Source organism: Eleutherodactylus coqui, chromosome 10, assembly GCF_035609145.1.
Source record: "Eleutherodactylus coqui strain aEleCoq1 chromosome 10, aEleCoq1.hap1, whole genome shotgun sequence".
Classification (NCBI taxonomy): domain Eukaryota; kingdom Metazoa; phylum Chordata; class Amphibia; order Anura; family Eleutherodactylidae; genus Eleutherodactylus; species Eleutherodactylus coqui.
The window spans coordinates 24,520,437-24,581,384 of record NC_089846.1 but is presented as its reverse complement, the minus strand read 5'-3'; the positions used below and the strand labels follow the sequence as shown (position 1 = coordinate 24,581,384).

General features: G+C 44.9%; 1 protein-coding gene across 1 annotated transcript; it reads right to left on the bottom strand.

The window, feature by feature from the left end:
- Positions 1 to 5,235: 5,235 nt before the first annotated feature.
- Positions 5,236 to 52,292, bottom strand: PLP2 (proteolipid protein 2). Its single transcript, XM_066580601.1, is given in 6 exon segments — positions 5,236 to 5,581; positions 7,154 to 7,216; positions 7,218 to 7,244; positions 10,117 to 10,212; positions 16,305 to 16,460; positions 52,121 to 52,292. Coding segments are annotated over 6 exon segments (555 nt in total). The 5' UTR covers positions 52,217 to 52,292; the 3' UTR covers positions 5,236 to 5,464.
- Between the last annotated feature and the right edge of the window lie 8,656 nt (positions 52,293 to 60,948).

Below are 60,948 nucleotides of genomic sequence, written 5' to 3'. Positions count from 1 at the left end.
GGCGCTCCTGATCCATCATTTTCCTGACATCATCTTTTGGGGGAATGATAAGAAGTGTTGAATTTTCCTGAGCACTCTTGGTGAAACGAAAAACCATCACGGACGGCTGTTAACTACAATGTCTTGCGGGTTTTTTGGGTTTTTTGGGGGGGGGGGTGGAGGGAGGGAGAAGTGACATTTTCTTTACACACAGCAGTGATAGGGATGGCGGTTTTTCAGCTCGTTCCTGATACTTTTCTCCTATAGACATCAATTGTGTTTGTGTTGAGAGAAAAAAAAAATAGAAACGTGTTTTGCGGGTGTTTCTTCTCTTTTTATTTTTTTGGGGTTTTTGTTTTTCAAGTTTTTTTGAAGTTTATCCAGCAGGTGCGATGGTTTAAGAAAAAAACAAAATAAACCCCCCTGGTCTCTGCTCATTTCTGGGTTGAGCAGTTGCGGGCCCGTCTAGGTATGTGATCACCCAAGCCCATTACTGGTCTCAGCTGTCCTTTAATCCCTCAGTGACCGCAATGCGCCTTTTGACGGGCTAATAGGCTTTAGTAATGGGCTTTAGGCCAATTTCACACCGCGCGATTTTCTCGCGATGTCACAGTTCTACAAATCGCATATAGGTGAAGCCCATACCTTCTTATGGGTTCATTCACGTTAGCAATGTTTTGTAGGTTGCTACATTGCTAGGAAAAAAGTCGCGGCATGGTGAATATTGCTGCAATTTGCTGTGTTTTGTAGCCCATGTTTCCCTATGGAGCCTTTCTTTCTGTTGCATCGCACGAAAACGAGATTTATTTTTTTTTGTGCGATGCAACTTTAACAATAGGAAGTCCTTCTCTTTGTCCCTAACTAGCTACATTAAAAACAACACATCACATCATCGAAGAGGCGCTGTCCGCTCCGCCACACTTCTTCTCTTGCAGCTGCGGTCTACTTGTTTGTAGTTTTCAGCCAGCGCTTCCTGGTTTGAAAGTTCAAAAACCCTGCCTCCAGAAAGTGCAGGCTCTGATTGGCTGAGCTGCAGCGCTCAAGAACCGATCAGAGCTGGCGCTTCCTAGAGGCGGGGTTTTTGAAGCTGTAGAGGAGACGTACGGTGGAGCGAACAGCGACTTTTCGGTGATGTGTTGTGTTTTCTTTTTTTTTAAATGCAGCTAGGGTTTATTTTTAGGGTAGGGCTTATATTTCAAGCAGCAAAAGAGCGCTACAAAACTGCGCTATTGCTAAGAGAAAATTTAGCAATATCGCGGGGCCCACGGGAAAGAAGCCTTAGCCGTACACATCTCTCTAAGGGCTCATGTTCACCGGTGTTTTTCACCACCTATTCCGTGTGCGATGCATGGCCGTGTCATACACAGTGAATTGATTCAATGGCGTTTTCATTATTGCGCGTGCGCAGATATGTGCAAGAGATAGATCACAGCTTGCTCTATTTCTTAGTGTACTGCGCACGGTGAGCCCTATCCTTTTATATAGGCAGCGCCTGCAAACCGCTGTCTGTACGCAATACAGTCAATACACTCACCCTGCTAGAGCGGGGGGGGGGGTTAAAAAAAAAAAAGAAAAAAGGTCAAGGTCACTCTGGGCATGACTGCGGGCATAGTACGCTCGCTGCCCATATGATAGTTACTGGTAAAACGCTGCGGGGACACCTACAGTGGCTTACACTCGTGGACATGAGGCCTAAGGCAGGGGCTTGACTCACTAATGACAGCCAGGCTCCTGCTCTAACAGCCTGGTATGGAGGAATCTCAGATCTTAGCAGTTTAACACCTTCCATGCCACAATCAATGGCGACTGCAGCATGTAATCAGATGATGGGGGAGGGGGCCCAGCGGCACCCCGCAGTACGAGCGCAAAAGATTTTGCCTGACAAAAGCCTACATGCCGTGGAAAATAAAATGCAGCATCTTCTATATTTTTTTTTTCCAGAAACAGCACCACCCTTGTCAGCAGGCAGAGTGCAGTATTACATCTCCATAACACCCAGACAGCCTATAGACAAGAATGGGATATTACAAGCTGAGGTACCCGTCCTGTGACACGGGCAGTACATGTACAAGATGTCACACTGCAGGTTTACAGCCGCCTACAACCCTTTGCACAGATGGCGGAGGCTTCATTGCAGGAGTGGCATTTACAACCAGGAGAAATGAGACGCTCTGACATCTTTGTCTGCTGTGTCATTCACCTCCAGGCGAGCACCGAGGATGATGGGAGTTAACAGGGTTGCCATGGAAGCAGAATAGCTCTGTAGTTCTGCAGCCCTGCAGGCTATGGAGACAAATAGATGCAGCTTTGACTACAGTCCTGCCGTGGTCCTATTACTGGGGTCCCGCTCAAGGCCGTTTTTTGGGGTGAGCACCTCAATCCTGCCTTTGCAGTGGAGCGGCACACTGCCCCCTGCTGGTGTGATGGTCTGGCGGACATCGCATATGACAGTCGGTCCCCCGTAGTAGTGGTATGAGGGACAATGACAGCTCAGCGATATGTTCAGGACATCCTGCAGCCACATGTGTTCCTCTCATGGCGGATTCCAGCAGGATAATGCTCGGCCGCACACACAAGGGGGTCACAGGAGCCCCCACAACATTGTCACACTTCCATGGCTGCCCGGTCGCCAGATTTATCACCAATAGGATATGTATGGGACCATCTGGGACGCCAACTTCCATAACCTATGAGTTTACACAATCAAGGGGCTCAGTTACAGCAAATGTGGAGAGATATGCTGCAGGATACCATACGGAACCTATATGCCTCCATGCCCGCCCGTATCACATCTTGTATCCAAGCTAGAGGCGGTACAACAGGATACTAGAGCCTCCATATGCCTGCCTGTATCACATCTTGTATCCAAGCTAGAGGCGGTACAATAGGGTACTAGAATCTCCATGCCTGCCCATATCACATCTTGTATCCAAGCTAGAGGTGGTACAGCAGGGTACTAGAGCCTCCATGCCCACCCGTATCACATCTTGTATCCAAGCTAGAGGTGGTACAACAGGGTACTAGAGCCTCTATGCCCACCTGTATAACATCTTGTATCCAAGCTAGAGGTGGTACAACAGGGTACTAGAGCCTCCATGCCTGCCCGTATCACATCTTGTATCCAAGCTAGAGGTGGTACAGCAGGGTACTAGAGCCTCCATACTGACCCGTATAACATCTTGTATCCAAGCTAGAGGTGGTACAGCAGGGTACTAGAGCCTCCATACCGACCCGTATAACATCTTGTATCCAAGCTAGAGGTGGTACAGCAGGGTACTAGAGCCTCCATGCCTGCCCGTATCACATCTTGTATCCAAGCTAGAGGTGGTACAGCAGGGTACTACAGCCTCCATGCCCGCCTGTATCACATCTTGTATCCAAGCTAGAGGTGGTACAGCAGGGTACTAGAGCCTCCATGCCTGTCCGTATCACATCTTGTATCCAAGCTAGAGGCGGTACGACAGGGTGCTAGAGCCTTCTAAGGGAGGGATGTTTTTTTGACAATGAGTGTATGTGTGTAGGATATATATATATGACTCACCCAGGGATCTGGAATCCTATTGATTTAGTATTAGAGATGAGCGAGCGTACTCGGATAAGCACTACTCGCTCGAGTAATTGGCTTTATCCGAGTACCGCTGTGCTCGGGGCTAAAGATTCGGGTGCCGACACGGAGCGGGGAGCTGCAGGGGAGAGCGGGGAGGAACGGAGGTAAGATCTTTCTCTCCTTCTCTCCCGCCTGCTCTCCCCTGCTCCCCGCTGCGACTCACCTGTCAGCCGCAGCGGCACCCGAATCTTTAGCCCCGAGCACAGCGATACTCGGATAAAGCCAATTACTCGAGCGAGTAGTGCTTATCCGAGTACGCTCGCTCATCTCTATTTAGTATCCAAAAAAAGGCCCCTTTGAATTCAGTTTTTATAATGATGGTATATGATAAGTCGGGCGTACACCCAAAATTAAAGTCCACTGAAACTTACGTTTTTTTTGTTTTTGACCATTTGAGTGAATCATTTTATACATGAACCGTTATTAGCAATGGTGACTACAGACTACCATTTACTAAAAAAGTGACATTTAAGACTGGATTTTTTGGGCCGTGGGCAGCGAAGCTAGGCACATATGGCATGACCGGCTAGTTAAGATCCTTCACTCACCATTTTGCCCAAGCATATTGGTCCTCATTCAGCAAAACTGTCTCAAACAAACAAAGCCTTTATTTCCCCCGGCAACCAATAAGAGCTCAACATTCATTTCTGAAACTGCTGTGTTAAAATGAAAGCCGTGCTGTGATTGGTTGCTATGGGCAAAGAAAAGACTTTTTGTATTAGGCAGTTTTGATAAATGTTGTTTTTTTTTTACACTTTTTCGATGAGTGAAGGAGCTGCTCGGTACACACTTGCAGCTGCCTGACAGGGATCCCGAATGGCGGACCACCACTGATCAACTATTGGTGACCTATCCTGAGGGTAGTTCATAAATAGTTAAAGGGGTTTTCCGAGGTAATTAGTGGCAGTGGGAGATGCAGAATACAGAAAAAAATAAACACCATACTCGCCTCCGGCTGCTGCGATGCCCCCCTGCCGCGCTCTCCCAGTACTCCAGTCTTCTGGTGATGTCGCCTGTTAGATGCTGTGGTGCCGGAATGCCGAAACGGCAGTCTGGCACCGCAGTGAGTATACTTATTTTATATAAGTTTTGGGCACGGGAAACCCAAAGTTATGTAAAATAAATAACTTGGGAACCCCCCTTTAACCATTTGAGGGCCAAGGGACATATTTGTCCCATAGTGATAAACAGTCCCAAATGTGATTGAATACGTACGGTCTGGAAAGGGTTAAGAGCTGACCAACCCCTTTAAGACTGGAGTAGGAAACATCAATCTTAATAATTGTCATCCATCGAGTTAAAGAGGTTCTCCACCAAAACAGCTTATCAGCTATACACAGGCTAGGTGAGAAGTGTCAGATCAGCGGGGTCTGACCAGTGGAACCCCACCAATTACAAGAATAGGGGTTCCTGAGTGTCCATGTATGATTGGAGCAACGACCATACATGCACACTATCCATCGCTCCATTCATCCCCAAGGAACTGCTGGAGATAGCAGAGTACAGCGCCACCCCATGGTTATGTTAGGTATTGCAGCTCAGGCTCATTCACTTGAAGCATCACACACCAGGCATGTGTTTCAGATTTCGTATCATCCATCGTTTTGTCTAATGACGTACCCTATTCCCCATTTCACACTGTGACAGACGAGATTATAAGTACATTTATTGATATACTTTGACAAATGTATTAAAAAAAAGCTTAATTTTACATGTAAAACAACCCCCTATAGCTGACACACGATCATTAACCGACTAACACGCATGGATTTTGCTTCTTTCAAGTAAAAAACAAAACAATTGGCCATTCTGCTATTGGTAAAATGCACATGTATATATGTGCGCCCAAAGCCCCTATTCACTGTGGTGCAATATTCCCTATGCCGCCGGAGTCTTCATCACCAAGGAAGGCTGCAGCGGGTGGTGAACGGCATGCCATCGACTTGTGATCCCTGCCGCTTGTACAAAATGGATGTTAGATGTTACCAGGAGACTCTGGGAAAAGAAAAGAAACAGCTCATCAGATTTGGGAATGGTAATAAGTTAGGGTACCTTTACACGGCCGACAGTTGTCTGAATAATCGCTCAAATCAGTGATTTCGGGCAACTGTCACTGTGTATACACGGCCCCCGACAGGGTACCGAGCGGAAGTTGCTCAGTTGTCGCTAGTCTTTCCATTTTAGCTCACTCTAACAGAACGACAGCTGAGCGACTGCCTGTTTACTATGAATGGAGGCGGGCGGCCAGAACGATCCCCGACCCATTCTGCCTCCATTAGCTTGAATGGCTATCGTTAAGCACAGGAGCAATAGTCACTGGTACAGCGGTTGGGTAATTATGCGTCCAACATTTGTACCGTGTAAAGGTACCTATAAAGGGGGTGTCTGGCTTGAACCCCTCTATAATGAACAAGTCTCGCTGTGAGAAGTTAACGGTAAGAGGTCCTTCTGTTGGGACTGATATCAGCAGGAGAACCCCTTTACCGTGCTGCTGCAAGGGACATTAGGCATTCACCAATTTCTATGGACAACCACAGACACCCTAAAAAGGGGTCCTCAGTGGAAGAGCCAACTCTCTTGCCTTATAGAACATATGGATAGTGATTGGTTGTGTTAGAAAATCCCATTTAGCTTCATTAACATAAAGGGAAGCCGCCATCATCCTTTAAGCCCCATAAACAAAGTTATAGAGCTCAAAGGTAAAGGAACACATGCACACAGGGTCACCCGCTGTGGTCACAGGCAGAATCCGTGTGTGCCGTATCCATGAAGCCTTAATAAAGATCAGTTTTTGTGTTATTTTGATATATGCTGTCTGAATGATCTAGTGATTGGACTACATCCATGCACAATTTTTTCTTTTTGTTATATGCGCCAGAGTTAACCGTGCAGACGGACGCTCCCTCTTGTGCTCTGCAGTTAGGTGAAGAGGGATTTCTTATCTGAATAGGGGTTTTCCATAAAAAATGTACAGAATAGGCTGATAAAACATATTGAAAAAAATGCTTATAAACTATTATTCTGTCCATTTAAAAAAAAAAAAAAAAAGGTTGGCTACACGTAAAGGTTTTCCTTATTTTTTTATGCAAATGGCAAGATGGAACAATACCTCTGCAGCGCCAGCTATTGGAAGGTAGCATTTCTGCAAGTCAATGTCAAGCCTTGTAACAATGACTGGGAAATGTGAGCCAAAGCCAGAATAACCATGCACAGACAGCTGGTTCGGGGTGATTGCCCCACATCAGTGTGCAGTAGGTTTCTGGCTTGGAAGGTATATTAGGAAGGGTATCGGTCCTCCTTATGGAGAGCACCCAGAAGGCGTGAGGAGACTTAGGCCATCCATGCTTCTCTGGGAAATATGCAAATGAGAAGAAGAAACAATACCTCTGCAGCGCCACCTATTGGAAGGCAGCATTTCTGCTAATCAATCTCAGACTTTTTAAACAAGCCTTGTAAAAATGCCTGGTAATTTTTTGAAGCCGTGTACTATAAATCATACATGCAATGATAGCTGAGGCACCTGGCTTGGTTCACAAATATTTCTTCCGTGAATTGGGGTTTACTTACCAGTTGCAGCTTGTGTGTGTGTTGGTACTCGTGGTGGAAATATGGTATAGGCATCATAAGCAAATAAGATTCCTGTCAAAACCCCAAAGACCTGCAGACAATACAAGAAATCATTTTTGGAACAATCATATTAGAGGTAAATCACAATAGAGGTAAAACGCAAGTTTTGGAGAAACAGCAGTCTTGTTCCCCCATAGCATCCAATACCCTCATTCCTTTTCTGCAACTCAATGTGAGATACAATTGAACGCTGATTGACAATATCGGTGCTTGTATGTCTTTTACACGGGCCAATGGGGTTAAATGATCATTAAAGGGGTTGTGTTAACAAGCACAACACCTTTGAGAAAGCGGTGCTCGGGATAATCAGCTGATTGCCCCCAAGTCCCACTCTCAGCAACCCTGTCAAACAGCTGATTTTGCCATGGGGAAGTCCCGGCCAACCTGACATTTCCACTGCAATGAATACGTAGCATTACAGGATGGCAAAGGGTCCGACTGGACGAGAGCCACTCCTATTAAGCAGCTCTCTGTTCTGGGAGAGAAAGGGGAATCCCGAATGGGGAACCCCACTTTGTGACATTCATATGTCTTCACAGGACATATAAAGAGTAGATGCCATCTTGATACAATTCCTTAAGGAAGTGGCTCTTTTTTCCATTTTTTTCCTTCCCATTTTTAAAAAAATCATAACCGTTGTATTAATCTATTGACGTCGCTGTATGAGGGCTTGTTTTTTTGCGGGACGAGTTGTATTTTTCAATGGTGTTATTTAATGTACCATAAAATGTACTGAAAAACTTTTACAATTTTCTAAGCAGCGAGAAAAGGGAAAAATGACTTTTGGATCAGTCTTTATTACATATTTTCTTAGGGATGGGGTGACCTCAATTTTGACGTATTTTTTTCCTGACGACGTTCAATATGCAGGATAAATAATGCGTTATGTTGATCGATCGGACTTTATTTGTTTTTTTTCTTTTCTTTTGATTTTTTAATTATACATATAGCAAAAGTTGTTTTTTTTAAACTTTACCTTTTTTAAAAAAATTAATAAAACTTTTTAAACTGATTTTTACTTTTTGTTTTAGTTCCCATAGGGGACATGAACTTGCGATTGATTGCTCCTGAAGTATAATGTAATACCATAGTATTACATTATACCACGCTCTGACAAGCAGTCTATCAAGCCACACCACAGGTATGGCTTGATAGGCAATGAGAGCCCTGGCGGCTTGCAGCATGACTACTGATCGCGATCATTGGCAGCGGGTGTGAGCTGTGAGAAATAGCCAACACCCGTATTGTATGGAGCAGGTTAGCTCCCAATTACTCTCCATACAAACGCTGCAGGACATAACTGTACGTTAAGGGGTTTCTACAATATGCACAATGTTTTGGTGCCAAGCAAGCCTGCATGATTATGATATGTCATAGATACATCTTAGAAGTTCTCCTGTAAAGTCTGTGATCTTGGACCACCACTGATTTCCAGAATAAATGGGCTTTATAGAACACCCCTACCCCTTTGGCACCCCGCAGAGATTTCTATTATTGGAAATCTTATATGACAGATCATGACAACAGCCGGTAACGGTACAGGAAAAATCAACAATGAAGAAATCGAAGACTCGAAATAAAACAATGAATCTCGCTGGGGCGCAGCGCAATGTTAACTATGGATAAGATCTGGTTAACACAAAGACATAAGCAGTGCAACGAAATGCGGGATAGTCAACGCAATCATCTTCCCAATCATCCTGAAAAATCGCATCTCCATAGGGAAACAATGCCTGCACCCCTGGGTGGACCTGATCAGCCAAAATGTCAGTATTGTCCTTTGCAGTCACCTTTTAAGGTGATGATGGGTCCAGCAGAAAAACATGAGATGCCTACCTAAACCAGGAAGGATCCGACCCTATGTTTTAGGGCTCGTTCACACGAGTGCTGTTTGTGCGCAGTACAGGCGCGTGAAAATATTGTGTCTGTACTGCACTGAAGATCGCGTGAATGGGTGAATTTCAGCTATTTGAATTAGCCCGTTCACACGATCCGAGTGTAATCCAGCTCTCACAGGAGGCTATGGAAAGCATGCACCAGAAAGGTCAGGTCAAGGGGCATAACTATAGAGGATGCAGGGGATGCGGTTGCGGCCGGGCCCAGGAGCTTTGGGGGCCCCATAAGGCCTCTCTTCTCCATATAGGGAGCCCAGTACTATGAATAAAGCATTATAGTTGGGGGCCCTGTTACAGGTTTTGCATTGGGGCCCAGGAGCTTCAAGTTACGCCTCTGGTCAGGTCTACAGATGAGCGAGCACACTCAGATACAGCAGTTACTCGAGCGAGCATCACTCTTCTCGAGTAACTGTTTACTAGGTCGAGCAGGCTCGAGGGGTGGAGGGGTGAGCGGAGGGCGGCAGGGGGGAGAGTGAGAGAGATCACTCTCTCTCCCCCTGAGCCTGCTCAGACCAGTAAGCAGTTACTCGAGAAGAGCGATGCTCGCTCGAGTAACTGCTTTATCCGAGCGTGCTCGCTCATCTCTAGTCAGGTCCTATCTTTTCTAGCACCACAGACCTTAGATGCGAGCTTGCACACGCATGTCCTATCTTTGGCAGGTGTGAGTATTTTGCACGTCTGAAATTCCTTCATGCGAACGTTGTATAGGAAACCATTGGTTCTAATAGAAGCGCATTCTGTGCGCACAAACAGCGCTCATGTGAATGAGGAAGCAGACAGGTGGTCCACATGCATATTATTACTGCATGCATTAACAAAAGCATTATGAATCCTAAGGAACCCTTTACACAGGAATATTCTGCAACTGCGTCGTGGAATATGCCCTCCTGCAGAATGCTCCGCACCAAAATCTGCACTGCTAGCATGCATATTTTGATGCGTACTTGAAAATAGCAAAATTTTGCTGGCAATTTCGCATAAAATTGTATCCTATTGTTCGTTACTCACCGATCCGGCAATACCGGGGCCATCACCACCACGAATTAGACAGACTAAGCAGACAATTATGAAAAGAGCACCACCCACGGTAGCACGTATAAAATCCTAGAAATATAGAAGACAACGCTTCAGTATATATATCAGGAATGACAGGCACACGTATGGCCACATTCACATTAAGCGCAAAGTCCAGGACGAAGTAGCGAAGAATGCTGCTGTATTTTGGATGACAGGATGGGACCTCATTGTAGTCATTGGGGTCTGTCTAACACTCTCGGAATTCATTGTCTTTTACCTACTCCACGTGAGTCTAGACAAGAGTAAAGCAGACAACTTCTCAGGGCACTTACAGGCACCCACCAGCCTCTCATAGGCAGCCCTGTTAACTGTTCCCCATGCTTCTGGTCCAAAGGTCCAGAAAACCCAGTATTTCTAATGTTCTAATGCTACCTCCATGCACCCAACACTCCATGCCTCTAGCATGGTTTTAGGGTCATCGAGTGTATCCATACTGACATTCATAGCTTGACAACTTCTATTCAAGCCAGTTGTGGATGGAGGTTGTTAAAGGGCCACTCCAGAAAAGGCACATTTTTCCATCCCTGTACCCCTCACCTAACTGTCACACTCCAGATGTCTCCTTTGTATATTGTAGTCGCTTCCATGCAGTGCAGCCTCCTGCCTGATACTTATCAGGCATCGTCTTGAGCTGAGCTTTCTCCCTATTCACTTTCTTTGTGCTCGGCTAACACTCCCATGATAAATCAGCACAGCATAAAATGATCAACTAGAGCCAATACCATCTCTGCCTGCTGGAAGGACAGTGCCATTACCATCTGTATTCATCTAAATAAACTACAGACCATAATTATGCAGCCAGGAGGATGAGCTGTGATCTCCTTCATTATAACTGTGTGACAGGATCCTCTAATCATCAGCAGTAACTGTGATAGGAGTTTCTGTATCCCCCTGTAAAGTGCTTCTGTGATAGGGTCCATTACAGGAGTTATGTTGACTGGAAAATTTACTAATTTGAGAACACATGAACCCATGTAAATGTGAGTTGGTCAGAATTAAGATCACATGACCCACCTAAGGAGAAGGACTCCAGGAGTTTCAGATAGAAAGGTATAACTAGACATGGTGATACTAGTCAACTTATATATACTGGGATACTGGCTACATAATGAATGAAAAAACACCACTACCGGAGTGGCCCTTTAACTTAAACGGGTGTATTTATCTGTTTATGCAACCACAATTCTCCATAAATAGCTACCAACTTTTTAGGGAACTTTGCAGAACCCTACCATGATTTTTTCAAGAGGCTCAAAATAAAAGCCCTACTCCGAAAATAAGCCCTAGCCGAGTTACATAAAAAGAAAACAATACATTATCTAGCAGCCGCGGTCCGGGTCCTCCCACTGGTCTCTGGCGCTCCGACGCGTTTGCTTGCAGTCCTCAGCCGCCGACTAAAGATCACGTCCTGGTTCCGGGATTCATAATTCTCACCTCCAGAAAGCAATGGTTCTGATTGGTTCTTGAGCCCTGCAGCCAATCAATGCAGAGCTCGATGAAACAATGCGATGGCTGTAATTGGTTCATCGAGTTCTGCATTGATTGGCTGAGCAGCACTGTAAGAACCAATCAACAACCATTGCGTTGTGCAGGTGGGATTTTAGAATTGGCTGAGCGGCGTTTGTCTCAGTGGAGTCTCTGCATCTCCATCGACGGCTTCTCCTCACTCCGCAGCAGACATCGCTATTGTCGCCGGAGATGCAGAGACAAACACAGCTCAGCCAATTCTAAAATCCCACCTCCATAACACGATGGCTGTTGATTGGTTCTTACAGTGCTGCTCAGCCAATCAATGCAGCACTTGATGAACCAATTACAGGCATCACATTGTTTCATCGAGCTCTGCATTGATTGTCTGGCAGTGCTCCAGAACCAATCACAGACATCACTTCATGGAGGCAGGATTTATGAATCCCGGAACCAGGAAGCGATCTTCAGTTGGCAGCTGAGGACTGCAAGCAAGCACGCCAGAGCCCTAGAGACCAGTGGGAGGACCCGAACCACGGCTGATAGGTAAGTATGATAAGATCTCGTGCCTCTTTTGGGGCAAAAATTAATATAAGACAGGGTCTTATTTTCTGGGAAACACAAAAGTCCAGAGAGTGAATATATAGTGAAGCTCTGTCTGCTGGGTTGATTTGCAATATAATATAATGAACTTGTCATAATCTACCACTTGACACTAGAGGGCGCAACAATTCTATACACTGAATAAATATCCAGTCATAAGTAAGTGATCCTATCAACAGGAAGGGAGTTTAACTGCAGAATGTGACAGAACCCTGATGGACTCCATTATAGGTCATGGGGCACAGATCGGATAGGCTGTTATGATTTCTGTTAGGAACGGAAGCCAAAGTGCAGATGTGGACGGAGCCTAAATACTGCTGTGATTGAAAAAGCAAAGCAGCTGATTGTAAATGATCATTTTGCATGTTCTGGACCAATGGAGATTTGTACAGGGCGATTAAAAAAAAACGGTGCAAAAGCAAAACTGATGTAGTCATGTATGTAGTGACATATGACAGCCGGAATGACATGACAAAACAGAAGAACTCTTCAAGTTTTTAATGCACCTTACTGGAGATGAGCGAGCGTACTCGGCCACGCCCCTTTTTCGCCCGAGCGCCGCGATTTTCGAGTACTTCCGTACTCGGGCGAAAAGATTCGGGGGGCGCCGTGGGTCAGTGGGGGGTTGCAGCGGGGAGTAGGGGGGAGAGAGAGAGGGCTTCCCCCCTGTTCCCCGCTGCTACCCCCGCTCCGCCACGCCTCCCCCCGCCCTCCCCCGAATCTTTTCACCCGAGTACGGAAGTACTCGATAATCGCGGTGCTCGATCGAGTAATTACTCGAAACGAGTAGGTTCGCTCATCTCTACACCTTACAGATCTCCGATGTTGGCCCTGTTGGTGACACGGCAGATGTCACGTTGGTAGTGCAGTTCTACCTAAATGTGTCCCGGCAAATCCTGTTATTGACTCCACTGCAGCAGAGAGGCGTTGTTTTAGGTCGTTTACTGCCACCAATGACGCCCCATCATACATCTGTAAGGTGCTTTAAAAACTTGTAAAGCTCTTCTAGCTTTCATGTCATTCCGGCTATTTTATGGCAATTCATGGATGAAGAAAGCAGCTTTACCTTTGCGCCATTCTTTCTCAATCACCTATCAATAGTCTTGCTTTAACCCCTTCTCAACCCAGGACGTAAATGTATATCCTGGTTGAGAAGCAGTTCCTTCGAATGGACCTACACTTACGTCCTATGGATAAGCCCTTGCCATCCGTAGCAGGAGCCGGCTGTGACTGACAGCTGGACTCCTGCTTCAACAGCGGTGATCAGTGAGAACACCGATGTTGATCGTAGCATGTAAAGGGCTGACAGAGGAAGGGCGCTCCCCCTGTGACGTCATCGGTCCTCCACCATGTAATTGCGGAGGGCCTATGGGTTGGCATGGCAACCAGATGCTGGACAATATAGCGCCTGGCACTTCTACGCCAGGAAGCAAAGATAACCTTGGAACTATCTTTCTGCCCGGAATACGTCGGCCACTGCAAAGACTCCTATGGGAGCCAATGACAGCGTCTGGAGAAGGGAGGTGTGAGGAAGTTTAGCAGCATGACTGTTAAACTCCCTCCTTTTTCTCTCCTCCTCTCTCCTCCCCTCTGGCTTTTAGCAATGAAAGGGGGCCTTCAGTCATTCCACAGACACTGGGGAGTAACGATGGTGCCACCTGTCTCTGCATGGTGGCTGATACAGTTGGCGCTGTTTGTGATTGACGAATGATCAGATGATCCTCTCTACTGGTGGTCTGTCGAGGGCGTCCTGATCCTGGTCGCCTTGTGTGCCCTCACGCATCCACTGGTCCATGCATCCACTGGTGCCAACATCTCCTCTAACAGCCGGTTTAGAACGGCCCTGTTGGCAGGCAATTCGTTAATATGATCCTCCAGCTAACGGGTTTAAACCTCTTCTCTGCACCGTAGAGGCGTCTAGTGGTCAACAAGCTCCTCACAAGCAGAAGAAGAGGCCACTACACACAAGACACCTCCGAGAGCCTCTTATAGGCCAAGGGGGGAACCACTTTTAGGGCCTCCGGTGGCAAGAACGTTCATCTAATCACACCACAACTCTAATCATTTGCATATCTGTCTGAGATGGAACAACATGCCGAGTTTTGCAGCCAAACGACAACTTCTTCACTTTCACATTAATAATGGACTGTACGGCTTTATTGCACCCTTTTGGTGATCACGCTTACACTGAGTAATTAACCCTATAAAGCCTCAGGGTACCCACACACCTTCGATAGCTGTCAGCTGACATCTATTCTGCCCGACTGCCTCAAACTGATGTATGCTCAGCCGACAGCTATTCCTTCTTCCTTACAAATACAGGATTGTCTTGACTTGTTCTCAAAGGGAAGAGGGGAATAAGAAGCTGCCAGATAGCTTTTACACAGGCCACTTCTCTGCCCGATGTAACAAGCACTGACTGACAAAGGATGCAGATCAGCACTCATTTACCTTTCTGTTACAAAGGCCAAGAATCGCTGGACCTGGGATAAAAGATCAGTACAGTCATTCATCCCCATATGACCAGCTATAAATCTCCTGTTCACACGGGGAGATGTAAAGCCAACTAGCGAGCATTTTTTTATGCTTGCTAAAAATCAATGATCAGGCAACGAGCAGGATCCCTTTTACAAGGCCTAACTATCAGATGAACAAGTGTGATTATTGGGTTGTGTAAAAGGGCCTTTATATCCAGGAGAACAAAGGATGGAGTATGTAGAAATCTAACCACCCTCTGCTTTTTTACCTCCGTCATCTGCTGTATGGGGGAGTTCGCATCCCCCCATACATAACAAAGTTGTCCGATCCCAAGGAAATCAGCAAGTTCATCAGACTTTGGTCTAAAACTCTGTTCACATCTGTGTCATCCATGTTTGGAGCCTGTGTTACAAAATCCCTTCCAAAATAAGGGAGCATGCAGTACTACTTTGTATGGCAGGTGGTATGAAGGAAATCCAACGGACCCCATTCATGCCCATCTTGTGCCAGATCAGACACTTCAGTTATTGGTGATTCCATCATAGGAGCTGAACAATGAAACATTCCAGCACAGCTGCGATCAAACCCTTATGTGTTTGGCCACCTTTTAGAGTTATCTGAAGGGTAAAGCCCCATTTACACACAACGATTATCGCTCAAAATTCGTTCAAACAATGTCTTTTGAGCGATAATCGTTGCGTGTAATTGCTACCATTGTTAGCTTTATAGCCGAACGATGATTTTTAGTTCAGCATAAAAACCATCTTTCAGCCGTCTAGCTGATAGCAGGGATCGCAGGCTGTGTTTCTCTACGGGAGCGCTGATAACATTGTTTTCAGCTGCTGTTTAGCGGGAGAACAATGAAGCTGTATGCAGATAACAGACCACCCGCTGTTATCCGCATACATAGAAGGGAACCTCATTTAAATGCAAATAAAGCTAATAAGCTACTAATGGGCATATATTTTTGAAGCCTATGTTCACATCTGCGTTTGGAGGTTCCGTCACAGATCTGGCATGCAGGCTTTTTTGCCCAGTAAAGTACAAGTCGGCCAAATGGGAACCAAATGGATTTTATTACAGTCAATGGGGTCCATTTGGTGCCATTCTGTCCCATCATAAACGAGTCTATTTGGCCAGGGGATTCCCCTTTTCTGCTCCCATAAAGCAGCAGGAAAACCGAATCCCCGAACGCAGATGTGAAAGTTATTAGACTATGCATATACCGTATGCAGCAGATATATTTTATTAGATTATTCCTACCACAAGGCCAGGAAATTGGAAAGAAAAATGTGACGGCAATGACTAATCTTCTGAAAGAGTGCACATAAATCGTTCTTTATTGGCCATTTGTGATTTTCATTGGCAACACAACAGTGCCCGCACCCCTGCCCCCAGCAGCCCAAATCCCTTCCTTTGTATAAGTTAATATGGATGTTTGGCAGAGCTAGCATTCCTGTTGCTAGTGAATAGTAAGTAGTTTATTATTTCAGGGCACTCCTATGGCATTTATCTTTGGGTATTGGTATGATATTTAAAATCCCACATCTGCTGAATTGATCAATACTTACACTCCAGGGCCAATGAACGACCTGGAACTGTTGGTCATAGCGGAGTGCGTATACGAGGAAAAAGATGACAGCTAATATGATTTCTGCGATAGGAAGACCAATGTATCCAACAGTGTATGAGGCAGCGTAACAGAATAGGACAATCAAACAAAGGACCTGCAGAGGCAAAAATACATTGAATTATGGAAAGTCAACAGGCCAGTCTTATGCTGGATGTGGTGGCTCTGTATAACCACCATACAGTAAAGAATATTGTATGGCTCATATAACACTAGTTGCCCAAGTAACATATACTATACTAAGCATTCTATATGGCCCTGCCACCATCATATGTGGTAGAAATAATATGCTGTGTAGTAGCTAAGTTGCAGAGCCATGCAATACACCATATAGTACTAAAATAAGTATAACTAAGGCAATAGTCATAAAGTGACATTATAAAGGAGATATACAATGTATAGATAATAGTACAATACAGTTTTAGATTATACAGTATATTAGGATTAGTGCTGATCACAAGCCTGAAAGGGGTATTCTGGGAGTTTTTAAACTTTTTCTATTGAAGACTGATAGGTCATTAGTGGACGATCAGTGGGAGTCAACTGCTTAGGATCCCTGCTAATCAGCTGATTCCCGCTGCTGCTGTCATGAGGTCAGCTCAGGAACCACTGACCATAGTGCAGCAGCCCGGGCTGGTATTGCATGGAATTCAATGGGAGCTGCGCCTGTAATACCAAACTGGGTCACTGCTTGAGGAAGCCTTGCCTGAAAGCCGAAACGCGTTGCATCTGGATTAATACATTGTTTAATCTACTCTTTTGCCACGTCTGCGATATTACCTGCTATCTGGGATTCAGGGGTGCCGAGGACAAGGCACCCCTGTAAAGTAAGTCTCTTATATATTCCCTTTATCTTTGAACATACACCAGAGCGCTGGTAATTTTTAACCATCCATACCCAATCAGGGTCACTGCGCTATGGTCAGTGCTTTCTGCTTTCTGCACTGACCTAGTGACAGCAACATGGGGAATCAACTGATAGGTGGGGACCCCAAGTGATAGACCCTCGCTAATCATCTATGGATGACATGTCAGTCCTCAACTGAAAAAAAAGATAAAACAAATCCTGGCATAGCCCTTTAAGGTGACTTTGAGAAGGTACAGGCTGATAAAATGGAAGAATCTGTCTCAAAATTATCAGAAGAAGCCCTCCCACACCTGCATTCGGAGACTTGGACAAAGGAACTGACTGTACTACAGCCACCTGAATCACAAAGTGAATACAAGGGAGGACCAGGGAGGACCAAGATAACGCTGGGAGAAACAGACATTTGAAGGACATTTCATATATATTCTCACACTATGCTGTAATGGTTTTTTTTTAACCTAATGAGACTAACCCTGTGACTAATGACGCATTCCTTTCCTGTATTGAGAAACGCTATGAAAAGTTAATAAAGATTCAGAGTACGTACGCCTTAAGCAGAGTGAGCTGTATACTTGCCGGGGCTCTCTCTACGTATCTGAGGAGAACTGGAAACCGACTCTTTGTGTGGTTCTTGGCCTCCGTGGTGCACCAGATACAAATTGACTTGGAACCCAAGGCTTGAAAGGTTAATGTGACTGTGCAGCGGTCCTTAACAACTGGCGTAGTCGGCAGGATTTATTAATTGACGCTGATGATAACCATTGGACTATGACACAGACCTGGACTGATGATATCAGCCATGCCAAAGTCATAGGACTGATCACCCTTATTTACAGCACGGTAAGTCACATATATACATATATATGATGTCTACCGGTGGTCTGTTTTGGCACGTTTGATTGTAGTCTGTCCTGCGGTCAGTCGTTATTTCAATGTACAATTGTTAAGCTGTCATCAATAGATGTTGTTACCTCAGGTCTTGGGTACTCTTAAGTGACACCGAGGGACAGAATCTGTAATTTGACTATATACATATATATGTGTTTTCATTGTGGGTCCATTAGGACTGGCTGTTTAAATGTACAGGGCATTTTGGCTGTTTAACTGTACATGGCATTTTGTGGGTCCATTAGGACTGGCTGTTTAATGGTACAGGGCATTTTGGCTGTTTAACTGTACATGGCATTTTGTGGGTCCATTAGGACTGGCTGTTTAATGGTACAGGGCATTTTGGCTGTTTAACTGTATCGAACGTAGAAGTCTGTGAACACTACGTCATCGAGGACAGGGCATTTCAACGTGGAAGTCTTTGAACACTACGTCTTGTTGTATCGTACGTAATAACATGTTGAAGTTCTTTAACCCCTTCCCGCTCCATGACGTACCGGTACGTCATGGGAGCCTGGTACTTCGCGCAAAATGACGTACCGGTACGTCATCGGGATAGCACGAGATCATGACTGACCTCGCGCTATCCCGCAGCGGGAGCCGGCTGTCAGTCACAGCCGGCGTCCCACTGCAACAGCGGGGGGACATCGGAGATGCGCCCCCCGCTGTTAACCCCTCCCCCGCGGCGATCTAAGTAGATCGCGGCAGGGAAAGAGTTCACAGAGGGATCGTGCTCCCTCTGTGTCTCCGGCCGGCTCTTGCGATGTCATCGCGAGAGCCTGGCCTGTCACCATGGCAACAGGACGCCAGACACTGGCGTCCTGTATTGCCTGTGCCTATAATCGCTGTACAAGTGATAAGGCATGGGAGAGCAGTAGCTCTGCCATGCCTTATGACAGCGATCATAGGCACAGTGCTGCAAGTCCCTCAGAGGGACTCAAATAGTGTAAAAAAAAGAAAATAAAAACGTAAAAAACAGAAAAATGTTTAAAAAAATGTTAAAAAAAACCCCTTTTTTATGCTTTTTCTAATATTAGCATAAAAAAAGGTCAAAAAAAATTAAAACCCCACATATTTGGTATTGACGCGTCCGTAACGACGTGTACAACAAGTTGAACACGCTTTTTATTTTGTACAACAAATCGTAAAAAAAACCGCTAAAAAACAGAGGCAAAATGCTAATTTTTAGCATTTTGCCTCACAAAAAATGCAATAAAAGTGATCAAAAAAGCCGTACATTCCCCAAAATGGTACCAATAAAAACTACAACTGGTCTCGCAAAAAATAAGCCCTCACAGAGCTCCGTACATAGAAAAATAAAAAAGTTACAGGACTTTGAATGCAGCTATAGAGAAAAAAAAAAGATTTCTAAAAAAAAAGGCTTTTTATTGCAAAAAGTGTAAAGACCTAAAAAAAATATAACAATTTTGGTATCATTGTAACCGTACCGACCCGCAGAAAAAATTTTGTGTGTCATTTATGCTGCATGATTAACGCTGTAAAAAAAAAAATCTATGTCAGAATTGATGCGTTTTCTCTCCCTGTTATCATAAAAAAATAAAAGTTTTATGATATAGTCTATGTACCCAAAAGTGGCACTGATAAAAACTACAGCTCGCCATGCAAAAAACAAGCCCTTATACGTCCGCGTCGACGGAAAAATAAAAAAGTTATGGCTTTTGAAAAATGGAGATGGAAAAATACCAAAAAATCGCTTGGTCCTCAACGCCAAAATAGGCCGTGTCATTAAGGGGTTAAGAAGAAGACTACTGTTCAGGGTCTTCAGGATTCTGTCCACTTGGTGTCATGTAGAGCAGGCAAAGAGTATGTTAAGAAAGTTAAGAAGTTATGTGAAAGGGCGTCAGACGTTACAGTTCTTACATTACGTGATTGAGCATAAGGCTACAGGCATACCAGGGTCTCAGGCAGTTATAGATACTCATAATTAGGCCGTCGTAATATACGATGTTTAAATTGTTAAGAAGAAGACTGTAGATGATGGTCTTTTGGATCCTGTCCAGTTGGTAGTATGTAGAGAGGAGTTGAAAATGCAGAACATGTGGCGTCATCAGAAGGTCCCAGTGTTATTTATGAGTCTAAATGCAGAGAATAGGTAATATTCACAGAGAGCTGACAGTTGTTTTGCAAAGGTGGGGGCTGTCGGAGAAGGCTTGAAAAGTGTGTTAGCTGATAATGAAGGAATTTTGGTTAATAAACGATTGCTCAAGTTTGCAGAGAGAAATGTTTCAGTAAGTGACGTAAAGTTGAAGTAAGAAAGTTGCAATTTCAAGATGGCGATTATTCATATGCTTTGAGTTGAAGACAAAGGAAGGCAGCCCTTCTTCACCATCTGAGGGCACCGCCCCGGCCGTGTCATGGATGATGTTTTTCTCCCTTTGCCCTGCCCCTAGATGTCCGTGTTGTTATTGGGGCCAATACCAGTCGGTAAATCTTGATACGTGTCTAGTATGTAGTATACCTGGACCCTCCCGTTACTATCGCCCAGTCAGGCTACGCCTTTGGTGGCCATTTCAGTGCCAGCCATAGCCCAGCGGCCATTTTAGCATCTGCTGTAACAATACCTTCAGCTGCCGCTCAGGTGTCATCTTAGCTCCGCAGCAGAAATGAGCTGGCCTCTGACCTCCCATCTATGTATGTTTTTATCTGGCATACCAATTCTTTGCACTGCAATGACAAGTGCCTTTTCTAAATTTTGCATAGAAACATTCAAGTCCCCTCATCGCACCTGCAAATAGCCTCCTCCCGATTATCTGTTCTGCAGTCTATGTTTAGCACCCCCATCCCAAGTAGGTTTGTGCTTAAAATTTCCCATAAATGTAGTTGTTGCTGGAAAAATCTTTTCCACTTTGCAAGGGGGAAAAATGGAGGAGAAAGGGAATCCTCTAGTCTGTGTCCCCCTATGACATGAAGCAAGTTAATGCAGAGTCTGCAGACAATTATGTGACAATTAACCACCGTACTGTTTGTCCTGTATGTCTTAATGTTCTAACACTGTGCCATTGCTGTACGTGTTGTCCATTCCTCATAAGTCAGATACTGCTGAGAAGAAAGGTCGCTAGGATCGCAGACGGCAGTAGAAAAGCTTACAGAAGGAAGGAGAAGATCAATATGTGATTATATATATATATATATATATATATATAGGAATAGATAGAGGGTTAATGCTTGATTTGTGAAAAGCTAAAGCTGCAAGTCGCCCCCCTTGTCTCCGAAAGGGAAGGGGGGGGGGGGTATAGTGAGGAGGAACAGAGTTTAGTGAGATTTGCAGAGAAGGAATGTGTGCTTCTCAAGGCCAAAGATTAGAGCGGAGAACCCTGGACAGTAATTATGTTTGCTTGAATAGAATAGAACCCGTAATGAATCCAGTGAATCTTACTGTCTTAAATATAGGAAAGGTAATTCTAAGGTATATTTTTGCTGTTCTTTGTGTAAATGTCAGTTCTGTGATTGGTTGGACGTGTGCATAATTGCTAAATGTGTGTTCCTTTTATGGGAAATATTAGTGATGAAGTGGTTGTTGTGTAATCTGGTGTACATCTCTAGTATTACAGACAGTTAAAGTTTGACTGATTCCAGGGAGGGGTGGTAGTGATTGAATGCATTTGTTTGCAAGATGAGGACAGTTGCATCATACGCGTTATCTCCTGGTGTGAACGGTGTGCATCCTAGTGCAATGTATCCACAATTTCCTGAACTCTGTAACAGCGCAAACATTGTGTGTGTGGTGAATCATAGGCATTTGACTGAGAGAGCCAGATTTGACCGCATGGATGGATGAGAGTTAATGACCCGTGTTCCGACTGTGATGAATGTAAGATGTGTGATGCAGATATTGACTGGGGATACAAGTTTTTCTCCCCCCTCTGCATATGCAGATTGTAAATTTCCAATGTGGATAGATGTTTGTAGAATATTCTGCCCTGATGTAATTCATGTCTCTGTTATTGGTACTGATATCTTACAGGCCTTATCTGCATCCATCAAATTCTCACCAGATGGATCAGTACGGGTTGAGACCTCAGGTGCCAGTTCAGAAGAGTCTTGTAAACTCACTGCTCCAACAAACACCCTTCTTTTTCCAGTCCAGAAAAGACGCTGAAGGGTCAGCCAGGCGTCTACCACATGTAGGCGCTGTGTGCTGTCGGCGCTGTGTGATGTAGGTGCTGTGTGCCGATGATTTGGAAGCCTGCCAACAGGCCACAATTTCACTGTTAATTTTTCTTGCAGAAAATGTCTGTAAAGCCTCTAAAGACAAACTCCAGTTCTGCAAAATAAAGGTTGTTCTCCTGGGTCATTGTTTAGGCCAAGGAACTGGACATCTGACATAGGAACAAAAGGCTGCTGTCCAGGCCATACCTGTACCTACATCTGTTGCCAAACTCCGCACCTTTCTGGGCCTTGTTTCATACTGCCGCCCATGGATCCACTCGGTTTCCTCTCTCATGCAACCACTCTATGACTGTCTTTCAATTATTCTTTTCTCTCTCACCCCTGAAGCAGCTCTCTAGTCTTGGGTATTCCCAACTACACTTTACCCTTTACTCTTTTCTGTACTGAACTTTCTAGCCTTTTCTGTACTGAACTTTCTAGCCATGTAACGGCAGTGTTGACACAAAAGCACAGAGGACAACCATGGCCACTTGGATACTACTCCATGAGGCTGGATCCAGTGGCTCGAGGAGCTCCCTCATGTGTTTGTGCGGTGGCAGCAGTACAGGCAATGGTTGACAAACCTTCTGAGTTGGTATTGGACTACACCCCCCCCCCCATTCCTTAGTGGTCCTCACCCCTCATGTCATTCGGAGCATACTCACGCAAGTGCAACCCAAGCACTTATCTCTGGCCTGTCAGATCCGGCTACAGTGTGCTCTTTTCATTCTTTCCAATGTTGCTACTACTTTGAACCTGGCTACTCTTCTTTCAATTGAGTATCCTGGTTCACAGGGGGGAGGAGAAGGCATAGGTGATCTAGGTATTGCAGATCAGCTATTTTTAAATTGTTTGCAACAAGGTTCTGATCTATTTGAAATAGAATATCAGCATGATTGTTCAGCAGTGATGCAACAAGAAAATGTAAGTTTTAAGAGGTTACTGAAGCCCCTGTTAACAATGCATATTTTGAGTTGTTTTTTATAGATGGTCCCAGGGTGAGGATGGACGACTCCACACGGGATATGCAGTGGTCACACAACAAGATGTCCTAAAAGCAGAATGCCTCCGCATGTCTCAGCACAAGAAGCGGAACTGAAGGCCCTCACTGAGGCGTGTAGAGTGGCAGAAGGTAAGACGGTAAACATTTACACTGACTCCCGGTATGCATTTGGCATAGCTCATGATTACGGCCCAATATGGAAAGCCAGACAGTTTTTTACCTCAGCAGGACAGCCAATTAAGAATGGTGCAGCGGTGCAGAGTCTCACGGAAGCCCTACTTCTACCTAACAAAGTGGAAAGCTCACACCAATTCCTACACCGGAGAAGCAAGAGGCAACGCCATCACAGACCACACAGCAAAGGCAGCGGCCCTCAAGCCGTGGAAGAAAAGAAGAAAAGAAGAATTTGACAAAAATCTTGGACATTGACTAAACTTTGGACATTGACTAAACTTTGGACATTGATTAAACTTTGGACATTGATAAAAACTTGGACTTTGATATGCTAAAGACTTTACAGTTACAAGCCAGCAAGGAAGAAAAAGACAAATGGACTAAATATGGGAGCAACAGAAACAAGACGGTGTATGGCGAACAGTCAACAGAACTTGCCTACCACGGTCCCTGTCCCCCATGATGGCCCAGCTGACGCACGGAAAGATGCACCTCTCAAAGCAGCAATGATGTCGACGCTTGAACAAGGACGGGTGGCTCCTGGGTTTTCTGTTGCTGCTGCATCATTTGTCCAATTTTGCATGATCTTTGCCGTAAGCAGCAGGACAGAAGTAAATTTGCCACATAACACTTGCCTAGACCACTCTACCCATTTCAGGGATTGCAAATTGGCTACACTCAGCTCCCACTTGTTGGGAAGTATGAATACGTGCTTGTTGTTGTTGATTTCTTTTCAGGTTGGAGACCTACCCTGTTACCAAAGTAAATAAGCAGGTAACCGCACAGAAGCTCATGAATGAGGTAATCCGCAGATACGGGGTACCGGAAGTGATTGAGTCAAACAAAGGTACACACTTCACAGGTGAAATAATGCAACACATCATGTCTGCTCTGGGTATATCCCAGGCTTTTCACACACCCTACCATCCACGGAGTAGTGGGAAAGTAAATCCAAAAGGCAATGGAGGAAACGGGCAAATTTTGAATTGAGTGTCTTCCATTAGTTTTTTTCTTTTTCTCTGGAGGGTACATGCCACAGTGGCCGAGTTTGGGAAATGATTCTCTTGTTAATTTTGTCACAGGTCTCTCCAAGGAATTGTCAATAACGCATTCTGTAGTTTCTGCTTCTCTCTCAGGTCCTACAGACGAGTGTTACAATCTGAAACCAGGTGACAGGGTCCATGTGAAAAAGTTTGAGAGAAAAGCCCGGTTTGAAGGTCCCTACCAGATGTTGCTCACCACCCCAACTGCAGTCAAGCTCGAAAGAAAGTCCACTTGGATCCACACCTCGCACTGCAAAAAGGCCCTGGGTCCCAGAGCACAGAACTCATGATCCTGCATATCCTTTACAGGCTATGGGCAGGTTTGGGGACCTGGGCGGAAGTGGATGTCACAGTGACATTGTGGTACAATTCCTCTAACACACACAAGTAGCCACATACACCTTTGACTACTGTACACTAGCCCCCTGTTTCAGGGATCAGAACAAATTGATACAATCAATAAGACTACACTGACCTAAAATGACCTGATAACTTTATTCTATGGGTCAGTACAATTACTACGATACCAAACTTGTATAGTTTTTTTTTTTTTGCTGTACTACTTTTTTTTAAGATATTTAATTTTTAAAATTATTTTCTGTGTCCATTTTCTGCGCACAATAACTTTTTTATTTTTCTGTCGTCATAGTTATGTGAGGGCTCATTTTGTGCGGTATGTCCTGTCGTTTCCGTTCCTACCATTTTCACATACAATTGGCTTTTTGATCGCTTTTTATTACATTTTTTCTCGGAGATAGGGTGACTAAAACAGTGCATTTTGGGCGTTCTTTATTTTTTTTTCAGACCATGTTCACCATGCGGGGTAAATAATGTGCTACTTTGATAGATCAGACTTTTACAGACGCAGCAATACCAAACACGTATTTTTAGTTTATTATTTTGACTTTTTTATTGCAAATATGGCAAAAAGGTTTTTTTAAAACTTTTGACTTTAAAAAAAAAAAAAATTACTAAAACTTTATTGATCTTATTTTTACACTTTCTTTTAGTCCTCCGAGATGACTACAACCAGCGATGCTTTGATCGCTCCTGTAGTATAACGTAATGCTATAGCATTACGTCATACTGTTTTTTGACAGACAGTCTATCAAGCCACCCCACCGGTATGGCTTGATAGGCAGTCTGCTAAGGCAGCCCTGGGGCCTTTCAGAAGGTCCTGGCTGCCATGACACCTGCACGGCTCCCCGGATCTCACCGCTGAGCGGCCGATTGCGGCTATTGCCCACGGGTGTCAGCTGTAATAAACAGCTGACGCCAGCGCTATCTCCCTCCATACACGTCCTGCAACAGTAGGACGTAAAAACATTATAGGGCCGTCACTAAGGGGTTACAATTCCAAATACGCGCTCAACAAAGAAGCTCACGCCCCCAAACTAGTAGACAAATGATATTTCCGCTCCAGTAAATGCTCCCAATAATTCATTCAGCGATCGTGAAATTGAAGTCAACAACGATCGCTCTGTGTAAAAGCTCACAGAACCGTTGTTCGTACACTTGGGCAACTATTTTAAATGTCTATTCAGACAATAGTTGTCCCGTGAAAAGCCACCCTTAAGCCTCTTTCACACAGACGATATAACGCGACTAAGTTAGCCATGCAATAAAATCGCGACTATCTCTGGTTAATCAACCAGTGACTACTTTTTGGTCGGCTGAAACTAAGGGACTTGTGAATGAATTCTTGTTCATCATCTGGTTGGTGACTGTGTTAACATAGAGCAAATATAGTTGTCCCATATAAAGCCATCCTAATGCTTATTAAAAAGGCACTATCAGACGACAAACAAGCTTTTGCTAATTCATTAGCTAACTGTGGGCCCTTTTACATGGCCAATAATGAAGAATTAAGAGTTCAAGTGAATGTTCATGCCTGTAAATCCGGCTGCATAAGTGGATATTAACCCCTTAACGACCAATGACGTACCTGGTACGTCATGGAGCGTCGGGGTATGTATGAAGAGAGGTTGCGATGCAACCTTTCTTCATACAGTGCGGGCATCAGCTGTTTATAACAGCTGACATCCGCGGGCAATAGCCGCGAGCGGCCGCGCGGCCGATCACGGCTATTAACCATTTAAATGCCGCTGTCAATTCTGACAGCGGCATTTAAATCCCCCGAACATATCGGGGGTCCCGCACGGCCCCCCCGCGGTGAGATCGGGAGAGCCGTGCATGTGTCATGGCAGCCGGGGGCCTAATGAAAGGCCCCAGGGCTGCCTTAGCAGACTGCCTATCAAGCCGTCCCCGTGGGGTGGCTTCATAGGTTGCCTGTCAAAAAGCAATATGACGTAATGCTATAGCATTACGTCATACTGCAGGAGCGATCAAAGCATCGCATCTTAAAGTCCCCCAGGCGGACTTCAAAGTAAAGTAAAAAAAAAATCAATAAAGTTTTTTTTTAATTGAAAAAAAAAAAAAGTTGTAAAAGTTTAAATCACCCCCCTTTTGCCATATCTATTATTAAAAAATCTAAATAATAAATTAAAAATATGTATTTGGTATCACCGTATCCGTAAAAGTCCGAACTATCAAAGTACCACATAATTTTTCCCGCAAGGTGAACGTCGTTCGAAATAAGAAATGAAGAACGCCAGAAATGCATTTTTTTAGTTACCCTGTCTCCCAGAAAAAACGCAATAAAAAGCGATCAAAAAGTCGTATGTATTCCAAAATGGTACTATCAGAAACTACAGGACATCCCGCAAAAAATGAAACCTTGCTCAACTACGTCGACGGAAAAATAAAAAAGTTATTGCGCGCACAAAATGACCGCAGAAAATAATTGAAAAAAATTTTATGTCTTTAAAAAAAAAAAAGAGGAGTATAGTAAAAAAAAACCTATACAAGTTTGGCATCGTAGTAATCGTACCGACCCATAGAATAAAGTTATCATGTCGTTTTTGTTGCCATTTGTGCGCCGTAGATGCAAGACGCACTAAAAGATGGCAAAATGTCGTTTTTTTTTCATTTTACTCCACTTAGAATTTTTTAAACGTTTTTCAGTACATTATATAATACTTTAAATAGCACCATTGAAAAATACAACTCGTCCCGCAAAAAACAAGCCCTCATACAGCGACGTGGATGGATAAATAAAGGAGTTATGATTTTTTTAAAGGGGGGAGGAAAAAACGAAAATGGAAAAAGAAAAATGCCCGCGTCATTAAGGGGTTAACTGCCTGTTTGGAGCCACCATGGCAAAAAGCATAGAAACACGCACCGCAATAAAATTTTCTGGTATGCGCCCTGTAAGGGGTCAAAACCAGACCTTTCAGCTGATGCTGTCTGTTTCCGAATTAATCTTAAATCATAAGAGTATACTCTTGAGGAATTCTATGGTCTCCACACAGTATGTGTCAACCCAAGAAATGCCCGTTTAATGTACAATGTATTCAATCTTTATACAGTTCTTACAAAGCAAGTGGCTTTATGCCAGATACAATTAAAATTAATGAGCACATACATTGATTTAAAACATCTCGGCCTCTTATCAGTATGTCCTCCTCTGTGTGGGTGTTAATCGGGAGGTACATTCCTGTAGGCTTGTTAGTAAGTTTCTACTAAAATTGTTTGTGGATGAGAATAGGACGTAAACCCAGTGTTTATCCAATTAATATTCCCAGGTGGGTCATTATAATTGGAATCTAACATCTTTCTCAAGTGAAAGTTGAAATTAATACAGATATATATGTGTATTAAAGCGAAGAGACAAAATTGAGTCTCTGTAGTCTATTTTTAAAGCGTCAGCCCTTACACGTATAAGCTTAAACCTTTAGCAGAAGAAGACGCAAATTATAAACACATAAGTATTCTGTGAAATACACTTATCATTCTCTATTTAAAGGCATAAACCTGAATTAACCCCCCACAGCCGTATCCCTTATTACTCTGCCACACCTGTAAAACCAACCCTAGTTGTAATCTCAAGACCGTGTTCTCTCAGTCACAAGATTAAATGATGCCAATGGTGCCACTGAATTGTTGTAAACGGTGGCGCTCGCACTAAAGTGACTCAACATTATGGCCAATATTGCCACCTTGCGGATATTTTTACTGCAATATCTACACAGTAGCAGAGATCAAGTAGTATTGCCATCAAAGTAGTAGCATCTACACAGAAATGCCCTGAACTTTGTGCCCCTCATGCAGAATTATGAATATACTTGTACCAGTAACATAGCAGAGACCGTAAAACAGCTACATAGTATCAATGGTGTAGTTAAAGGGAACCTGTCACGTTCCTTCTAAGTTATGGTGCTGTTAGGGAATGTAACAGGGAGACAGTTTAAGTATTTGTTATACTTGCCCACTCCCACTATCCAGCGGTTTCCTCCTTTGAAGTCGATGCCGGGTACGAAAATCTGACTCTTTTCAGAGTCCCGTGCACGAGCTCTACTATACAAGTCTATATGGGAGAATGTGCGCACCAAACTCTGAAAAGAGTCCGATTTTCACGAAGGTCGCCGAGGGTGGCTGAAATGCCAAGGGATGCTGTGGGGATGTGACACGTTCCCTTTGAAGATACAGCAGTGCCCCCTATTAGTTACCACATCTGCCTTCTCCATGGTCCTGTACTCCACAATACCTTACATTTGAGTAACTAATCGAGAGACATGTAAAGGGATCGTCTATTTTAGAAAACCCTATTAGGGAGGGACGGTCCTCTATTCAGGATCCTCCTCTCTCTTGACCAGAGAGCAACTACGAAGAGTGTCTCTAGCTGGAGGATCTGTCCCATTCAGCATTACACAACCAACCCATTGATTTTATTGGGCATTGTGTAATACTTCGTTTCTCCTGTGATGGCAGCGCTGGGAAATTTGTTTCTCCTGTGATGGCAGTGCTAGGAAATTTAACACTTAAGGTCCCCACACAAGTTAGGTTTGCGGCGTCCGAGGTTGAGGTGCACCATTGCGGAGGAGACCGCGGGGATGTTTTTTGGATAGCTGTCACGGGTGACTCTATGATTTTTACTTCTGGCAATGGCAGCAAGGGCCTAGCTTGGTCATGCGCGGGCGCAACGAGTAAAACAAACAAAATGCAGATGGTGGCAATAAATATCCACGGTATTGTCACGTGACGCTGTGGTACGAGGACTTATAAGCTATTGTTTCTCTGTTACCAGCCTTCAGGCTGAAGCATATTAAACATATATTGTTCGGTTACACATAACGTAATTTTAAGTATCTAACAAATGAAATACAACTACTGTATACTAACTTCACATAATATTTCAGTTCCCCAACTATGAACACGGAAATGCAATCTCCTTTTCTCAAGAATGTAAACTTTTGCTGTGTGACGTAAGTGGTCGTCAGGGAGACCGTGCAACGCTGTACTAGGAGAAGCACAGGAATTCACAATTTTGTACATATGCAGCGATGATCCCCCTTGCTGCCCCCTTAGCTTCGACTGCCACTTACTTTCTGTACTTGTAACTGGTTTAAGAGATAAGATGAGCCAATAGGTGTTAGATTCCAATAAGACTGCCTATCTAGTATTTAAGAATCTGCTGTGATGTCACAAGTCAGTCTGGATTTGAGAACCTTTGTGTCTCCTAGACTCATTCATGTCGACATTGAATAAATCTTCATTTCCTATGTCCCTGGTATCGTGTTGGATTTCGGCTTCTACAACATCTGGGGGCTCGTGTCCGGGATCTGATGCAGATTGCATTTTTACATCCACTCTTGTCTGCAGGTAAGGACAAAGAGGCTACGGAGACCGGACCATGGGGCCCCGTCCAGTAACTTTCTCTGGGTAAAATGGAACACTCTCCTAGCCTGCTGCGTCTATACTTTCAGACCAAGCAGCTGGAACCCTAAAGGGACTATGGAACTGAATGGTATATGGGGAAGTTCTGAAATCAGCTGAAAAGGTAAGACCCGGGTCCTGAGATATATTCTGAAGTTGTGAAGTAGTATGCTTTGTGATTTTGAGATGATATGCCCTGTCAAGTAGTGTTAGCGATTTGGTCTAAGACAATCGCAGGTAAACGACCTACCCCGTAGGGGTGGATGAGGATCTTGATCACATCCTAGACGAGCCTCAGTAACTCTATCGGATTTTGGGAGTGAAGACGCTTTGTCTTTAAACGTTCCGTGGTTATAAACAGTCCAGCGTAAAAAAACTGTGTGAAACTCGGGTATTGTTTTCAGTGCATAGAGAAAACAGTACCAACCAAGTATGGGCAGTGCGATCTTACAGTCACCACTTGAATGCATGCTAAAAAAAAACAACTTCAGTAAACGGTCTTGTAAAGTTAGTAATGTGAAATTGGACAATATGGCGTCTCCTTCTTATGTCAGCCTCTATGGTCAGAGGTAGAACAAAGAAGGGGGTGTGGTTAGCTTGTGAGCTGGGACTTGTAGTTCTATGAATAAATGCCACAAGTGTGAGATCATTGAGCTCCGTATATAGGTGCCTCTAACAAAAGGCATCTTATAATCTGACACCTTGGTATGTGATTTAGTCAGGTTTGGTACCGTGTTAGCTAGTAGAGAAAACAGTGATCTCTTCTGGAGGTCATCGTAGCACGGTTCATAGATATTTGCTAACAAACCTTGCTAGTCTTAAGTAAATAAGCTTGGTAGATGGGATCTACCAAGGATTTGAACGCTATCTCAAGTGTTACCTTTGAAATGTATGTTGCAGAATTTCAGTAAATGGTATCATACAGTTAGTGATGGAAAACTGGCTGTTGTTTAGACAAGATGGCGATTTTTAGAAGTGCTTTGTGTGAAAGACAAAGAAGGTCAGCCCTTCTTCACCATCTGAGGGCTCCACCCTGGATGTGTCATGAAGGGTGTTTCCTCCCTATTGCCTATTGCATAGATGGCCGTGTTGTTAATGTGGCCAGTAGAAGTCTGCATACCTTAATACGTGTTTAGTGTGCAGGACCACCCCTTACCATCGCCCAGTCAGGCCACACCCCCGATGCCCATTTCAATGCCAGCCATGGCCCAGCAGCTATTTTAGAATCTGCTGTAAGAATACCTTAGACAGCCGCCCAAGTGCCATCTTAACTCCACAACAGGCACGGGCTTCTCACCTCTCATCAATGTACCTTTTACCTGGCATTGCATTGGTAGTTCAAGGACTGGTGCGTTCTCCGAATTGCATAGGAATAGTCAAACCCCACTGGCTATCTGCCTGCAGCCTGCATTAGCACCCACCTTATGCTGGTCTGCCCGATATTGTATTAAAAAATGCCTGCACACATAGTTGTTAAATGGGGGAAATAATCCTTTTTCTCATTCATACAGTTTTTGTCTCCCTATGCAAGTTCATGCAGAATCTGAGAGAAAAAAAAACAAAACTTTCAGAGAGAGAAAAAGGATTATTACGTGATAATTCGATAGTCTCTTTAGACAGTGCAAAAGTGTTATGGTGTACAGGAATAGATAAATGGTTAATGCTTGATTCTCGGACACCTCTGATAAAGCTGCAGTTTCACTTTCCCCCATCATCTCCCTCCCCGTCTTTCAGATAGACAGTCCAGTGGGAAAAAGGGAGGGGGAATGTGTGTTGAACTTCTAATGTAAGAATTCCTGTAGCGGTACATTGCTTGCTTTATTGGAATAGAAACTGATAATGAAATTAATTACTGTCTTTATTGTAAGTTTATGCAAAAAGCAATGTTAATTAAAAATCTGGAGAAAGGGGATTGTCAGGTTTTGGTGAGTTTTCTGACAGAGTATAATCCAATATGATATAGCAAATGCATAGTATTCTGATGTCGACCTGAACTGGGATGCTAATTAGAAGAAAGTTACAGCGCACAATGGCTGGAGGACAAAAGACTGTTAAACAATGAAAAAGATGGTGGATGGGTTGCGGAAATCCAATCGAGACAGCTCCACCACCGAAACAACACCCAGAACAACCCACCTCCTTCATACGTACAGAAGGCGGGTCCCAACACCGCCCCTTTTGCTGGAGACCAATGCAGAATGTGCAGGAAGCATGGTCACTGGAGTAGAGACTGCCCCCTCACTTCCTCTGCTCATACAGGAAGAGAAGGAGGAAGGGGCAAGGCCCAATATGGCCACTACCAGAGACGAGCACATGACAGAGCCATTCAGGCCCGCCCACAACCTCCATCTTGTTTTGCTCCTATTGTTCTGCGGTATGAAGATAATGCTGAATGAGGATGACCAGGTTCCTACCTGCTGGGCCCCCAGGAACCTATGGTCAGAATAAATGAATGGGGTCATTTTGTGAACTTTATGGTTGATACCGGAGCTGAACATTCAGTTATAACCTAACAACTAGCACCTCTTTAACACAGAATAGCCCAGATTGTGGGAGCTACTGGACAAGGCAGGAAGCATCACTTTATTGTACCACAGCAATGCACCTTGGAAGACAAAGAATTCCCACATCAATTACTGTATCCACCGGACTGTCTAATACCAAAATTGGGACATGATATGATGAGAAAACTACAGGCCCAAGTGTCCTTTGAACTGGAAGGACAGATGCCTTTACAACTTGGGAAAGATGTTTCAACTCCTGGCCATATCTTCTCACTCACAGTGCCTCAGGAGGAGGAATGGAAATTGTTTGCGGTCATTCATGAGCCAGAACACTCAAGAACCACACCGAACCTAGTAATGAAGCTGCTAGGAGTATGGGCTGAAGACAATCCACCAGGACTAGTTCAGAAGTGTATGACAGCTTGTGGCTGCTACTTCTACAGTGTCTCTGTTGCTACTGATTTGCAGTCTGCTGTAGCTATTTGCAACTTGTGTACCTTCCAGGTTCTCTGTTACCTAGTCTCACCCTCGACCTCTGTTCTTGCTTGGTATGACCCGTTCGGTGTTAGGGTCATGACAGGGTTAGTCAGCGCCCAGATTCCAGCTCAGGGCCGTTCTTGTCAGGACGATGACCCTGCTTTCTGTTAGGCAGGGATTCCATATTCCTCACCAATGCAGGGCTAGCTCAGTCCTAGTCTCCACCTTGTACCAAGCCATGTTCTGAGGAGTGAGTATCCGGTCTCTGGGTCAGCTGTCAGTGTCACCGAGTGGTTTTCCTGCCCAGAGGGATGGCACTTTGGTTCTACACTCGAATATGTAACAAGAATATACCTCCAGTCGCAGTACAGCTGGAGCCAGGGGCACAACCGGTGTCCATCAAGCAACACCGCCTACTATCTGCTGCCTGCCATGGCATCACACTGCATCTGGAAAAGTTTCTGAAGTACGGTATCCTGAGGAGATGCCAATACCCAGGAACACCCCTCTCCGGCCTGTAAAGAAACCTGGAATAACAGAGTATCACCCAGTTCTGGATCTCAGAGCAGTGAATCAAGCTGTGGTTATTTTGCATCAGACAGTGCCCGACCCGTACACTTTCCTTGGACTAATACCTGGGGAAGCAACTCGCTTTACTGCGCTGAATTTGAAAGACGCTTTCTGCACCATCAGACTAATAGAGGACAGTCAGCTTATCTTTGCCTTCCAATGGGAAGACCCAAGAACTGGAGAAACGTGCCACTTGCCCCAAGGGCTCAAGAACTTGCCCGCACTCTTCAGAGAATCTCTTGCTACTGACCTAAGGAAACTCTCTCTCTCTTCCCAGCCAGGCACTGTATTACTACAGCATATGGATGACCTCCTCATAACCAGATCTACCTCTGTGTGAAGTCTGCAGAACACGAAGACAGTGCTTTGTCTTCTATATGAAGCTGGATACAAAGCCTCAAGAAAAGAAGCCACAGATCTGCCAAGCAACTGTCAAATACCTGGGATTTCATATCTCACAAGAAAAAGGTACAACTGGAAGCTGAAAGGAAGTAGGTCGTCTGCAATATCTTTGTACCAACAACCAGAAGAAAAAGTCAGAGAATTACTTGGAGCTGCCGGATTCTGCAGAATATGGAAACCCGGTTTTGCTACAATGGCCAAACCCCTCTATGAAGTCACAAAGGGAGGTGAAGATGCCCTCTACCGCTGGAAGCAGAAACATACAAGGGCCTATGACAACATCAGGCAAGTTCTTCTAAAAGCACCCGCACTGGCCTTGCCTAATCTGGAGAAACCACTTATTCTGTATGTTCATAAGAAGAAGAAACTGGTGATCGGCGTTCTCAACCAGATGATGGGATCATGGCATCAACCTGTTGCCCATCTCTCCAAGCAACTTGATAATGCAGCCATGGGATGCGAAGACTGGCAGCAACAGTGGCCTTGGTTACGGAAGCTGACAAGCTAACCCTGGGTCAAGATCTTACAGTACGAGTGCCATCTTCTGTCCTAACTTTGATTGATGCCACAGGTCACCACTAGCAGACAAATGCTTGCATGACCAAGTTCCAAGGCCTCCTATGTGAAAACCCAAGACTGACGTTGGAAGTGTGTACTACTCTAAATCCAGCAACTCTGTTGCTGACCAGAACTGGAAGTCCTGACTATAACTGCTGTTAGGTGATGAATGAAGTCTTTAGCAGCTATCCTGATCTACGAGAAACACCTCTCGAAGCTCCTGATGTTGAATAGTACACAGATAGTAGCAGCCTCATGGATGAAGGCATATGCTGTGTTGAAAATGCGGTGGTCACCCTACAGACTACTACAAAAGCAGAACCACTGCCCAAAGGAACTTCAGCTCAAAAGGCAGAACTTAATGCACTTATTAGAAGCCCCAAAGCTGGCAGCTGGGTTGAAAGTCAATATCTTTACTGACTCAAAGTAGGCCTTCCTCACACTGTATGTTTATGGGACCCTGAGAGAAGAGTCTGGTCCCTTCAGCGGATCAAGAAGTGAAGCACTCTCCTCTCATTCCGGAACTGTCAGAAGAGGTATGGGTCAGTCACTGTGAAGGAAAACAGAAAGGAGACTCACTCGTTGCACAGAGAAACAGAAAGGCAGATGCTGATGCCAAGCGAGCTGTCACTCTCCTGAAACGCCAAAAGTTCTGTCAAACTACAAGCCTTTTTCCTGTTTCCCCTCAGCAACTGGAACCCTTGCTACAATCAAAGCGAACAGGAATGGCTGAAGACAGAAGATGGGAAATACACACCTGAAGGCTGGTTAATTCTCTCAGATGGAAGAAGTGTGGTCCCAACAGCACTAGCAACGGAGATCGTCAAGAAAGTGCATGAGGACACACTATGGGTCCACCACTATGGAAGAGCTAATTCAAGATGTGCTGTACATCCTAAGACTTACCAGGCGAGCAGAAGAAAATGTGTCTTATACCCTGAAAATAGTTCCAGAGAAGGACCTCTTAAGACTCCAGGGATACAATCTTATAGAGCTGCTCTCTTCCAAGATTTACTAGTGGACTTTACTCAAATGCCTGCAGCTGATGGATGGAAGTATCTCCTGGTCTTTGTCTGCACTTACACGGAGTGGGTGGAGGCCTACTCCACTAGGACTGAGAAAAATCAACTTAAGTCGCCAGAACACTACCGAGAGGCATAATTCAAAGACACGGCCTACCGGTACGGAAAATGGACCAGCGTTTGCTGCGGAGAATAAACAAGAGTTAGCCAACTGCTTCAAGATCAGATGGAAACTGCACATTGCCTACAGACCTTAGTGCTCAGGGAAGGCTGAGCGCATGAACTGGACTTTAAAACTTGCCTAAGAGACGCTCTGTCAGGAGACTCACCTAATATGGCCACAAGTCTTACCCATTGCTCTGCTCAGAAACAGATCTTCCCCCACCGAAATAACTGTTAGTTCCCCTCTTAAGATGATGTAGGGGAGGCCTAGCCAAGTAGTGTTGGGGATTAGAGCAGACAAATTACCAGCAACTGCTTGCCCTGGGTAAGACCATGGCAACCATTACCAAAAAATCAGGAGAAAGGTTACCTACTTGTTTGAATATTGCTGTGCAAAGGTTACCTATATGTCTGGATACTGCTGTGTACTTCTTTTTTCTTCCAGGGAAAAAAGTCTGAGTGACAGATTGGCACCAGAGGCCTCGCAAACCTTGATGGAAGGGTCCATACACCGTTATCCCATCTACCCTGACTGTTGTTAAAGTTGCTGAGATGGGACCTTGAATCCACCAGACCAGAGTCAATGTGGCCTACACTGACCGTGCCTGCTTATCACACCTGACAGATCCCCGCAGCTCATCTAAAAAAAACCTCCAGAAGTGCCTTAGTCCAGACAAGTACCTTGCCCCCTCCTGGTAGCCCAGGAAGCAACAGAGACAGTGTTTTCTTCACAGAGACAGTGTTTTCTTCACAGAGACAGTGTTTCCTTCACAGAGACAGTGTTTCCTTCACAGAGACAGTGTTTTCGTCACAGAGACAGTGTTTTCGTCACAGAGACATTGTTTTTCCCTCAAACACCTAGGAGAGGGGATAACTACAGCTGCAAGACAACAAGAAGACTGAAGAACCTATTAAAGACTGTTGGGGGGGGGGGGGGGGGGAATTACGCTATACAGGAAATTTGGACTTGTGCCAATAATTGTAATAAATGAATACAAGAAGTTAGAATGGGTACACACATCACAAGAACATTAGTGTACCATACTTACTACATGGGTAAGGGGAGACAATCAGGGGGTTACAAATACAATAAGACCACCTACTACAAGTGTAAACAAGTATACTCTCCCACTGGATCATGGATAGACACTGATGTAGCATGGGATACACAGGCTATACTAAAGTCTATGGTGGTTTAAACCCCTAAATAAGGATGATAAGCTATAAGTGCATAATAGCTATCAAAGGGGGGAATGTGGTACGAGGACTTATAAGCTATTGTTTCTCTGTTACCAGCCTTCAGGCTGAAGCATATTAAACATATATTGTTCGGTTACACATAACGTAATTATAAGTATCTAACAAATGAAATACAGCTACTGTATACTAACTTCACATAATATTTCAGTTCCCCAACTATGAACACGGAAATGCAATCTCCTTTTCTCAAGAATGTAAACTTTTGCTGTGTGAGTAAGTGGTCGTCAGGGAGACCGTGCAACGCTGTACTAGGAGAAGCACAGGAATTCACAACTTTGTACATATGCAGCGATGATCCCCCTTACTGCCCGCACCCTTACCTTCGACTGCCACTTACTTTCTGTACTTGTAACTGGTTTAAGAGATAAGATGAGCCAATAGGTGTTAGATTCCAATAAGACTGCCTATCTAGTATTTAAGAATCTGCTGTGATGTCACAAGTCAGTCTGGATTTGAGAACCTTTGTGTCTCCTAGACTCATTCATGTCGACATTGAATAAATCTTCATTTCCTATGTCCCTGGTATCGTGTTGGATTTCGGCTTCTACAACAACGCCAGTACCTCTTTTCCAGTAGTTAGTCACTTGTTGGTAAATAACAGAGTCCATACAAAGTTAAGTTTCAAAACCAGAGGTACACAGTTTCCTTTACTTTACTTATTCAATTTTGATTTTCCAAGGATACAGCAAGATGACGGTTTAAACACAACACTTCTCACAGGCTTTCTTCCTGACTTGTTTCAGTTACACACACTCTCACATGTTCTCTTAGGAGGCATTTTCCTTCCCATAGTAGATGTCCTTAGCCTAAGTTATCTGAAGTGACAATCCCCAGGGGGTACTCTCCTGACATGACGTTCCTCTCACTACTCCTGTCTCTTGCCTTTCGGTTGTCCAGCTGTACATATCTGCTTGCACTCTTTCAAATCATTGCCTCTTTTTGTAGTCCTGTGGTTTGCATGTCTCACAGAATGTGAGACGTCCCCGCGGCTCTGCGGGGGCAGAAGCATGAATCCGCTTCAGTCTCATGCGGACACACCCTCCTCCACCGACTACATCTCTACAACCACCTCTTCTCTTCCTCTAGCTCCGCCTTCCTCCTCCTCGCGAGACTACACACAACTCACAGGTAACGAAAGGGGGGTTAGGGCGACAAGAAAGATTATTAATACATACACAAGACAAAACAGTTAATGTGAGAAAGACATACACCTTGTCTAACAACACCCAAGCCCCAGGCCACTGCAGGTCCGCCTGGCTGGATGATCTTCTTCCTACATGTGGCAACTACTGAATCAACCTCCTTCTGGCTCTGTCTCCTCCATTCTGATGTTCTGAAATGCCCCTGTGAACCCACGGTGCCCTTGCAACACAATTACTTAGTTCTACTGCCTTATTTATATTATGAGCTTGGTTCCGGTGCTGTATTTTTGTACTTGGCCTGGTTCTGGTACTGTACTTATGTTATAAGCCTAGCTTGTTTCTGGTACAGTATGTATTCACTGAGCTGTTCTGGTCTGGGTATGCTGCTTTCTGCACAAGGAGAATACAGGAAGACTGCTAATCAGTGCAATACATATGGCTTTTTATGTATGATGGTGAGTGTGTGTGTGTGTGTGGGGGGGGGGTTATTCCACACAAGGTGCCATCTAATCTAATGCTGGCACTGCTCAGAAGCCACACAAGAGCACCTGGCGCACCTTGGTTATATAGAGTATGTGCCAGCTGATTTACATGGTGTACTATGTGCAAGGTAAAAGAGAACAAGCTTCCATAAATTCTATAATTTGGCCTCTTCTGTCTTTCAGTGGGCAGGCAACACAATCCTATGCAGACGGGGCCATCATCGTTGGTGGTCAGATGATAGTCAGGTGGCAGCTGTCTGCAAATTACATACCGTGTAAGGAACCTACCAATTGATCGTTGACCTACTAATTATGGCTTAACAAGACTACTGTGTATTCTACGGAGGTCTTTACATGTAGTTATAAGCAGGTATCCGCTGTTGCTCCATGTGAAGCCAAATCTTCAGCCCATCCTTCTGTCCTCTGGTTTATATAATCGAGCTTCATTCTTCTCACTGACAATAAAGGCTTCACTGTAGAACGAGGAATTGTCATCATTCTTGGAGAATTTTAGCTGCCGCCTACATACAGTCTTGAGTGCTCTTCTGTGCAGTGAATTAGTATTCAGTCTTTACAGTTTTCAGCCACGAAAACCTTACAACTTGTTTCTAAGAAACCCGCTTATTAACATTTTAACCCCATCTCAGTTTTCATGGTTGATGTGGACAACATAAAATAGGCAAAAATATATAATATGCAAAATACTCCCTAAAAAAGTGGTATGCCCTTTCTTAAGTAGCCAATGTTGAACTCCACCGGAGATTTTGCGGCATGGATTCCACGTCTAAGGCTACATTCACACGGGCGAGCGTGATATCGGGCTGAGAAATACGGCCCGATATCACACTCACCAACATGCAATTTTCACGGCAATGTGAAGTGTTTTTGATTAAAAAATGGAATCGCTTATGTGAAATTGAGATCCTCATGCGTGTGAAAGGATCGCAAGTGTTTCCCATTGACCTCCCTAGATCCAGCTTTTACAGATACCTCTAACTAAGTCATGCGCTCTATGCTCAGTTCCCAGAGCCACATCAATCCCTTTCCACCTACCCCTTGATAGGAGTTCTGCGCATGCAGGGACCTAGGGGGTTAATCTCGCAGATATATACATACCTCATTCAAACTAAAGTATCATACGTAAAACTGGGTGTCAAACAGTGAGAAAAGATCCCTTCTCTCTCTGAGGCCACTTTCACATGCGCCATTAATTGCATGAATAAAGCATTACCTCGATCAAGTCTCAATTTTAATTAGCGTATTCTCGGCCATCCATGCATGCGGCTGCTGCGTGATGGCTGAAAAATATGGTGCAGCGCAGAAATCCATCACTCAGCAGAACCCTCGAAATGACTACTAATTAGAGATGAGCGAGCATACTTGCTAAGGACAATTACTCGAGCGAGCATTGCCCTTAGCAAGTACCTGCCCGCTTGAGAGACAAGGTTCGGCTGCCTGCGCGGGGGAGCGGTGAGTAGCGGCAGTCAGCAGGGAGGAGCGGGGGGGGAGAGAGGGAGAGAGAGATCTCCCCGCTCTCCCCCGCAGCTCCCTGCCCGCCGCTGGCACCCGAACCTTGTCTCTCGAGCGGGCAGGTACTCGCTAAGGGCAATGCTCGTTCGAGCAATTGCCCTTAGTGAGTATGCTCGCTCATCACTACTACTAATGCTTTAATAGAGCCAGCTGTCTTCTTTTCCCAGCGTTGGATGCAGGAAAATTCCCTCCCCTCGCTTTTTTTCCGCTTCCATTAAAGTCTATGGGAGCTTCCTGCGTATCTTTTGATGCAGCGTAGAAAATCAGTCGCTGTTTTCGGTTGTCAAATTTTTTTATGCGCCTAAAAATCATTCATCTGAATGAATGCATCAGAATCCAAAGCTTCAGATGGTCGCGATTTTTGCCTGACACGGCTAAATAGCGGCTTATATACAGTCATGTGAATAAGGCCTGAAGTGGGGTGGAGTGATGCAATGTCCTCCTGCACTGCGGTCTCGTCAACAGCTAATAACAAACTGATTCAATTACACATTATACATCAATGCTATTTGACATCGAGTAGATAATTAAGATGAATAGAATCTCTAACAAGCAATGCCATGATTGTCAGACACCCAACGCTAACTTTAACCATTTCATGTGTAGTGGCCCAAAGTACATATAACTGGCCCCTGCATAACTGTCATACATGTCGTGTCTTTTATGTGGATACTCTGTGCAAATTGTCTTGTCTTTAGTTATGTATATTTGCACAGTTGCAGCATGTAAGAGGTTAATGTCTGTGAATGTCTGGGATATGTCTGGAAATTGTAACCAATTGTCCTGTCGTGTGGATATGTAAGGTATAAATAGGAGTGTAAGGAGTGAGTGTGAGGGTTCCATTTCCTTCAATGGTAGTGTGTGGAGAGTGAGCGCCGGCCGCATGAGGGTACCTTTAACCCTCATGTGGTGAAGGATGGAAGCGGAGGAGAGGTACCCCGATGACCTAATGCCAGGACCCCTATCCTAGGAGAGAAAAAGAGAAGGAGCCTGCCGTGCAGTGTTCAGACACCTGTCTGCAAGTGTCAGTGGAGCGTCTTGTCCGCCTCCAGTGTGTGTGTCCCAGAGCGGAGTCATACAGATAACTAGGACTATAGACCCAGTATCATCCTGTGTCCCAGTGTGTGTCCAGGAGCGGAGTCATACAGATAACTAGGACTATAGACCCAGTATCATCCTGTGTCCCAGTGTGTGTGTCCAGGAGCGGAGTCATACAGATAACTTAGACTGTAGGCCTGGTGTCATCCTGTGTCCCAGTGTGTGTGTGTCCAGGAGCGGCGTCATACAGATAACCTAGACTGTAGCCCTGGTTTCATCCTGTGTTCTCCTCCCTGACCTCTTTAACCTGTTTCTTCCTGCACTGGTGTGTGAAGTTATAAGTCTCTGGAACCATTCCCAGTGACTGAAGTTGTCAAATATCTGTGTGGATTTTCCTACTTTTCCCATCAGACATCCTGCAGAGTAAGGAACGGTGGCGTCACCCGTGGCATCTTTATTCAAGCCCACTACGCCCTTTATTCAGGTAACCGCTGTCATAGCGTTGCGTGAAAGAGGCATAGTGGTGCCTTGGCCGGGGTTGCATGCGTCCCTCAGGGGAGGAGTTTGGTAGTGCCACCATGACAACCCTAACAACTACCCATGCCATCTCCTCAGTGGTGTGCCTCGTGTCCCGGTCGCTGCATATGTGTCCGATGGTATACTCCTTCTGGACAGAAGTTACAGACTTTCTAGGACAACTATTGGGAATGCCCCTTCCACCAAACCCCTCTGAATGTTTACTGGTTATACTGGATGAAGAGAAGTGGCAATTTCGTATTTTTCTTGTTTCTGGCCCGTAAGGCTGTAGCATTGCGCAGGATGGATAGGAGACCCCCAATGCCCCCCAAATGGCGCAATCTAGTCAACTCTATTCTCCCATATGAAGAGATAGTATACAAAATAGAAAGTGCCCAGATAAATTCAACAAAATCTGGGAAATTTGGTGTGGCTCATCAACCACAACCCACACTCAAAACACATTTCAGCAATTGGTTGACCTAATGAGTTCCTGGACCCTCCCAGGTACCATTTAGACTTTCACAGGTATTATGATTATATCCTAAATTCAACTAACTACATTTTCAAATATGTTTTGATGTTCTTTAACCCCTTAAGGACCAGGTTGCTTTGTACCTTAACGACCAGACACTTTTTAGGGACTTTACCCATGTGGCGGTTTTACTGCTCCTTTTTTTTTTACCTTAAGCTACCAAAATTATTTTTGCTGCATTTTTTTTCCGTGACATATAGGACTATTTTTTTAATATCTTTTTCACTGCCTTTTTTTTCAGTTTTTTTAGTTTTATTGGGGCTAAAATGCTAAAAAAAAAAATGATTTTTTTAACATTTATAGTTTGGTTTTTTTAAAATTATTTTTATATTTACACTAAAATAAAGTACGGGAAAGGGTTCCTCTATTTATTTCGGACGTTTTGATATATAGTATGTATGGTTTTGGTTTACAGGGCACATACAGCGACAGTTTTGGTTGGCGTCTGCTTTGTGTTATTCTCTTTCTTTTGTATGTATTGTTTTATTCTGTTGTTTTGTTTTATATGTGTATGTAATTGTGTTTTTTACTATCTATGTCCCCCATGACATCATATAAGACCTCTGGGGGACATTCATTTTTTTTTCTCTTTATTTGACACTTTCCCACTGTAGCTAGGGCGTCCATAGGAGCCCTAGTTACAGGGGAAAGCAACCCCTATGGTGACATTAGTCACCTGCAGAGCTGCCAGGGTCTAGTCTGACCCTCCAGCTCTGCATAGCAGGGAATTCCGGGAGGTCACATGACCCCCCCCCCCCCCCCCCCGAGGCTCCCGTAGTGAAAGTACATGTTACTTTCACTTTCCCCATACAGTGCTCACTGAATATTGGGGAAGCAGAAGGCAGGAAGGGTTAAAACCCCCTCCTGCCTTCTGCTCCGGGTTATCAGCTGTCACTAACAGCTGATAACCTGTTCCTGCCTCTGACTGATTGCAGAGCCAGGAGACTTAGAGCACCGCCATAATTTTACTATCAGCGGTACTCTAAGCCCAGGACCAGCCGCCGTAAATTTACTATGTCTGGTCCTAAACGGGTTAATTACTCAATAAAACAAGGTTAAAAAAATGCGAGTTTCTGGCAAGTGTGATGCAAATTTTCTATTTTTACTATTAAAACAACATGCAAATTTCACACTCGTCAAATCCGAGGCACATTTGAGGTGCAGATTTGGCCACTGTGGATTTGCTGCGTATTCGCTGCCAATTTCCCACTCAGTGTAAAGGCACTCTGAGGTTACCTACAAACGGGCGAGCGCGATATTGGGCCGTGAAACTCGGTCTGATATTGCGCTCGTGAACATGTGCTTTACCCGTGGATAGAGATATTATGGGGCCCCTAAAGGTCCAGGGCCCCAGTGCACTGCACCCACTATAGTTATGTCCCTGTTGCTCTTATGTTACACTCAAAAAGGTTTTGAAAGCTGAGATATAGGGGGCTGTTTGATGGAGGATTCGTGCTGCGGCTCTTTCAGCTTTAAAAACAAGGTGGTTTTCTTTTCCTAAATAACTAAATAATCGGGTCAGGGAGTCAAAAATAAATCCGGTGTTTTTACCCTGCAAAGTTCCTATGTTGTTAGGGAAATAAATCGTCAATGACTACTTTGTTCCTATCCTTCCACAGGCTCCGAAGCAACCAACACATCCCTGCCCTGCGAGGACCCCACATCCCCGCTTCAGGGGGCAAGAGTCGCAGGCCGATATCATACTCCTAAACTTGCGATTCTGGAACCAGAAAAATGTGTTTTTCCTTAAGACCGGATTCAAATGTGCGTATTATACGGAGTAAATAGAACCCATCGATTTCAATGGGCTCGTTTACACGCGCAGATTTTTCTTGTGCTTTTCGGTCACTCAAAAACCCCCACATCATGCTCCATTTTCCTGAGCATTTAAGCACCAAATGTCCCCATAGAAGTCAATAGGGATGCGCAAATGTGCACAGAACACGGTAGGAGATACGTGAAACACTGAGTAATTGCGTAGGAAAGAGAACACATCTGGAATTCATTAGACTAATTGTGGCTTGGAGCATCGATGTGTATTTTTTGCGCACGCCAAAACTGCAGTAAAATATGCCGATGCAGGTGCAAAAGAGCAATGTTTGTTCTGCATAAACACTGTGCTCATGCACACGCTAATAAGCATATGCTCATATGAATCCGGCCAAAGGCTTCCTTCCCACGAGCGTATATCGGCCGGGGTTTACAGTCGGCCGATATACGCTACCATTTGGGGCGTAGAAGCTCATGAACGGGCACACAAATCTACAGTTTGTGCGCCCGCTTGCATGGCATGGGCCCAGACGCATATACGCCAAGGTCACCATGCCGTCACCCCTTTCCCCTCTCTCCCACTCGCAGGCTCACCTCTGCACTTCTCCCCACTCATTCTTGCAATAGGAGGGGACGGAGCAAAGCGCCACCCTGTCCCACCTCCTCCCATTGCTGGCTGCGGACAAGGGGCAGGGAGGGGGCGTAGCCCAGCTCCGCCCCCTCCCATTGCAAAAAGAAAGCGGGAAGGGGAGCAGAGGGAGGGAGTTTAGCAGCCACGCTGCTAAACTGCCTCCCACCTCCATCCACTGTCCTGGACTCCCATAGGAGCCCATGCAGCGGCCGACATATTCAGGCCTAAGGCCTCATGTCCACGGGGAAAATCAGATCCGCTGCAGATTCTACATGTAGAATCTGCAGCGGGTCCCTCCTGCCCCGCGGACATGAGCGCTGAAAATAGCAATTTAAAAGCATTTACCTATCCGTAGCGGCCGGCGAAGCTCTGCTCTTCCTCACGGCCGGATCTTCATTTTCGGCCGGCGGATGAATTCCTGACGCCGGCGGCACGTCGCCGGCACGTCGTCGACGTGCCGCGCGCATGCGCCGGGCACATCCTCCGAGCCGAAGCAAGGGAGATGCGGCCGTGAGGAAGAGCAGAGCTTCGCGGCCCGCTGCGGGTGAGTAAATGCTTTAAATTCCTATTTTAGGTCTCCCGCGGATCCGGACGGCTTCCATAGGCTTCAATAGAAGCCCGCGGGAGCCGTCCCCGCGGGAGACCTGCATGAAAATGGAGCATGGTCCAGATTTTTTCATGCTCCATTTTTTTAAAAATCGCTTTTATTGACGATCCGCGGGTATTTATCTACCCGCGGGTGGTCAATGCATCCCTATGGGGTGCGGATCCGCGCGCGGGAGATCCGCTGCGGATTTTAAATCTCATTTTGCCCGTGGACATGAGCCCTAAAAGATAGATCCAGGACTATCTTTTGGGCCCAACATAAAAATGCCCGGCGCTATATTGGCCGGCCGGGCGCTTTTATGTCACAAGAATATGGCCATGTGATCTGATGCAATAGAATCCAATGCATCAGATCACAGCATATATCAGCTGGCCGTGAAAACGGCCGGCTGATATACGCTCATGGGAATAAAGCCTAAAAAACATGTTGCATGAGGACCTGGAAGAGAAGAGAGAAGCGGTTTTTAACTCCTTTCCATGCTACATAGTGCTCAACGAACGCCATGTATCAAAGGGTGAGGGTTGAAGTATTACTTCCACTATGCAACCCAGCGATCACGTGACTGCTGGGCGCCCCCTGTTACAGCAGTGCTGCAGGCTCCTAGCAGACCCTGATAACCTCTGTTAGTGACTATTGTCGCTACAGTGGGATACCATGGATGCCCCAGATACAGTGGAAAGGTGTGAAATTAAAACAAAAAAATGCAATGTGAATGACCCCCAGAGATCTTATATGACGTTATAGGGATCATAGATGGTAAAAAAAAAAGTTACAAAAATAAATAAAAAAATTATAGAAGAAAATAAAAATATATACATAAAAAAGAAAAAGACCCACTACCGATACCACCCACAACCATCGCCATATGCGCCCTGCAATCCAAAACTATACAAATGATATATCGAAATGTCCAAAACAAAATGAACCCATTCCCATACTTTATTTTAGCGTCAATATGCTTATTTTAAAAATAAACAACTATATAATTTTTTTTTAGCTTTTTACCCCCAATAAGGCTAAAAAAAGGGAAAAAAATATATGGACCCCATGGATCGACTACGCCCTCCCTGCGATGGAGGCCGGCACTTCAACTTCTCTGTAAATATAATGGCCGAGGAATTAATGAAAAATCTGACTATAACAAGGAAGATGTAAATCAGTGGCTATTAGAGCGGCCTACACTCCTGCTTCGAGGCCAGGGTGTGACAGGAAGCATTTACTCTACTCGTATATGACTCATTCCTTCCCCAGAAGCAGCAGCGAGGCCCTAGGAAGGTAATCTCCACAGAAGAAAAGGCGCTGTGGTAACTGAAGATTCAAAAATATTACACATCAGGCATGAGTCAGCCAGCTTGTAATATAATATATATCTCTGAATCCAGTAACAGAGCGCCTACACATGTGGATATAAAGGGGTTCTATAAACTTTTATTCTAGATCACAAACTTTGTGGTATAGCCTAAGTTACAGGGGGGTGATTTCAGGAACCACGGTTGCAGGACAACGTAATAGCTATATAACATCCACATGCCGACATACAGTAAGGGGGATTAGACTGGACAACTATTGTCCGTATAGTCGCTCGAAATAGCGAAAGGCCGCAGCACCAACTGTTCCGTCAAAGGCCAAACCAGTGAGAGACCGCCACTGCGAATCTTCTTTCAAAGACCAGCAAGGACTGTATTTTCGGGAACCAATCAGCATTAAGGAGAAGGCAAAAACATTGAAAAACGAATTAATTTACACCAGCCGATAACTAATAAACTAGCACCTATTTTTAGGTGAGCTGAAACAAAGCGACTAATGAATACGTTTTCGCTCGCCACCCTGTTGGTGTCCGTGCTTACACAGAACTACTGTCGCTTACGGTCACACTTCTGAGCGACAATTGTCCTGTGTGAAGTCATCCTATATTAGGTCCAATTCACACGGGCAGATATGATTTGCGGCACCCGTGCGGGAAATCCGCAAATCAAGCCGCCCATAGGGATGCATTAGCATCCGCAAGGCAATTTAAAGCATGCGGATGTGAAGAAATCGCAGCATGCTGTGTCTTCCTATGGATCCCGCAGGGACGGCTTCCATTGAAGTCATTGGAAGTCGTCCGCTCCGTGGCACACCCGTAGCTGTCACAGCGGATGTGCCGTGGATCTGCGGGAAAGCAGGAGATTTAAAAAAAGGAAAAAGGCACTGCGCATACGCCGGGAACGTTGGCCAGCGTGCCTGGACGCATTCGCCATGCTGAAGAAAGAAGATCCGGCCACGACGGAAGAGACCTGCGCTGGATTTGGAGAGGTAAGAAGCTGTCTTTTAATGCCCATGTCTGCGGGCACAGGCGGATTCCACTGCAGGATTCAGCAGTGGAATCCATGCGTGCCCGTGTGCCAGAGGCGTAACTTGAAGCTCCTGGGCCCCAATGCAAAACCTGTAACAGGGCCCCCAACTATAATGCTTAATTCATAGTACTGGGATCCCTATATGGAGAAGAGAGGCCTTATGGGCCCCCTAAGGCTCTTGGGCCCGGGTGCAACCGCATCCCCTACATTCCCTATAGTTATGCCCTGCCGTGTGCATGAGGCCTTATAGTAAGGATCAGGCACCTATATAGATATCTATAGCATCCATACTGCTATCTATATGGAAATGTTTATGTGATCACCAGATGACCCACCACGTCATTCTTTCCGGTGCAGAATGCTGGAACCTAACAAAATCCTTGCCAAAATGGAGAACTGTTGGTCTCTGTTTCAGTAGCTTTCAACAATGACAGAGATAGCTCCCATCTAGGGGTTCCGTCCTGATCTTGTTTTCAGCATTTTAGACATAAACAGGGATAAAACCTAAAGCGTGATGTGAACAGGCCCTTAAAGGGGTCACCTGGAGGACTATATTACATCCTATATGCAGATTGTCTTCTAGTAGTCTCTTCAAACAAATCTCAGGGACCTCTGAGGCCAGATATTCAGTATTATGTCCCAGAAGCTATGGAATTCCCACTCACACACTGGAGTAATTGTCTGCTTCTGTAGACACCATCCAGGAACAATTACTAGAACGCCCTGTTTACTTTGATGCTGTTCTGCTTGCGTAGAGATTACAACAGTAGGCAAGGATTACAAACGTGACAGATTACTTGCCCCAAGCCATTGATAACCCTCCATTTACATGAAACAATTATCGTTCGGTTTAAACACGAGCCAACGATTGGGTACAAACAGGCGACACATGGATGACCAGGAAAACGGGTCCGCGGGGCATGATCTCAAAGCTGTACAGGGCAATAAGAAATATGAGAGAGCAGGAGGACATTGATCCGGGGGTGGGCAAATGGGCCACGGACAACCCCGATTTCACACCGACACTGATAATGAAATCTCTAACCTCGGCACATAGGTACCTACCATCGGCCAGGTTCCTGGAGATGAGATTGCAAATTGCTCATAGGTCATACCTAACTCCAAGCAGAGGATACCACATAGGAATCTATGATACCCCAAACTGCTTCAAATGTCAAGCACCACACGCAAACCTATACCACAGTTTGTGGACATGCCCCTCAATACAGGATTTCTGGACACGAATAGGCGACTACACAAAAACACACCTGACGAATTTTTGCCCACAAGAACCAACATGGACAATACTTGGCTACTTAGATCCCGAAATCTATCACTGCTCAAGGGGTGTCAGGAAATTACTACGCTTCATAGCAGCAGCAGGACTAAAGGCCATTTTACAGACATGGATACAACCAACAGGGCCTCCATTCAGACTGTTCCTGGACAAGCTAGCGTTTCTGTTTCAAATGGACTGGGCAGAAACATCACTTTTTAAAGAAAAGAAGGTACAAGCCTTCTTCGAAACCTGGGGGAGTTTTATTCAACTACTACCACAAAGGGTAAAAGATAGATTGAGAAACTGCTTCTACTACACTTGTTGGTTCCAGGAACGGGTGGCAATGGGAGACATACCTATCTAGGGTGAAACACAGACCGTGCCGTGGCCGTGCGGGGCCTCCATAAATTTTGCAGATCCTCAACATACAGGTCAGTAGACCAAAAAACAAAAAATCCGTGGTCAAAATGGGTCAAAGTTTTGATTTAATGTACATAACTTGTTTGATTTAATGTTTTATTTTATGTTTTATATAATTAATATAAAAAATGCAGGTGGAGACAATCCACACCTACACAAAGAAAAATCCTGCAAAACTGTGATAACACTGAATGTATGCTCTAACCTGTTTAATAAAGACAAAGTTAAAAAAAAAACACGAGCCAACGACTGAGCGACAAGCGCGAATCGTGAGGATCTCGCTCATCATTCAGCTTCGCCCAGCCTAAAAACCAGCGCCACCTCGGGCACTTCTCATAGGAATGTGAAACACTGACCGATAAATGCCAGAGGACAATCCTGCAGTCTAAACAGGCTGCCCGAACGTGAACAAGCTGGTGATGATGTCACCAACTCGTTCGCTCAGGCAGATGAGACTCGTGAGATTCTTGGCCCATGTAGAAGGACCATAAAGCCTCGAGTCTGTTCTAGCATCTCCAAAACTTTTTTCAACAGATATACACTAAAGTTGCTTTTACACCTACCCTGTTTCCCCGAAAATAGGACAGTGTCTTATATTAATTTTTGCTCCAATAGATTGTACTTTTTTACATGTACAGCTGCCTGGACACTATTTATATTGTCCTTTTTTATTAACTGTAAATAGGGCTCAATTTTGAAGTAGGGCTTATACTTAGAGATGACCAAGTATAATCGCTAAGGCACATTACTCGAGCGAGTAGTGCCTTAGCCGAGTATCTCCCCGCTCGTCTCTAAAGATTCGGGGGCCGGCGGGGGGCAGGGGAGAGCGGGGAGGAACGGGGGGAGATCTCTCTCTCCCCCTCTCCCCCCCCACCCCCCCACTCCCCGCCGCAACTCACCTGTCACCCGCGCCGGCCCCCAAATCTTTAGAGACGAGCGGGGAGATACTCGGCTAAGGCACTACTCGCTCGAGTAATGTGCCTTAGCGAGTATACTCGCTCATCTCTACTATACTTCAAGCATCCTCAAAAATACTGAAAAACCATTCTGCATCCTCAAAAATCCAGAAAAATCCTGCTATGTCTTATTTTCAGGGTATGTCTTACTTTCAGGGAAACAGGGGTAACGATTTATCCTTTGAACAAGCTCTAACATCATTCGCTCGTTCGGCCTGTTATTTCTGGGCATGTAGGTTTGGCCTTAGGCCATGTGTACACTAACTATTTTCCCGTGTGAGTTTTGTGCATTGCACGATGCACAAAACTTGAATGGAAACAGAACCCATTGTTTTCAAGAGATGTTTTTACAAATGCAATTTTCCTTTCGCAGTGATCCTGCGAGATGGAAAAAGTGGCGCACATCCTATTTTTCTGCGAGATTGCAGATGATCCCCCCATTACTTGCTATGAGTGTGGCACTTGCCTGTACATATGTGTTCCATGCGTGTGCTATGTGAATTTTAAACTTTCCTATTGAAAAAATATGTGAAAATCGCATGTTCAGTGATGCAATGCCATTTTCTTGCAAATCGCATCGCACTTGCAGTAAAAATTGCATTTTTACAAATGCAATATCATTCCGAATTTCATTTCATTATTGTGGTCCACGTTTCTCGTACCGCAGTCATGCTCGCCTGTGTAAATACAGCAGATGAGTGTATTTCGGCTGCATTTATGCGTCTGTCATGCAGATGGGTGTTCTGGCCTGACCGCAGGTCTCCCGATCTGAACTCATAGGAAACGATGATGCCCGTATTTCGGGGCAGGATGCCCGAAATCAGGCGGGACACTCGTCTGTATTACAGATGCATGGATGCAGCTGGAATATTCTTATCAGTCACCCATCTATTGGAGATGAAGCTGCTGCAAACACCACCACCTTGGGGGACTTGTCGCATTTACTTGAATGGGCGCCATGTAATATACTTGATACTGCAAAGTAATGCAAGGGGATGGCATGCACATCACACCGCTCTCCCTAGAAAGACTCAGTATACATGTACAAGGCACATCCAAGAGAGATCCCGCTGCTGACTTTGGCCATGCGGGTGGAAACTGCTAAATATCCGCCCGTTTGCTAAGAGATTTTCCGGTTACACCTGAGCAGCGCCAACAATGCTCTACTTTTCCCAGGAGTTGGAAGGATTACATTAATTTTCCTACATACCCGAAAACCGTCTTATGTGATAGTAAATAGCTAAGTAAAGATTTTGCTTGCTGCCATAGCCCAGAATGTTTTGTTGGTGGCACCCCTGGCATCACCATGCCTATACCCCTACTGAGCACTTCCAAAAGTGCTTGAATAAGTACAGCCATCTACATATATCTTAGGATTGTCTGGCGGTTAAGTGGCACAGTCCTGCCCATATCCACACACTGGCGCTACAGTTACCAGGTCTCATTCAAATGTGCCAAATGTGGCTTCCACCCTTCCTGATGCAAGAACACATGTCATAAAAAGCAAAGGAGGGAAGAAAGAAGTGACTCTTCTAAGGAGCAAGAAAACGCGAACTAGATAGAGAGGGAATTGAAGACAAAAAATGGCAGAGAGGAGAAGAGGGGGTGTCATGCCAGAGAGGTGGGCACTGCCACTTACTATTTCTGCTATATAGATGGTTCCTTTCCTGGTACGGATGTAGGCTATGATCAGGCTCTTGGAGCTGGCACTCCGCTCGGGCTCTGTGTCCGACATGCTGGCACACAGGGGCACGGATGCAGCTGGCGCTGTGGGGAGCTGTCACTGGGCGGGGTACAGGGCACACCCAGGGGCTGGCAGGGGTGTTCCCGGTGTCCGTGTACTGCCGTGTAAGGAGAGGAGAGGCCGGGGCTTCTGGCAGGAATGTACTGCTACATCTGGAGGGAAACTGTGCAACAGGCTGAAACAATGTTACTGTGCAGTGAATACAGGAGGGTGGCACAGAACTGGCATAGGGGCAATGTGATGCACAAAATGGATTATGTAGCAGTGCACATACAGGAGATGGGCCATATGCTCAGCTGCCATAATGTAGTGTAGGATGCTGGCACAGAAGGGGTTATTTAGTCATACAAGAGTGGGGCATGGAAAGAGTTAATTAGGCATAGAGTACAGGGCACTGACACAGTAGAGGGTATCTAGCAATTCTCGTACAGGAGGCATGCAAGGAAGGGGGTTAATTAACCATGCCTGTAGAGAATAGAACAGCAGCACAGATGAGGTTATATAGCAATGCACATACAGGGAAGCAAAGGGTTAATTTGGCCTGATCCTATAGCATAGCACCCTGACACAGAAGAGGTTATGTAATCTTGGACATATAGGAGGCAGGCATAGAAGGGGTTAAGTAGCCATGGTCATAGAATACAGGGCATTGGCACAGAAGAAGAGGTTATCTCTAACAGTACTTTTACAAAACCATCCAGGCCATTATATAGAATAGGATATTGGCACAGAAGAGGTTATGTAGCAATGCTTATATAGGAGGCAGGCATGGAAGGGGTTAAATAGACATGACATTATAGAATATGGCATTGGGACAGAAGAGCTTATACAGGAAGCAGGCATGGAAGGGATTAAATAGCCATACCATTATAGAATAGGACTTTGGGACAGAAGAGCTTATGTAGCAATGCTTATATAGGAGGTAGACATGGAAGGGGTTAAATAGACATGCCATTATAGAATAGGACATTGGGACAGAAGGGGTTATGTAGCAATACTTATACAGGAAACAGGCATGAAAAGGATTATATAGCCATACCAATAATGAATAGGATACTGGCACAGAAGGGGTTACGTAGCAATGCACATACAGGAGGGAGGCATGGAAGGGGTTAATTAGCTACGATCATATTGTATAGGATGCTGGAACAGAAAGGTCTATGGAGATACAGGGGGCAAGCAGAGATTGTATGTAGCAATGACCACACAGGAGACTGGCATGGAATTAGCAATGCCTATTCACACGTAGCTCAGGACACTGGCACAGATATTGTTCTTCTGTCGGGCTCATAGTATCATGTGGATCATGAACTGTAAATACATTTATGGAGAGGGATTCTGGAATATTGGAATAGACTTTTTGGCACCAATCGCTACCACAGACTAATGATTATCTGATTGCCCAACGGCACAGAATGTTGTCGCTATATAAATGACAGGCAGAAGGTTGTCTGGGTCAGACACGTAGCATAAAGAGACATTACTTCCAGCCTCTGACATTCTCTGACCGGTGAAGTCAATGATTTTTTTCCCTCACTGCGATGCAATGTGCAAAAAAAAAAATCACTCATGTGTATGACCCCATTTAAAAGAATAAGGTTCATATACACCCAAGTCCAAACTTCAGTTTTGCCAACCCACAGTCATGTTCCTAGGCCATTTCACAGAGCACTAGGCACGTTACTACTGACAAAATCCAGGCAGTTTAGGATATCCCACTCCCCAAAAAACTTGGGGAAATGCGCACTTTACTGGAAATGGTGGAATATTGCAGAGAATGGATACCTCAAGCTTCCAGACTTCTGCAAACCCTCCATGACTGCCTGTCCCTTACAAAATAGTGCCCTTACATATAACAATTAGAAGATTAATAAACTTCAGGCGTGCTCTAAAAACGCACCTCTTCAGGGAGGCATACCGCATTCCCTAAACAAACCTCTCTGTACTCCGCCTGATAACATGCTCCCTGACCTACTGACTGCAATCCCTGCTAGCCATCATAAACCGCTCCTGCAGTCACACCGTTTCTGCCGTCACACGGCTAAATGTCTGACCATTGTCTATGTGTATAGCATCGCTCACTCTCCACCTCGCCATACTGTGCACATCTCCAGCCCTTTACCTTCTGTATCACCCCATTACTTGTAGTATGTAAGCTCGTTGGAGCAGGACCCTCACCCCTATTGTTTCCATCAACTGATTACTATATGTAACCGTGGTTCTGTAATGTTTGTATTTTGTCTTTCTGTATTCCCCCTGTCTATGTAAGCGCTGCGGATTATGTTGGCGCTATACAAATAAAGATTATTATTATTAAAGATTATTATTAATAAAGCTGGATTTAGAACTATACTTCGACTGAACTCAGAAAAGTGGGGGGAGAAAAAATGGAACATCAAATGCAAATGCATCATTGTTTAGAGTTAATGGAAAATGAGACCAGAGGTCTTGAAAATGTTGTTGAAACTCACCTTGCTAATGCAGATTGCAGTTTTTCATACATGGCTCCAGGTACCATGAAAATGGGCAGGCGAAAATAGGCTATACAGTGGTGACCAACAAGGAGGTAATTGTGCAAAAACCTCTACCTTCTGGGACGTCTGCTCAGGAGGCCGAGCTGATTGTGCTTGCTGAAGTTAAAGAGGCTCTGTCATTAAAAAACAAAAATTCTATACTTAGGGCTCATGTCCACGGGTGGGTCGGATCCCACATGCCTTCGGCAGAATCCAACCCTGCCCACGGCCAGCAACCCTGCGTACCTCTCCAGGTCTTCTTTTTTCTGTACTGTGGATGTGTGGCGCACACGCACAGTACAGTCTTGTTTTAAACTCCTGCTTTCTCTTATCCGCAGTGTCAACTTCAACGGAAGCCGCCCGCGCAGAATCTGCACTAAAATGGAGCGTTCTGCGATTTGTTTTCCACACGCACCCAAAGATCCACAAAACAAATCCACATGCTTTAATACAGGCGCAGTCACCCATGCTTCTCTATGGGTGGCTTAAATTGCGGCACCCATGCGAATTCCGCAAATCAAATCCGCCCATGGACATTGCGCCTTACCTATTCCTCTTCAGGCAGCCTTCTTACCGAATCTTCTCCTCGCTGATCTTCACCTGTCTCCTGCAGTCCCCCGGGTCATGTCACCTCCAGCCTGCCGATTCTTCATCCTCTGGTGACGAAGCGTCCATTGCTGGCATTCTCCCTCCTGCAGGGCCCTGTATTCTACGTCAACAGTGATGTGGCATTCATAGCCTAGCAGGAAGTGCTGAGGTATTGCCAAGACTGCGCATGCGCACTGTCTCTCTGCAATAGTATATGAACTCTCGTGGCGAGACAGCGGCATGTGCAGTCTCAGCAATAGATCGGTATTCCTGCCTAGGCAGTGAATGTTACATCACTAGTGACGTAACCTATACTGACCTGCCGGAAGAAGACTGCAGAGAATGATTGATCATAACAAGAAAAAGAGGATCTGGACAGTTGGAGGTGAGGTGACCTGGGGGACTGGATTAGTTCCGCCAGGAGAAGATGCGGTAAGAAGACTGCCTAGGGAGGAATAGGTAAGTATTGATTTTTTTTAAATGACAGAACCCCTTTAAGACTGTTAATGTCTATACCGACTCAAGGGACATTTTTGAATCACATTCGATTTTACACCCTTGTGGCGCAGCAGAAGTTTGTTGGATCATTGAGTAAACCAATTCGGAATGCAGAGGCAGTATTGGGATTGTTGTATTGGGTTTTAGCTCTTCCCAAATAGGCTTATACCAAGGAAAGGACTCTGGGGGCCCTAAGAAATCTAAGGCCGGATGAAGCAGCCAAGGTGGCAGTCAAACTTCCAATGAACATGTCAACTATCCATCTGAATAAGCTGTGGATATATTTTTTGTTGACCCTTTTACAAGAACCAGCCCCTAGGGATGAAAAGGAGGAGCGGAACTGGATGAGAAGGGAGTCTGGAGGAAAGGTAAAACTGTGCCTCCCCCAAACACTCTACTTTTTATGGTGTCACATTTGAGCCATGGGCCAGTGCATCAGTCAAAGGAGGTAATGTGTGGTGTAGTGTCTTCTGCTTGGATTGCCCCACGGTTCAACAATGCTGCGACCAAGTTTGTGCAGAGACACATAGCTTGCGCCAGACGAACCCAGGCAAAGTTGCCAAAGTAAATCCTCGCTGTTACTCCAAGGCCAAATTACCTGTTCCAGCGATTGCAGTTACCTAAGGTAGACGTTTGGGAGTTTGCGTTGGTTTGCATAGACCTCTTCTCAGGTTAGCTGGAAGCGTGGCTTATTTTTTAAAAATGCCAACACCAAGACTATGCTTAAAGAAATTGTTAAAAGAAGTAATTTGTACACATAGTGTACCAGAAGTGGTGATAGAGGTATACATTTTATTAGCTCTCTACTCAGTAAGAACCATAGCTAATAGAGACACCAAGCTGTCCCCATATAAAGTTATGTTTGGTAGGGTTCCTGTAACAGGCCTATGTTCTTCCCAACACCTCCAGGCCCAGCATGGGGACCTTATCTCCCACATGAGTGCCTTGTATGAAGAGTTAATTGTCACTCATAAACATGTATTTTCCTTAATTCCAGATCCAGACTCAAAAGAGGGGTCACATAACTTGCTTAGAGGAGGCTTGGTTATACTCAAAAGACATGTCAGAAAGAGTTTGGAACCAAGATTTGATGGTCCATACCAGATCCAGCTGACAACCGCCACTTCAGTTAAATTGGAAGGAAAGGACACCTGGATACAAGCCAGCCATTGAGAAAACTTTTTGGCTCCAGAGTCTGAGAAATGCTTGGAAGGCTGTTTCTACTGTAATTGGCAATACTCAGTGTAAAGGGACTCTATGATGTGCTAAATGAAGATTGGGACAATAAGTTGTTAAGCATGGTGAGATTATTGTTAAGGCTTTGGATAAATGAAAAAAAAACTTAAAAATTGCTGGAGATGTACATATAGTCACATAGCTGCAAAAACTATGGAATACAAAGCCATTCCTCTTAATATGTTCATATTGAAAGACCTGGCTAACACCCCATATACACCAGTGAGCTCCAGAAAATTAAAGTGGGACGAATACTTGCTCCAAGATAGTATGAGAACGTTTGGTTGATGCTTAACCAATCATTATCAACCAAGCAAGGTAGAAATGCGTTCTCACACTTCAGCCCTCAGAACAGGGTTATGTACCTTTGCTTGGTTTACACCTCCCAATTTTGGACTCCCACATGATGGTCTCTCCTAATAATATGAGTATCCCTAAACACACCCTTTTTAGGAGATCGTCGGGTAATGCCCCAAGGCCCAGTGGTAAGTCCCAAGCCGGGTAGGGCATCAGTTGAGGGGAGAGGGCGTGAGTAATCTGCAGACGCAGTGAATCAGGTGCTGCATTCACCATTTGGATAACTTGAGACTAGGCATTTATATATAGGGCGCTGAAGAATAAGAATTTGGGATGACTCTTAGGCCTAATGTCCACAGGAGGACTTGAATTGGGGCACCTGCGCCGATGTTCCGCAGTTCGAGCCCATAGGGAAACATGGGCATCTGCACCTGAATTAAAGCATGTGGAAATTAAATCGCAGCATGCTCCATTTCACTGCAGTTCCAGCATGGACGGCTTCCATTGAAGTCAATGGAAGCCGTCCGATCCGCAGCCTGCAGATTCCACGGGAAAGCAGGAGTTTTGAAAAAAAAAACAACAAAACCTTTACTGTACATGTGTGCTGGCTCGCCAGCCGGCACTTCCACATACATCCGCACGCCAGCCGGCACTTCCACATACATCCGCACGCCAGCCGGCACTTCCACATACATCCGCAATAAAAGAAAAAGAACAACCGGTCAGGTACGCAGGATTCTCGGCCACGGGCAGGGTCGGATTTCGCTGTGGGCTCCTGCATGCAGAATCTGACCCGCACGTTGGCATTAGGCCTTATTTTAAGTTTTTCGACAAATGCATGTGTGTAATGCTGAATAGTGCTATGGGGGTGTCCTAATAGCGAAGTTTCTGGTGATAGGTTCCTTTTAAAGGGTTGTCTGCACTTTTTGTCACTGATGATATATAATCGGAATCCCCATCCATCAGCTAGTTGTCTGGCCCGCTGTCCAGTGTGGCGGGCCAGATATTGCCATAAGCAGACAGGAAAGTAAGTGCGAGCGCAGGCTTCACTCCTACTAAATTCAATAGGAGAGCCGCACTACTATGGCACTTCCTACTTTTCTGCTGGTCAGGACGTCACATCCGCACTTCCTCCCCGTCCACTTATTACATCCATGGAGCTGCACTGGACAAAGGGCCAGATGACCAGCTGATGCATGAGGGTTCCAAGCGATGGACCCCCATCCATCAACTAACAGAGGATAGGTCATCAATGAAAAAGGAGCAGACAACCCTTTTAACTCGTTTAGGACCAGCCACAGTAAATTTACGGCGGCTGATCCTGGGCTTAGAGCACCGCCGATACTAAAAGTACAGCGGTGCTTTAAGTCTCCTGGCTCTGCAATCAGTCAGAGACAGGAACGGGTTATCAGCTGTTAGTGACAGCTGATAACCCGAAGCAGAAGGCAGGAGGGGTTTTAACCCTTCCTGCCTTCTGCTTCCCCGATATACAGTGCTCAATGAGCACTCTGTGGGGAAAGTGAAAGTAACATGTACTTTCACTATGGGAGCCGGGGGGTCATGTGACCTCCAGGGATTCCCTGCTACTGCAGAGCTGGAGGGTCAGACTAGACCCTGGCAGGTCTGCAGGTGACTAATGTCACCACAGAGGTTGCTTTCCCCTGTAACTAGGGCTCCTATGGACGCCCCAGCTACAGTGGGAAAGTGTCAAATAAAAAATAAAAAAAATATGTGAATGTCCCCCAGATGTCTTGTATGACGTCATGGGGGACATAGATAGTAAAAAACACAATTACATACATAAGTAAAACAAAACAACAGAATAAAACAATAATATATACATAAGAAAGAAAATAATACAAAGCAGACGCCAACAAAAACCGTCGCCGTATGCGCCCTGTAAGCCAAAACCATACATACTATATATCAAAACGTCCGAAACAAATAGAGGAACCCTTTCCCATAATTTATTTTAGTGTAAATATAAAAATAATTTTTTAAAAATTATAAATGTTAAAAAAATTATTTTTTTTAGCTTTTTACCCCCAATAAAACTAAAAAACAGAAAAAAAAGGCAGTGCAAAAGATATTAAAAAATAGTCCTATATGTCACGGAAAAAAAAACCGCAGCAAAAATTATTTTGGTAGCTAAAGGAAAAAATAATAGAGCAGTAAAACCGCCACATGGGTAAAATCCCTAAAAAGTGTCTGGTCCTTAACCCCTTCCCGCTCCATGACGTACCTGTACGTCATGGGAGCCTGGTACTTCACGCAAAATGACGTACCGCTACGTCATCGTGATAGCGCGAGATCATGACTGACCTCGCGCTGTCCCGCAGTGGGAGCTGGCTGTCAGTCATAGCCGGCGTCCGGCTGCAACAGCGGGGGGGGGGGCATCGGAGATGCGCCCCCCACTGTTAACCCCTTCCCTGCCGCGATCTTATGCTTTTTCTAATATTAGCATAAAAAAAGGTAAAAAAAAATTCAAACCCCACATATTGGGTATTGACGCGTCCGTAACAATGTGTACAAAAAGTTTAACATGCTTTTTATTTTGTTCAACAAAAAGCGTAAAAAAACGCTAAAAAACAGAGGCAAAATGCTCATTTTTAGCATTTTGCCTCACAAAAAATGCAATAAAAGTGATCAAAAAAGCCATACGTTCCCCAAAATGGTACCAATAAAAAATACAGCTGGTCTCCCAAAAAATAAGCCCTTATAGAGCTCCATACATAGAAAAATAAAAAAGTTACAGGACTTTGAATGCAGCTATAAAGAAAAAAAAAGATTTCCAAAAAAAAAAGGCTTTTTATTGCAAAAAAGTGTAAAAACCTAAAAAAAATATAAGAATTTTGGTATCGTTGTAATCGTACCGACCCGCAGAAAAAATTTTGTGTGTCATGTATGCTGCATGATTAACGCTGTAAAAAAAAAATCTATGGCAGAATTGATGTGTTTTCTCTCCCTGTGATCATAAAAAAAATAATAAAAGTTTTACAATATTGTCTTTGTACCCAAAAGTGGCACCGATAAAAACTACAGCTCGCCACGCAAAAAACAAGCCCTTATACGGCCGCGTCGACGGAAGAATAAAAAAGTTATGGCCTTTGAAAAATGGAGATGGAAAAATACCAAAAATCGCTTGGTCCTCAACGCCAAAATAGGCCATGTCATTAAGGCCTTAGTCAGACGGGCGATTTTTCGTGCCTGCTGCCTCTCAGCGCTGAGCCAATCAGGGGCAGGTCTGACTCACATCCATTCATGAATTCATGAATGGGTGTGAGTGAGGCATGCCTCTGATTGGCTCAGCGCTGAGCCAATCAGGGGGCAGGTCTGACTCACACCCCCTTCACACCCACTGCAGGACGGCCGCACGGAGCTCCGGCTGCCGGCAGAAGGTGAGTATACAATTTTTTTTTATTTTAACACATTTTAGGATGGATTGCAGGGAAGGGCTTATATATTTAAGCCCTTACCGACAATTCATCCCGGGCTCGCCCGCAGCGCATTGCTTTCAATGGAGACGGCTGTATTGCCGTCTCCATTGAATGCAATGCGCTGGACAGCTCCGGCCCGTTTCTAATGAAACGC